Source organism: Anabrus simplex, chromosome 6 (assembly GCF_040414725.1).
Source record: "Anabrus simplex isolate iqAnaSimp1 chromosome 6, ASM4041472v1, whole genome shotgun sequence".
NCBI lineage: Eukaryota > Metazoa > Arthropoda > Insecta > Orthoptera > Tettigoniidae > Anabrus > Anabrus simplex.
This window is the reverse complement of record NC_090270.1, coordinates 16,501,048-16,573,136: the sequence shown is the minus strand read 5'-3', so window position 1 is coordinate 16,573,136 and position 72,089 is coordinate 16,501,048.

The following is a 72,089-nucleotide window of genomic DNA, read 5'->3' as shown; positions in this document are numbered from 1 at the left end:
GGACATTCCAGGAATAATTAATGAACAAGGGGAGTGTGTATGTGAGGATCTTCAAAAGGCAGAAGTATTCAGTCAGCAGTATGTAAAGATTGTTGGTTACAAGGATAATGTCGAGATAGAGGAGGAGACTAAGGCCAAAGAAGTAATAAAATTTACATATGACAACAATGACATTTACAATAAGACACAAAAGTTGAAAACTAGAAAAGCGGCTGGATTTTTTTGTTGTTGTTTTTTTTTGTTTGCTAGTTGCTTTACGTCGCACCGACTCAGATAGGTCTTATGGCGACGATGGGACAGGGAAGGGCTAGGAGTGGGAAGGAAGCGGCCGTGGCCTTAATTAAGGTACAGCCCCAGCATTTGCCTGGTGTGAAAATGGGAAACCACGGAAAACCATTTTCAGGGCTGCCGACAGTGGGGTTTGAACCTACTATCTCCCGAATACTGGATACTGGCCGCACTTAAGCGACTGCAGCCATCGAGCTCAGTACGCGGCAGGAATTGATAAGATTTCTGGGGATATACTAAAGAAAATGGGTTGGGATATAGTACCATAGCTGAAGTACTTATTTGATTATTGTTTGGTCGGAGGAGCTATACCAGATGAATGGAGAGTTGCTATAGTAGTCCCTGTGTATAAAGGAAAGGGTGATAAACATAAAGCTGAAAATTACAGGCCAGTAAGTTTGACATGCATTGTATGTAAGCTTTGGGAGTGGTGGTGGTGGTGAGTATTGTTTTAAGAGGAAGTACAACTGGGCAACCATCCTCTCTATAACACTAATCAGAGGGAAGAATGGAACGGGTCCGACACTTCGAAAAAGTGAAGATATCGGCCAAAGGAAGGCAAGGGCCACGAAGGGCGTGAAAATGAAAGACTCCCTAGCCCTCGCAAACCTAATAGCTTCGGGGTCGGAAAAGAACAAGAGTTGACCAAGGGAGGTCGGATAGGATAGAAGAAAGTGAGGAGCCTGGCACAAGTAAGTGGAAGCAATGCCAGGACTCAGCTGAGGGCCCCGTGGTCGCCAACCCACGCTCCAAAGTTCAGAGCCCCTGGGGCCTAAGCTTTGGGAAGGCATTCTTTCTGATTATATTAGACATGTTTGTGAAATTAATAACTGGTTCGAAAGAAGGCAATACGGTTTTAGGGAAGGTTATTCCACTGAAGCTAAACTTGTAGGATTCCAGCAAGATATAGCAGATATCCTGGATTCTGGAGGTCAAATGGACTGTATCGCGATTGACCTGTCTAAAGCATTTGATAGGGTGGATCATGGGAGATTACTGGCAAAAATGAGTGCAATTGGACTAGACAAAAGAGTGACTGAATGGGTTGCTATATTTCTAGGAAATAGATCTCAGAGAGTTAGAGTAGGTGAAGCTTTGTCTGATGGTGGAGGTGGTGATTATTGTTTTAAGAGGAAGAACAACTAGGCAACCATCCTCTATATAACACTAATCATAGAGAAAAATGGAAGGGGTCCGACACTTCGAAAAATGAAGGTATCGGCCAAAGGAAGACAAGGGCCACGAAGGGCGTGAAAATGAAAGACTCCCTAGCCCTCGCAAACCTAATAGCGTCGGGGTCGGAAAGGAACAAGAGTTGACCAAGGGAGGTCGGATAGGATAGATGAAAGTGAGGAGCCTGGCACAAGTAAGTGGAAGAAATGCCAGGACTCAGCTGAGGGCCCGGTGGTCGCCAACCCACGCTCCATAGTTCATAGCCCCTGGGGCAAGCTTTGTCTGACCCTGTAATAGTTGAGAGGGACGTGGTGGTGGTGATTATTGTTTTAAGAGGAAGTACAACTGGGCAATCATCCTCTATATAACACTAATCAGAGGGAAAATATGGAAGGGATCCGACACTTCGAAAAATGAAGATATCGGTCAAAGAAAGACAAGGGCCACGAAGGGCGTGAAAATGAAAGACTCCCTAGCCCTCGCAAACCTAATAGCGTCGGGGTCGGAAAAGAACAAGAGTTGACCAAGGGAGATCAGAAAGGATAGATGAATGTGAGCAGCCTGGCACAAGTAAGTGGAAGCATTGCCAGGACGCAGCTAAGGTGGTGGTGGTGATTATTGTTTTAAGAGGCAGTACAACTAGGCAACCATCCTCTATATAACACTAATCAGAGAGAAAAGTGGAAGGGATCCGACACTTCAAAAAATGAAGATATCGGCCAAAGAAAGACAAGGGCCACGAAGGGCGTGAAAATGAAAGACTCCCTAGCCCTCGCAAACCTAATAGCGTCGGGGTCGGAAAAGAACAAGAGTTGACCAAGGGAGATCAGAAAGGATAGATGAAAGTGAGGAGCCTGACACAAGTAAGTGGAAGCAATGTCAGGACTCAGCTAAGAGCCCCGTGGTCGCCAACCCACGCTCCAAAGTTCAGAGCTCCTGGGGCCTCTTTTAGTCGCCTCTTACGACAGGCAGAAGATACCGTGGGTGTTATTCTACCGCCCCCACCCACAGGGGGAGGACGCAGCTAAGGGCCCCGTAGTTGCCAACCCACGCTCCAAAGTTCAGAGCCTCTGAGGTGGTGGTGGTGGTGGTGGTGATTATTGTTTTAAGAGGAAGTATAACTAGGCAACCATCCTCTACATAACACTAATCAGAGAGAAAGACGGAAGAGATCCGACACTTCGAAAAATGAAGATGTCGGTCAAAGAAAGACAAGGGCCACGAAGGGCGTGAAAATGAAAGACTCCCTTGCCCTCGCAAACCTAATAGCGTCGGGGTCGGAAAAGAACAAGAGTAGACCAAGAGAGGTCAGATAGGACAGATGAAAGCGAGGAGCCCGGCACAAGTAAGTGGAAGCAATGCCAGGACTCAGCTGAGGGCCCCGTGGTCGCCAACCCAAGCTCCAAAGTTCAGAGCCCCCGAGGTGGTGGTGATTATTGTTTTAAGAGGAAGTACAACTAGGCAACCGTCCTCTATATAACACTAATCAGAGAGAAAAAATGTAAGGGGTCCGACACTTCGAAAAATGAAGATATCGGACAAAGAAAGGCAAGGGCCACGAAGGGCGTGAAAATGAAAGACTCCCTTGCCCTCGCAAACCTAATAGCGTCGGGGTCGGAAAAGAACAAGAGTAGACCAAGAGAGGTCAGATAGGACAGATGAAAGCGAGGAGCCCGGCACAAGTAAGTGGAAGCAATGCCAGGACTCAGCTGAGGGCCCCGTGGTCGCCAACCCATGCTCCAAAGTTCAGAGCCCCCGAGGTGGTGGTGATTATTGTTTTAAGAGGAAGTACAACTAGGCAACCATCCTCTATATAACACTAATCAGAGGGAAAAAATGGAAGGGATCCGATACTTCGAAAAATGAAGATATCGGACAAAGAAAGGCAAGGGCCACGAAGGGCGTGAAAATGAAAGACTCCCTTGCCCTCGCAAACCTAATAGCGTCGGGGTCGGAAAAGAACAAGAGTAGACCAAGAGAGGTCAGATAGGACAGATGAAAGCGAGGAGCCCGGCACAAGTAAGTGGAAGCAATGCCAGGACTCAGCTGAGGGCCCCGTGGTCGCCAACCCACGCTCCAAAGTTCAGAGCTCCTGGGGCCTCTTTTAGTCGCCTCTTACGACAGGCAGAAGATACCGTGGGTGTTATTCTACCGCCCCCACCCACAGGGGGAGGACGCAGCTAAGGGCCCCGTAGTTGCCAACCCCCGCTCCAAAGTTCAGAGCCTCTGAGGTGGTGGTGGTGGTGGTGGTGATTATTGTTTTAAGAGGAAATATAACTAGGCAACCATCCTCTACATAACACTAATCAGAGAGAAAGACGGAAGAGATCCGACACTTCGAAAAATGAAGATGTCGGTCAAAGAAAGACAAGGGCCACGAAGGGCGTGAAAATGAAAGACTCCCTTGCCCTCGCAAACCTAATAGCGTCGGGGTCGGAAAAGAACAAGAGTAGACCAAGAGAGGTCAGGTGGTGGTGGTGGTGATTATTGTTTTAAGAGGAAGTACAACTAGGCAACCATCCTCTATATAACACTAATCAGAGGAGAAAAGGGAAGGGATCCGACACTTCGAAAAATGAAGATATCGGTCAAAGAAAGACAAGGGCCACGAAGGGCGTGAAAATGAAAGACTCCCTAGCCCTCGCAAACCTAATAGCGTCGGGGTCGGAAAAGAACAAGAGTTGACCAAGGGAGGTCGGATAGGATAGATGAACGTGAGGAGCCTGGCACAAGTAAGTGGAAGCAATGCCAGGACTCAGCTGAGGGCCCCGTGGTCACCAACCCACGCTCCATAGTTCAGAGCCCCTGGGGCCCATTTTAGTCGCCTCTTACGGCAGGCAGGGGATACCGTGGGTGTTATTCTACCGCCCCCACCCACAGGGGGAAGCCCCTGAGGCCCCTTTTAGTCGCCTCTTACGACAGGCTTGGGATACCGTGAGTGTTATTCTACATCCCCCACTCACAGGGGGAGGAATATCTCTGGGACTATATTGTCAAAATACTTGTTTATAAGTAATAATGTTATTGGCTTTGCGTCCCACTAACTACTTTTTCGGTTTTCGGAGACGGCCAGGTGCCGGAATTTAGTCCCACAGGAGTTCATTTTCATGCCAGTAAATCTGCCGACACGAGGCTGATGTATTTGAGCACCTCCAAATAGCACCGGTCTGAGCCAGGATCGAACTTTCCAAGTTGGTGTCAGAAGGCCAGCAACTCAACCGTCTGAGCCTCTCAGCTCGGCGGTATATACTTGTTACTCACTTCAGTAAATTTGCAGTCTAATCTCTCTGGTATATATAATCTTACTGACCGATTACGTTTTCTTTATTAATAATATATTGTGTTCAGATGCATACTGATAGCATGCAATTAATTACTCATCCTGTCAGTCATTAATTCATCCAGAATGCTGTCAGTTTTCAGTCATTCATTTAGTCAAACAGTAAGGCAGTCAGTCAATTCCAGTCGTTTACCCCACGCACAAGTGTACCAATTACTAGCCATCTAAATCTGCGGCAGTTCTGAAGCACACACATCAAAGGGAGAATTGAAGTCTCCAAAGAGACACGAGTCTACTTCATTACCAGTCAAGTACGCTATATATAAATTAATATCGATCGAAACTGTGATCATTTTGCAGAGAAACACTTTAATCTCTGCACATGATAAAGTGATAGAGAAAATAACTCTCAAAATGATTGAAATATTTCGAAATGGAAATACCAGCTGCGTAATTAGTGCGCGTTTGAAGCAGGACCTTTCTTTCTGGAATGGAACGTCATTTAGTTTGGGTCGTCGGGTAACGGCATCAAATTTTCTGCTTCAAATAACACATTGGTGGTTATGAGAATACTTCAAGTTCCTCGGGATTAAATGTCAGTATGGAACTCCCTTTATTTTCCTGAATTCCTTAAACAAGGAAATCAGAATTTTGAAGAAAAATTATTGCTAAAATTTCGTCGTCATCGTATATTATACCCTCCAAACACTAGTGAGTTCTCGTTAGGATATAAACCTCTTCATAAACTTCTGTCATCCGAATATTTCTCTGAAGTCACTTTAGTCCTGTCCACCCCTATTTTATCACCCGCTCCTCCATTTCTTTCAGCAACCTGTTCCTTGGTACTTCCTCAGGTCTCCACACTTCCTCTCTCATCTCATGCATTTTTCTTTGTAACATCTTTTTCTCCAATCTCTTCATGTGTCCATATCCTTGATTTCTCTATGGCTCTACTTGCAGCACTTCTCTAACATTCTCACTTCTTATCTATTTCATTTGTTTCACTCGTATTCTATAAGGCGTGTTCAAAAGTTTCCGTTTGAGGGCGTAGCTGCAGCGGACATCCAACGTTGCGCGACACCGATGCGGGAATATAAGCACGGACATGCAGGCAAAGGGATTACAGTAGTGTGGAAGTCCTGTCGTGCCGAAGTGCGTGCGTTTGGCCACGGGAACTATGGCGACGTTATTAGCAAACTGCACCAACCTGGTGATATTCTGTTATTTGCTGATGATGATGACGATGATGTGCTTGAGAGCTCTCAATCAATCAATCAATTAATACTGATCTGCATTTAGGGCAGTCGCCCAGGTGGCAGATTCCCTATCTGTTGCTTTCCTAGCCTTTTCCGAAATGATTTCAAAGAAATTGGAAATTGGTAAGTTATTCCAATCCCTAACTCCCCTTCCTATAAATGAATATTTGCCCCAGTTTGTCCTCTTGAATTCCAACTTTATCTTCATATTGTGATCTTTCCTACTTTTATAGACGCCATTCAAACCTATTCGTCTACTAATGTCATTCCACGCCATCTCTCCGCTGACAGCTCGGAACATACCACTTAGTCGAGCAGCTCTTCTTCTTTCTCTCAATTCTTCCCAACCCAAACATTGCAACATTTTTGTAACGCTACTCTTTTGTCGGAAATCACCCAGAACAAATCGAGCTGCTTTTCTTTGGATTTTTTCCAGTTCTTGAATCAGGTAATCCTGGTGAGGGTCCCATACACTGGAACCATACTCTAGTTGGGGTCTTACCAGAGACTTATATGCACTCTCCTTTACATCCTTACTACAACCCCTAAACACCCTCATAACCATGTGCAGAGATCAGTACCCTTTATTTACAATCCCATTTATGTGATTACCCCAGTGAAGATCTTTACTTATATTAACACCTAGATACTTACAATGATCCCCAAAAGGAACTTTCACCCCATCAACGCAGTAATTAGAACTGAGAGGACTTTTCCTATTTGTGAAACTCACAACCTGACTTTTAGCCCCGTTTATCAACATACCATTGCCTGCTGTCCATCTCACAATATTTTCGAGGTCACGTTGCAGTTGCTCACAATCTTGTAACTTATTTATCACTCTATAGAGAATAACATCATCCGCAAAAAGCCTTACCTCCGATTCCACTCCTTTACTCATATCATTTATATATATAAGAAAACATAAAGGTCCGATAACACTGCACTGAGGAACTCCCCTCTCAACTATTACAGGGTCAGACAAAGCTTCACCTACTCTAACTCTCTGAGATCTATTTCCTAGAAATATAGCAACCCATTCAGTCACTCTTTTGTCTAGTCCAATTGCACTCATTTTTGCCAGTAGTCTCCCATGATCCACCCTATCAAATGCTTTAGACATGTCAATCGCGATACAGTCCATTTGACCTCCAGAATCCAAGATATCTGCTATATCTTGCTGGAATCCTACAAGTTGAGCTTCAGTGGAATAACCTTTCCTAAAACTGAATTGCCTTTATCAAACCAGTTATTAATTTCACAAACATGTCTAATATAATCAGAAAGAATGCCTTCCCAAAGCTTACATACAATGCATGTCAAACTTACTGGCCTGTAATTTTCAGCTTTATGTCTATCACCCTTTCCTTTATACACAGGGGCTACTATAGCAACTCTCCATTCATCTGGTATAGCTCCTTCAGCCAAACAATAATCAAATAAGTACTTCAGATATGGTACTATATCCCAACCCATTGTTTTAGTATATCCCCAGAAATCTGATCAATTCCAGCCACTTTTCTAGTTTTCAACTTTTGTATCTTATTGTAAATGTCATTGTTATCATACGTAAATTTTATTACTTCTTTGGCCTTAATCTCTTCCTCTATCTCGACATTATCCTTGTAACCAACAATCTTTACATACTGCTGACTGAATACTTCTGCCTTTTGAAGATCCTCACATACACACTCCCCTTGTTCATTAATTATTCCTGGAATGTCCTTCTTGGAACCTGTTTCTGCCTTAAAATACCTATACATACCCTTCCATTTTTCACTAAAATTTGTATGACTACCAATTATGCTTGCCATCATGTTATCCTTAGCTGCCTTCTTTGCTAGATTCAATTTTCTAGTAAGTTCCTTCAATTTCTCCTTACTTCCACAGCCATTTCTAACTCTATTTCTTTCCAGTCTGCACCTCCTTCTTAGTCTCTTTATTTCTCTATTATAATAAGGTGGGTCTTTACCATTCCTTACCACCCTTAAAGGTACAAACCTGTTTTCGCATTCCTCAACAATTTCTTTAAACCCATCTCAGAGTCTGTTTACATTTTTATTTACCGTTTTCCACCGATCATAGTTACTTTTTAGAAACTGCCTCATACCTGCTTTATCAGCCATATGATACTGCCTAACAGTCCTACTTTTAAGACCTTCCTTTCTATCACATTTATTTTTAACTACGACAAAAACAGCTTCATGATCACTAATACCATCTATTACTTTAGTTTCCCTTCTTGCATTCTTGTAGTGATAAAGTAGTGAAAACCTACTGAAATAGCTTAATTTTGTGTACATCTGATTCATTTCGTGCTGTTTATATAGTGGTGTTTAGTGCCTGTTGGTAGAAATTGGGAGTAGTGATATTTATTTAAATTTTGTAACAAGTAATTCAGTTGGTCTTCAGTAAATTACGTTTTCTAGGTTAAGTAGGCTAGCTAGGTGTACCTTGTTTCGAATTTAGGTTTAGGAAATACTTTAGGTAATAATATTAACTTCAAAAATATTTGTAAATATCTGTAGGTTCGTTGGTTGTACTTACAAAGGCAGATTTTCATAAGGAATAGTACCGCAACTTCTGCAGCAACTTCTCCGGTATTTCGTATAGATATACGTTGAAACTATCACGAAGGTAAAAATTTACTACATTAAAAAACACGATACGCCTGTAAACTTCCATTTTAGAGTGGTGGTGGTGGTGATTATTGTTTTAAGAGGAAGTACAACTAGGCAACCATCCTCTATCTAACACTAATCAGAGGGAAATAGGGGAAGGGGTCCGACACTTCGAAAAATGAAGATATCGGCCAAAAGAAGACAAGGGCCACGAAGGGCGTGAAAATGAAAGACTCCCTAGCCCTCGCAAACCTAATAGCGTCGGGGTCGGAAAAGAACAAGAGTTGACCAAGGGAGGTCGGATAGGATAGATGAAAGTGAGGAGCTTGGCACAAGTAAGTGGAAGCAATGCCAGGACTCAGCTGAGGGCCCCGTGGTTGCCAACCCACGCTCCACAGTTCAGAGCCCCTGAGGCCCCATTTAGTCGCCTCTTACGACAGGCAGGGGATACCGTGGGTGTTATTCTACCGCCCCCACCCACAGGGGGGTTCCATTTTAGAAGAAGTTAAAGAGATTACACGGTAATAGTTAACAGTCGTTGTATTGTTATTGATTATTGTCGCTCCTCATATTCAAATATTGCATTGTTGGCTACAGTCGTGAACAAAGGGTGTAGTGTAGTCAAGTAAATATAAATAAAAATCAGCTGACCTTGTATTCCATTCATTTGTACTTCTGAGTAGGTAGTTAGTATCCGTAATTTACACTGACTGACAGTGACAATGCAACACCAAGGAGAAGTAGTGTTTATTTCAAACCGATATGCAGGTTACACAATGCGTACGGCATCGACTCAGTAGGATGTAGGACCACCGCGAGCGGCGATGCACGCAGAAACACGTCGAGGTACAGAGTCAATAAGAGTGCGGATTGTGTCCTGAGGGATGGTTCTCCATTCTCTGTCAACCATTTGCCACAGTTGGTCGTCCGTACGAGGCTGGGGCAGAGTTTACAAACGGCGTCCAATGAGATCCCACACGTCTTCGATTGGTGAGAGATCCGGAGAGTACGCTGGCCGCGGAAGCATCTGTACACCTCGTAGAGCCTGTTGGGAGATGCGAGCAGTGTGTGGGAGGGCATTATCCTGCTGAAACAGAGCATTGGGCAGCCCCTGAAGGTACGGGAGTGCCACCGGCCGCAGCACATGCTGCACGTAGCGGTGGGCATTTAACGTGCCTTGAATACGCACTAGATGTGACGTGGAATCATACGCAATAGCGCCCCAAACCATGATGCCGCGTTGTCTAGCGGTAGGGCGCTCCACAGTTACTGCCGGATTTGACCTTTCTCCACGCCGACGCCACACTCGTCTGCGGTGACTATCATTGACAGAACAGAAGCGTGACTCATCGGAGAACACGACGTTCCGCCATTCCCTCATCCAAGTCGCTCTAGCCCGGCACCATGCCAGGCGTGCACGTCTATGCTGTGGAGTCAATGGTAGTCTTCTGAGCGGACGCCGGGAGTGCAGGCCTCCTTCAACCAATCGACGGGAAATTGTTCTGGTCGATATTGGAACAGCCAGGGTGTCTTGCACATGCTGAAGAATGGCGGTTGACGTGGCGTGCGGGGATGCCACCGCTTGGCGGCGGATGCGCCGATCCTCGCGTGCTGACGTCACTCGGGCTGCGCCTGGACCCCTCGCACGTGCCACATGTCCCTGCGCCAACCATCTTCGCCACAGGCGCTGCACCGTGGACACATCCCTATGGGTATCGGCTGCGATTTGACGAAGCGACCAACCTGCCCTTCTCAGCCCGATCACCATACCCCTCGTAAAGTCGTCTGTCTGCTGGAAATGCCTCCGTTGACGGCGGCCTGGCATTCTTAGCTGTACACGCGTCCTGTGGCACACGACAACACGTTCTACAATGACTGTCGGCTGAGAAATCACGGTACGAAGTGGGCCATTCGCCAACGCTGTGTCCCATTTATCGTTCGCTACGTGCGCAGCACAGCGGCGCATTTCACATCATGAGCATACCTCAGTGACGTCAGTCTACCTTGCAATTGGCATAAAGTTCTGACCACTCCTTCTTGGTGTTGCATTTGCTCTGTCAGTCAGTGTATATTTCGCTCCCTCGATCTTTCATTATTCATGAGCGGTTAGCTAATAATAATAAAGTTCATATATCCCAGTAATTGCAAGTCCCTGGAGTAGTAGTAGTTTTGATAGAAATATTTGAGAAATTATTGTAGACAACTTCGTATTTTTTCAGTAGGCCTAATTAAGGACACTTTTTTTTTCTCCGTCCCGTGGAGTAGGGAAAATAATAGTAATCCACCAGCTGTAATAATCACATAACCACATTTCAGTAGAATTGTAGTGAAGATAAGGTATAGTATATTAGATAGTATCTTGCCAGTTATATTCGTGTTTTTCTTCGTGTACGGCAATCCTTTTGATACTTAAGCATTTAACCAAACGCAGTGTAGTGTAGTGTAGATACATTGTAGTATAGATACAGTACATTTAGATAGTGTCGTACCTTGCCTGCTATATTCGTGTGTTATTTTTCGTGTGTATCTATTAGACCGTAATACTAATAATAATTTGTCTAAGCATTTAGCTTCGTTGGTAATCTTTGAGTACAGTAGTTCGTGCAAATTTCATTTCTGTTGTGCTTAGTAGTGACATACGGTACGGTACCGGTATCGTAATTAGGATACGTCTGAAAGTAGTTTAAAAATTACTGTAGTGTACTGTACAGTAGTATACGAGTAATATCCTATTAGAATTCAGTGTGCTTATTTTATTATTGTAAAATATTTGTGTAGTACTGGTGTAGTAGAGGTATCCGTAGAAACTGTTACTATTATACTGTTGTTGTAATTAGGATAGGCTTGATTGCAGTTTGGAATTGTGTAGTTCTTGTGTATTACTTTCGATATTCAGTAATTAACAGCAGTTTTTATCATGTTAGGGGTTGTAGGATAAAAAAATAGAGCACGACAAAGTAGTATTGTAGTGTAGTCGTATATTAATTACCTTATTGTTGTGTACTATCCCAGACAATATATCCCTCCGTTAATTGCTTTTTTTTTTTTTTTGCAAATAAGTTATTTTATTTTTTAATTTAATTTTCCCCCCCCCGTAAAGAATGGCTAAGGAGTGCGAGTGTACTTATTGTGGGTGTGGTGAGGCATTGAGGGGTATGAGGGAGGAGTTGGAAAGTTTGAGGGAGATAATTAGGATTCTCACAGAAGACAGGAAGGAAGATAGGACTCCCTCAAACAATGTACAGGTTACAGTAGGTGTACAAGAGGGAGGGGAAGGAAAGGGAGGAGATGTAGCAGACAGGTGGTCTAATGTTCTAAGGGCAAGGAGATTGCAGGCTAAGGGCTCTATTCAAGATCAGAATTCAGGACAGGTGTCAGTGCGAAATCGGTACGAGTCACTCCAGGTAGAACAACAGAGGGAAGATGAGGTGGTGGTGGTGGTGATTATTGTTTTAAGAGGAAGTACAACTAGGCAACCATCCTCTATATAACACTAATCAGAGAGAAAGAATGGAAGGGGCCCGACACTTCGAAAAATGAAGGTATCGGCCAAAGGAAGACAAGGGCCGCGAAGGGCATGAAAATGAAAGACTCCCTAGCCCTCGCAAACCTAATAGCGTCGGGGTCGGAAAAGAACAAGAGTTGACCAAGGGAGGTCGGATAGGATAGATGAAAGTGAGGAGCCTGGTACAAGTAAGTGGAAGCAATGCCAGGACTCAGCTAAGGGCCCCGTGGTCGCCACCCCACGCTCCAAAATTCAGAGCCCCTGAGGCCCCTTTTAGTCGCCTCTTACGACAGGCAGGGGATACCGTGGGTGTTATTCTACCGCCCCCACCCACAGGGGGAGAGGGAAGATGAGGGACAGGGAACTGTTGCTGAGATCCGTGGAAGTAGGAGGAAGGGAAAAGTGGTGGTGGTGGCGATTATTGTTTTAAGAGGAAGTACAACTAGGCAACCATCCTCTATATAACACTAATCAGGGGGAAAAGATGGAAGGGGTCCGACACTTCGAAAAATGAAGATATCGGCCAAAGGAAGTCAAGGGCCACGGAGGGCGTGAAAGTGAAGGACTCCCTAGCCCTCGCAAACCTAATAGCGTCGGGATCGGAAAAGAACAAGAGTTGACCAAGAGAGGTCGGATAGGATAGATGAAAGTGAGGAGCCTGGCACAAGTAAGTGGAAGCAATGCCAGGACTCAGCTAAGGGCCCCGTGGTTGCCAACCCACGCTCCAAAGTTCAGAGTCCCTGGAGCCCCTTTTAGTCGCCACTTACGGCAGGCAGGGGATACCGTGGGTGTTATTCTACCGCCCCCACCCACAGGGGGGGAAGGGAAAAGGTAGGAAAGGGAAATGTAGAGTAGAGGATAGGAAAAGACAGGTGGAACGGGGTCATGGGAAGGAGAAAAGGGAGGAGGAAGTAGCCTCTGCAGCTATCAGAAAAGATAGGGCTGACAAGGAGGGGAGGGGATCAAATGAGGTGGGTAGGGTTGAGGCTTTGGTCATGGGGGATTCCATCGTTAGACACGTGGGGAAAGTGTGTGGAGGAAAGGGAACCAGGGTAGAATGTTATCCAGGAATTAGGTTGAGGCAGATGTTGAGGAAAGTAGAAGAGATGGTGGTGGTGGTGATTATTGTTTTAAGAGGAAGTACAACTAGGCAACCATCCTCTGTATAACACTAATCAGAGGGAAAAATGGAAGGGGTCCGACACTTCGAAAAATGAAGGTATCGGCCAAAGGAAGACAAGGGCCACGAAGGGTGTGAAAATGAAAGACTCCCTAGCCCACGCAAACCTAATAGCGTCGGGGTCGGAAAAGAATAAGAGTTGACCAAGGGAGGTCGGATAGGATAGATGAAAGTGAGGAGCCTGACACAAGTAAGTGGAAGCAATGCCAGGACTCAGCTGAAGGCCCCGTGGTTGCCAACCCACGCTCCACAGTTCAGAGCCCCTGGGGCCCTTTTAGTCGCCTCTTACGACAGGCAGGGGATACCGTGGGTGTTATTCTACCACCCCCACCCACAGGGGGAAAGTAGAAGAGAGGGAGGAGGGGAAGGAGTGGTGGTGATTATTGTTTTAAGAGGAAGTACAACTAGGCAACCATCCTCTATATAACACTAATCAGAAGGAAAAAAGGAAGGGGTCCGACACTTCGAAAAATGAAGATATCGGCCAAAGGAAGACAAGGGCCACGAAAGGCGTAAAAATGAAAGACTCCCTAGCCCTCGCAAACCTAATAGCGTCGGGGTCGGAAAAGAACAAGGGTTGACCAAGGGAGGTCGGATAGGATAGATGAAAGTGAGGAGCCTGGCACATGTAAGTGGAAGCAATGCCAGGACTCAGCTGTGGGCCCCGTGGTCGCCAAACCACGCTCCAAAGTTCAGAGCCCCTGGGACCTGGAGGGGAAGGAGAAGGTGGTGGTGGTGGTGATTATTATTTTAAGAGGAACTATAACTGGGCAACCATCCTCTATATAACACTAATCAGAGGGAAAATGGAAGGGATCCGACACTTCGAAAAATGAAGATATCGGCCAAAGTAAGACAAGGGCCACGAAGGGCGTGAAAATGAAAGACTAAAGGTGGTGGTGGTGATTATTGTTTTAAGAGGAAGTACAACTAGGCAACCATCCTCTATATATCACTAATCAGAGGGAAAAATGGAAGGGATCCGACACTTCGAAAAATGAAGATATCGGCCAAAGGAAGACAAGGGCCACGAAGGGCGTGAAAATGAAAGACTCCCTAGCCCTCGCAAACCTAATAGCGTCGGTGTCGGAAAAGAACAAGAGTTGACCAAGAGAGGTCAGATACTATAGAGGAAAGTGAGGAGCCAGGCACAAGTAAGTGGAAGCAATGCTAGGACTCAGCTGAGGGCCCCGTGGTCGCCACCCCACGCTCCAAAGTTCAGAGCCCGTGGGGCCCCTTTTAGTCGCCTCTTACGACAGGCAGGGGTTACCGTGGGTGTTATTCTACCGCCCCCACCCACAGGAGGAAAGACTAAAGGAGAAGGTGGTAGTGTTTCACGTTGGTACCAACAACGTAAGGCAAGCTGATATAAGTACCAACATAGTTGGAGATGTGTGGGGTCTGGTAAATGCAGCACGGGTGAAGTTTAAGAAAGCGGAGATTGTTATTAGTGGAATACTGTGTAGGAGGGATTTAAATGAGACTATGGAGTGGGTATGTGGGAAACTGGGAGTGAAATTTCTAGATCATAATGGGTGGGTAGGATATAGCGATCTGCGCTCGGATGGCCTTCATTTAAACCGCAGTGGTACGTATAAGTTAGGAAATTTATTTGGAAGGGTAATAGGGAGGTACATTCAGGGAAACGGGATGGCCTAGGGAGCGGTGATAAGGGAACAGGGAACTGGAAATCAAGTAGGGATGACATAAAATTGTTAGTGTTGAACTGTAGAAGTATTGTAAAGAAAGGAATAGAATTAAGTAATTTAATAGATATATATTTACCGGATATTGTAATAGGAGTTGAATCATGGCTGAAAAATGATATAATGGATGCAGAAATTTTCTCACGGCACTGGAGTGTGTATCGTAGAGATAGGATAGGAATGGTGGGAGGGGGAGTGTTCATTCTGGTGAAAGAAGAATTTGTAAGCTACGAAAAAGTTAAAGATGAGACACATGAAATCCTAGGTGTAAGGCTCATTTCTAAAGATAATAGGCAACTTGATATATTTGGAGTGTACAGATCGGTAAAGGGTAGCACTGACGCGGATTCTAGGATAGTCAGCTATGTGGGGAACGACATGGAAAGAAATGTGATTGTAGCGGGAGATCTGAATTTGCCAGATGTAAATTGGGAAGGAAATGCGAACGACAGGAAGCATGACCAACAAATGGCAAATAAGTTAATATGGGAAGGACAGCTGATTCAGAAAGTGATGGAACCAACCAGAGGGAAAAATATCCTGGATGTCGTGCTGATAAAACCAGATGAGCTCTATAGGGAAACTGAAGTAGTAGATGGTATTAGTGATCATGAAGCTGTTTTTGTGGTAGTTAAAAATAAATGTAATAGAAAGGAAGGTCTTAAAAGTAGGACTGTTAGGCAGTGCCATATGGCTCATAAAGCAGGCATGAGGAAGTTTCTAAAAAGTAACTATGATCGGTGGAAAACGATAAATAAATATGTAAACAGACTCTGGGATGGGTAGAAATTGTTGAGAAATGCGAAAACAGGTTTGTACCTTTAAGGGTGGTAAGGAATGGTAAAGACCCACCTTATTATAATAGAGAAATAAAGAGACTAAGAAGGAGGTGCAGACTGGAAAGAAATAGAGTTAGAAATGGCTGTGGAAGTAAGGAGAAATTGAAGGAACTTACTAGAAAATTGAATCTAGCAAAGAAGGCAGCTAAGGATAACATGACGGCAAGCATAATTGGTAGTCATACAAATTTTAGTGAAAAATGGAAGGGTATGTATAGGTATTTTACGGCAGAAACAGGTTCCAAGAAGGACATTCCAGGAATAATTAATGAACAAGGGGAGTGTGTATGTGAGGATCTTCAAAAGGCAGAAGTATTCAGTCAGCAGTATGTAAAGATTGTTGGTTACAAGGATAATGTCGAGATAGAGGAGGAGACTAAGGCCAAAGAAGTAATAAAATTTACATATGACAACAATGACATTTACAATAAGACACAAAAGTTGAAAACTAGAAAAGCGGCTGGATTTTTTTGTTGTTGTTTTTTTTTGTTTGCTAGTTGCTTTACGTCGCACCGACTCAGATAGGTCTTATGGCGACGATGGGACAGGGAAGGGCTAGGAGTGGGAAGGAAGCGGCCGTGGCCTTAATTAAGGTACAGCCCCAGCATTTGCCTGGTGTGAAAATGGGAAACCACGGAAAACCATTTTCAGGGCTGCCGACAGTGGGGTTTGAACCTACTATCTCCCGAATACTGGATACTGGCCGCACTTAAGCGACTGCAGCCATCGAGCTCAGTACGCGGCAGGAATTGATAAGATTTCTGGGGATATACTAAAGAAAATGGGTTGGGATATAGTACCATAGCTGAAGTACTTATTTGATTATTGTTTGGTCGGAGGAGCTATACCAGATGAATGGAGAGTTGCTATAGTAGTCCCTGTGTATAAAGGAAAGGGTGATAAACATAAAGCTGAAAATTACAGGCCAGTAAGTTTGACATGCATTGTATGTAAGCTTTGGGAGTGGTGGTGGTGGTGAGTATTGTTTTAAGAGGAAGTACAACTGGGCAACCATCCTCTCTATAACACTAATCAGAGGGAAGAATGGAACGGGTCCGACACTTCGAAAAAGTGAAGATATCGGCCAAAGGAAGGCAAGGGCCACGAAGGGCGTGAAAATGAAAGACTCCCTAGCCCTCGCAAACCTAATAGCTTCGGGGTCGGAAAAGAACAAGAGTTGACCAAGGGAGGTCGGATAGGATAGAAGAAAGTGAGGAGCCTGGCACAAGTAAGTGGAAGCAATGCCAGGACTCAGCTGAGGGCCCCGTGGTCGCCAACCCACGCTCCAAAGTTCAGAGCCCCTGGGGCCTAAGCTTTGGGAAGGCATTCTTTCTGATTATATTAGACATGTTTGTGAAATTAATAACTGGTTCGAAAGAAGGCAATACGGTTTTAGGGAAGGTTATTCCACTGAAGCTAAACTTGTAGGATTCCAGCAAGATATAGCAGATATCCTGGATTCTGGAGGTCAAATGGACTGTATCGCGATTGACCTGTCTAAAGCATTTGATAGGGTGGATCATGGGAGACTACTGGCAAAAATGAGTGCAATTGGACTAGACAAAAGAGTGACTGAATGGGTTGCTATATTTCTAGAAAATAGATCTCAGAGAGTTAGAGTAGGTGAAGCTTTGTCTGATGGTGGAGGTGGTGATTATTGTTTTAAGAGGAAGAACAACTAGGCAACCATCCTCTATATAACACTAATCATAGAGAAAAATGGAAGGGGTCCGACACTTCGAAAAATGAAGGTATCGGCCAAAGGAAGACAAGGGCCACGAAGGGCGTGAAAATGAAAGACTCCCTAGCCCTCGCAAACCTAATAGCGTCGGGGTCGGAAAGGAACAAGAGTTGACCAAGGGAGGTCGGATAGGATAGATGAAAGTGAGGAGCCTGGCACAAGTAAGTGGAAGAAATGCCAGGACTCAGCTGAGGGCCCGGTGGTCGCCAACCCACGCTCCATAGTTCATAGCCCCTGGGGCAAGCTTTGTCTGACCCTGTAATAGTTGAGAGGGAGGTGGTGGTGGTGATTATTGTTTTAAGAGGAAGTACAACTGGGCAATCATCCTCTATATAACACTAATCAGAGGGAAAATATGGAAGGGATCCGACACTTCGAAAAATGAAGATATCGGTCAAAGAAAGACAAGGGCCACGAAGGGCGTGAAAATGAAAGACTCCCTAGCCCTCGCAAACCTAATAGCGTCGGGGTCGGAAAAGAACAAGAGTTGACCAAGAGAGGTCGGATAGAGTAGATGAAAGTGAGGAGCCCAGCACAAGTAACTGGAAGCAATGCCAGGACTCAGCTAAGGGCCCCGTGGTCGCCAACCCACGCTCCAAAGTTCAGAGCCCCTGGGGCTCCTTTTAGTCGCCTCTTACGACAGGCAGAGGATACCATGGGTGTTATTCTACCGCCCCCACCCACAAGTGGTGGTGGTGATCATTATTGTTTTAAGAGGAAGTACAACTAGGCAACCATCCTCTATATAACACTAATCAGAGGGAAAAATGGAAGGGATCCGACACTTCGAAAAATGAAGTTATCGGCCAAAGGAAGACAAGGGCCACGAAGGGCGTGAAAATGAAAGAATACCAAGCCCTCGCAAACCTAATAGCGTCGGGGTCGGAAAAGAACAAGAGTTGACCAAGAGAGGTCGGATAGGATAGATGAAAGTGAGGAGCCTGGCACAAGTAAGAGGAAGCAGTGCCAGGACTCAGGTAAGGGCCTCGTGGTCGTCAAAACCACGCTCTAAAGTACAGAGCCCCTTGGGCCCCTTTTAGTCGCCTCTTACGACAGGCAGGGAATGCCGTGGGTGTTATTCTACCGCCCCAACCCACAGTGGTGGTGGTGATTATTATTTTAAGTGGTGGTGATTATTGTTTTAAGAGGAAGTACAACTAGGCAACCATCCTCTATATAACACTAATCAGATGGAAAATAATGGAAGGGATCCGACACTTCGAAAAATGAAGATATCGGCCAAAGGAAGACAAGGGCCACGAAGGGCGTGAAAAAGAAAGACTCCCTAGCCCTCGCAAACCTAATAGCGTCGGGGTCGGAAAAGAACAAGAGTTGACCAAGAGAGGTCGGATAGGATAGATGAAAGTGAGGGGCCTGGCACAAGTAAGTTGAAGCAATGCCAGGACTCAGCTAAGGGCCCCGTGGTCGCCAACCCACGCTCCAACGTTCAGAGCCCCTGGAGCCCCTTTTAGTCGCCTCTTACGACAGGCAGGGGACACCGTGGGTGTTATTCTACCGCCCCCACCCAAAGAGACAGCGTTATCGGGAAGTGGTCACTATTACAGAGGTCGTCCTGTACTTGCCACCGTAGCGCACGGCTGCACAAAGTGTCATCCAGGTGTGAGAATGTGCCATGCGCGCTACTGAAATATGTCGGTTTCCCTGTATTAACCCCCTCTAGGGACAAAATGACCTTGAAGTCGGTGTGGGGGCCTTTGTGCTTGTTGATCCCGAGGGCTGTGCCAGCTCAGGGTTACCCATGCTGGATAGGCCTCGGTGTAGGGCCAGACTAACAAGGTGTCCCCCGAGTTGCTTGAGAGGTGTCTGTGCTCTTTATTCTTCATCACTATTTCTACCCTTCTATTCTCACCATCTTTAATTTCATTCCTCTTCCTGTCTGGCCACCCTCTCTGCCTCGGGTAGATTAGGTTACATATTACAGAACAAAAAATAAAAAATAAAAAAAAAATTTAAAAAAATAATTAGGTTAGCACGGAGGTTTTATCCTCCCCCAATCACAAGTTTCGGGTTGTGGTGGTGGTGGTGATTATTGTTTTAAGAGGAAGTACAACTAGGCAACCATCCTCTATATAACGCTAATCAGAGAGAAAAAATGGAAGGGGTCCGACACTTCGAAAAATGAAGGTATCGGCCAAAGAAAGACAAGGGCCACGAAGGGCGTGAAAATGAAAGACTCCCTAGCCCTCGCAAACCTAATAGCGTCGGGGTCGGAAAAGAACAAGAGTTTACCAAGGGAGGTCGGATAGGATAGATGAAAGTGAGGAGCCTGGCACAAGTAAGTGGAAGCAATGCCAGGACTCAGCTGAGGGCCCCGTGGTCGCCAACCCACGCTCCAAAGTTCAGAGCCCCTGAGGCCCCTTTTAGTCGCCTCTTACGACAGGCAGGGGACACCGTGGGTGTTATTCTACCGCCCCCACCCACAGGGGGACAAGAAACGGAACCTCTCTCTTTACTTTCTAATAATTCAAAGGGTGGCACCCTTCAAAAAACTGCGTCCAAGATTGCCAAGAAACGCAAGCGGTATACTCCAGTTCCAGTGGATTATGTAAGTGACGAACGTCTTTCTCGATTCCTGGTTGCTTCCAGGGTCGATGGTAAGAGTTTTCTTGATGAATGTCCTTTCATGATCAGCAATTCCATCGAAGAAATTGTTGCTGGTGAAGTCGACGAGATGCCCAAGCTCCGCGATGGATCCGTACTTATTAAGACATCTACGGCTGAACAGTCCAGACGGCTACTTAAAGCCAAGTTATTCGGAAAGGTAGAGGTGAAAATCGAGAAGCTCCAAACCCTTAACTCCTGCAAGGGAGTAATATTCCACAGGGATTTGGTTAAGTCTTCCGATGATACAATGATCCGGTACCTAGCACGTCGGGGCGTAACCGACGTGAAGAGGTTGAAGAGGCGTGTGGGTGATAAGCTACTCGATACGGGTGCTTTGATCCTTACCTTCGACGCTGAGACCATACCTGAACGAATAAAGGTAGCAATGTATCGTCTGACTGTTCGTCCGAACATTCCGGCACCAATGAGGTGTTATAACTGTCAAAAGTTTGGCCACACCTCATTGAGATGTACAGGTTCGACGACCTGCAAAATGTGTGGGAAGTGCGAGCATGTTGGGGTTGAATGCACACCACCACCTGTGTGCGTCAACTGCCCGGGAACGCATGCTCCAATCTCCAAGGAGTGCCCCACATTCAAGCGGGAGAAGAAGATCCAGGAGATAAAAACGCTGGATAAGCTATCTTATCCAGACGCCCGGAGGAAGTTCAAGTCCATGGCTGCTCCGGAGTTCTCCATTTCATTCGCGGAAAAGCTCGCAAACGTACGGATCACTCCACAGAGTTTTGTACAGAAGACCGGTACTGAAAATGCATTGAAAAGTCAAAGCCAGCAACAAAATTCAGTAACTAAAGAAACTGGAGATTGAGCATGTGAAGCACCGAAAAGAGCGTTACTGTCGACGTTGCCTGGGAAGGGCCCTTCCCAGGAACGTTCGGCTGGGAAGTCCTTTCCCAGCAGGGCGGGGGGAAAGACTTCCCCAAATAGGGCTGGAAAGTCCAGCCCTCCTTCCAATGCCCAGATAATAAAGGAGGAGAAGGTGAAGCCAGAGAGCTCCCTTAAAACATTGGAGAAGAAGCCTCTCCAACTCAGTCGGGGTCCACGGGATCACCGAAGAAATCCGGCAAACCATCTGCCGCCTCTCCTCCAAAAAAGAGAGAAACGGTGGGCAAGAGCGAGAGGGCCAGACGCCCTCTTGTTCGATCACTTTCTGGAGAACCTAGTTCTCCCAGGAAGAAGGCCCACTGTTCCAGACCAATAAGATCACCGTCCGCGGAGGGTCCAGTCACCGCGCCTCCTTCTTCTGAGAAGACAATGGAGACTGAACCACTCATTGTCGTGGATGGTGACGACAATAACGACAACAACGGCGGAAAATGGCAGGTAGTTGACATAAAGAAGGGCAAGCAATTGTCCTAATTTCGCAACACTACCAATCCACACAATGGCACTATTGCAGTGGAACTGCAGTAGTTACCACTGTCGCCTAGCTGAGTTACGTCAACTGATATCCGTCTATGCGGCCTCCACAGTCTGTCTACAGGAATCTCGTTTGAGACCTGGACACGACACGACTATGAGAGGATATCGTCTTTATTCCAAAGACAGAGTAGCTGTGGATGGCGCGGCAACTGGGGGCGTTTGTACCCTAGTTCGCTCCGACATCTTCAGCGAAGAAGTACCGCTCCGTACTCAGCTAGATGCAGTTGCAGTTCGCACTCCGTTGCCAGTAATGACAACGGTTTGCAACGTGTACTTTCCACCGGATTATAACCTTGATATGCATGCACTACAAGATTTGATCGCTCAGTTGCCTCCTCCTTTCCTCATGCTGGGGGATGTGAACGCCCGTAACACACTATGGGGTTCTTCGTCTTCCTGTTCTAGGGGGAGGAAGCTCGAGCGAATGATCAACCTATTTGATCTTTGTGTGCTCAATACAGGGGAACCGACACATTTCAGTAGTGCGCATGGCACATTCTCACACCTGGATGTCACTTTGTGTAGCCGTGCGCTAGTTAACCTGCTACGGTGGCAAGTTCACGACGACCTCTGTGATAGTGACCACTTCCCGATAATTCTGTCTCTCTTGGATCAAAGACAGTCCGAAGTACCCAAGCGCTGGTTACTTCGGCGGGCAAATTGGCCAGAATTTACAAAACGCGCAGTGATGGCTGACGATATGCTGGAGTCTGTTGACGATCACGTCTCTTCCATTACTACTGGAATTTTGGCTGCTGCAGAGGAAACAAATCCTTCCTCGTCCGGTATTCGTCGCCGGAAACAGGTCCCATGGTGGACGGACGAAATTGCAGCAGCCATACGTATCGCCGACGGGTGGTGGTGATTATTGTTTTAAGAGGAAGTACAACTAGGCAACCATCCTCTGTATAACACTAATCAGAGGGAAAAATTGAAGGGATCCGACACTTCGAAAAATGAAGATATCGGTCAAAGGAAGACAAGGGCCACGAAGGGCGTGAAAATGGAAGACTCCCTAGCCCTCGCAAACCTAATAGCGTCGGAGTCGGAAAAGAACAAGAGTTGACCAAGGGAGGCCGGATAGGATAGATGAAAGTGAGGAGTCTGGCACAAGTAAGTTGAAGCAATGCCAGAACTCAGCTGAGGCCTCGTGGTCGCCAACCCACACTCCAAGGTTAAGAGCCCCTGAGGTGGTGGTGGTGGTGATTATTGTTTTCCCCTTTTAGTCGCCTCTTACGACAGGCAATGGATACCGTGGGTGTTATTCTACCGCCCATACCCACAGGGGGTGATCGCCGACGGGCTTTTAAGCATTATCGTCGGAATCCTACGATGGCCAATCATATCGCATTTAAGCGTCTGCGCGCGAAGGCCCGTTTTTTGATTCGAGAAAGTAAGAAAGCTACATGGGAAAAGTATGTGTCATCCATCACGGCACATACTCCGTCATCACAAGTGTGAACAAAACTCCGCCGTATTGTCGGAGTACAGAATGTGCCCTCAGTACCCGGAATCTCCATTAATGGAGATATAGTTACGATTCCTTCAGTCATTGCAGACCACATCGCGTCACATTTCGCAGATACGTCCAGCTCTAGGAAATATGACCCTGCATTTCTTCCAATTGAGCGCGAAGCAGAGGCCCACCAACTCTCTTTTGCCTGTAGTGCTTCGCATCCCTACAACGTGGCCTTCACGGAGTGGGAGTTGCGAAGTGCACTTGCGCTATGCAGAGATACGGCTCCTGGACCGGACAAAATCCATAATCAAATGCTTAAGCATTTGAGTGACAGATGTCTCAAGGATATCCTCACCCTATTCAACAGAATATGGAGTGAGGGAGTGTTTCCATCTCAATGGCGTGAGGGAATTGTAATACCAATTCCCAAGCCAGGTAAAGATCCAAAACTTCTGGATAGTTATAGGCCAATATGCCTTACAAATGGCCTCTGTAAGCTATTTGAAAGGATGGTTAACCGGCGTCTTGTGTGGGCCATGGAAAGGGAGGGCCTCTTGTCTAACTACCAGTGTGGTTTTCGCTCTCATCGGTCTGCCACTAATCATCTGGTCAGACTGGAGAGCGCCACGCCATTCAGGAGGCCTTTCTCCGGAAGGAACACCTAGTCGGCGTGTTTTATGACCTGGAAAAAGCTTACGATACTACCTGGCGATATGGGATTCTCTCCACTCTACACCAGTGGGGATTTCGGGGAAATTTGCCAACGTTTATTGAGAACTTCATGTCCCTCCGTCTCTTTCGAGTCCGAGTAGGGAATGCATTTTCTCAATATTACGTTCAGGAAAATGGAGTACCTCCTGGATCGGTACTGAGTGTCACGCTGTTCGCAATCGCCATCAACGGCATAGTTGCCGCTGCTGGGCCCGCAGTCGGTGGTGGTGGTGGTGATTAATGTTTTAAGAGGAAGTACAACTAGGCAACCATCCTCTATATAACACTAATCAGAGAGAAAAAAGGAAGGGGTCCGACACTTCGAAGAATGAAGGTATCGGCCAAAGGAAGACAAGAGCCACAAAGGGCGTGAAAATGAAACACTCCCTAGCCCTCGCAAACCTAATAGCGTCGGGGTCGGAAAAGAACAAGAGTTGACCAAGGGAGGTCGGATAGGATAGATAAAAGTGAGAAGCCTGGCACAAGTAAGTGGAAGCAATGCCAGGACTCAGCTGAGGGCCCCGTGGTCGCCAACCCACGCTCCATAGTTCAGAGCCCCTGGGGCCCCTTTTAGTCGCCTCTTACGACAGGCAGGGGATACCGTGGGTGTTATTCTACCGCCCCCCCCACAGGGGGGCCCGCAGTCGTTCCATCGCTGTATGTAGACGACTTAGCTCTGCATTACAGCGCCGGAAGGGTGGCGTTTGCAGAGAGACAGCTACAGCAAGCTATTAACCGAGTCAACAGATGGGCCCTGCAACATGGTTTTCGATTTTCAGCAGCGAAAACCTCAGTTGTACCCTTCTGTCGACATCGGCCTGTGCATCCGGAACCAGAGCTCCGCTTGCGAAACAGTGTCTTACCAGTGGTTGACACCGGCAAATTCCTGGGTCTCCATTTTGATGAGAGACTTACGTGGCAGCCCCACATCCGTCAGTTAAAGGTTGCCTGCATGAAGAGACTTAACATGCTTAAGTTTCTCAGCGGCACTTCGTGGGGGGCTGACCGTGCGGTACTGCTACGATTTTACACGGCGACGGTGATCTCCCGAATTGACTATGGAAGGGCGGCTTATGGCTCAGCATCAAAATCTACGCTGAGCCTTTTAGACAGTACTCACCATAGTGGAGTAAGGCTGGCAACGGGTGCTTTCCGTACTAGCCCCATTCCCAGCCTGCTCGCTGAAGCGGGAGTTCCACCTTTACGGATAAGGAGGCAGCAGTTGCTCTTAACGTACGCTGCCAAAATTCGTGAAATGCCGCTACATCCAAGCTATCAATGCATCTATCGCACCCAATACCACCAGCGGTGCCAAGACCGGCCGAATGCCACACGGCCGGTTATGTTTCGGATTGACAGCTAGTGTCATAATTTGAATATTGATATCGGTGGTTGTCTTGAACGAACTCGTAGCGTGGTACCTCCGTGGTTGGTTCCGCGACCGGATGTACGTCTAGATCTGCTCCGTGGACCCAAGGTGAACACGGATTCCTCCGTTGATCGGAGGTATTTCCAGGACTTTGTTCACCAATATCCGGCCGCGAGACTTATCTTCACGGATGGTTCTAAAATCGGAGATAATGTTGGTTGCTCTTTTGTCATTGATGATATGAGTACGAAGATCTCGCTCCCTAAAGTATGTAGCGTGTATACTGCAGAGCTTTACGCCATCTTAGAGGCTCTGCAGTTTGCACTGCGTGACGAAGGAAGCCACTTTCTGTTGTGTACCGATTCGTTAAGCTCTCTGCAGTCTATTGAAACCTGTCTCTCGCAACACCCACTGGTGCAGCAGATACATGACCTTCTAGCCAGGTTAAGCGACGCTAGCACGAGAATTACTTTTGCGTGGCTTCCAAGCCACGTTGGGATTGCGGGAAACGAACTCGCGGATGAAGCAGCAAAGGAAGCTGCACTTTTACCTCCAAGACCCGTCAATGTACCTGCTAAGGATATTTGTTCTCAGCTACGTCGAACCATCTTGGCGTTCTGGGAATCGGAGTGGCTAGATATCCGAACTCCCAACAAGCTGAGAGCAATTAAGGAGACAACTACCGTGTGGCGGTCCTCTTTCCGACCTTCACGGAGAGAGGCCATAGTACTGTGCAGGCTGAGGATAGATCATTTACGATCCACGCACTCTTATCTCCTAAAGAGGCAGGACCCCCCAGTGTGTTCTTGTGGTGCCGAATTCACCGTGGCCCACATCCTCACAGAGTGCGCCGATCTCTCTGGCCTAAGACGGAGCCTCGGCCTGCAGGAAACACTCGAACGCATACTAGCCGATGACGCGACTACTGCTGATCTCGTCATCCGCTTTATGTGCGACAGTGGACTTATCAAAGGTATGTAAATTACAAGTGTACTTTTACTCAGGGAACGTACGTTCCCTTTTGATACGTTGGTAATCCTTTCGGCCTAGTTTTATAATTATGTTTTGTTTTATTTTGTACTGCGTTTCCAAATTCCTTTGTTGAAGAAATAATTTTGTTTTATATTTTAAATTTCTTTTCCACTTATTTGTTCAGAGAGGATGATTACCTCGTCGTACTTCCTCTTAAAACAAAAATCACCACCACCACCACCTCCCTGTATTAAGCACACAAAGATCAAATAAGTTAATCATTCGCTCGAGCATCCTCCCCCTAGAACAAGTAGACGGAGAACCCCATAGTATGTTACGAGCGTTCACGTCTCCCAGCATGAGGAAAGGACGATGGTGGTGGTGGTGATTATTGTTTTAAGAGGAAGTACAACTAGGCAACCATCCTCTATATAACACTAATCAGAGGGAAAATATGGAAGGGGTCCGACACTTCGAAAAATGAAGATATCGGCCAGAGGAAGACAAGGGCCACGAAGGGCGTGAAAATGAAAGACTCCCTAGCCCTCGCAAACCTAATAGCGTCGGGGTCGGAAAAGAACAAGAGTTGACCAAGGATGGTCCTATAGGATAGATGAAAGTGAGGAGCCTGGCACAAGTAAGTGGAAGCAATGCCATGACTCAGCTGAGGGCCCCGTGGTCGCCAATCCACGCTCCAAAGTTTAGAGCCCCTGGGGCCCCTTTTAGTCGCCTCTTACGTCAGGCATGGGATACCGTGGGTGTTTTTCTACCGCCCCCACCCACTGGGGGAGGAAAGGACGAGGCAGCTGACTGAACAAATCTTGGTGGCGGTGGTGCTGGTGATTGTTTTAAGAGGAAGTACAACTAGGCAACCATCCTCTATATAACACTAATCAGAGGGAAAAATGGAAGGGGTCCGACACTTCGATAAATGAAGGTATCGGCCAAAGTAAGACAAGGGCCGCGAAGGGCATGAAAATGATAGACTCCCAATCCCTCGCAAACCTAACAGCGGTGGCGGTGGTGATTATTGTTTTAAGAGGAAGTACAACTAGGCAACCATCCTCTATACAACACTAATCGGAGGGAAAAATAGAAGGGATCCGACACTTCGAAGAATGAAGATATCGGTCAAAGAAAGACAAGGGCCATGAAGGGCGTGAAAATGAAAGACAAGAGTTGACCAAGGGAGGTCGGATAGGATAGATGAAGGTGAGGAGCCTGGCACAAGTAAGTGGAAGCAATGCCCGGACTCAGCTGAGGGCCCCGTGGTCGCCAACCCGCGCTCCAAAGTTCAGAGCCCCTGGGGCTGTGGAAGGGATCCGACACTTCAAAAAATGAAAGGGCGTGAAAATGAAGGACTCCCTAGGCCTCGCAAACCTAATATTGTCGGGGTCGGAAAAGAACCAGAGTTGACCAAGGGAGGTCGCACTGGACAGATAAAAGTGAGGAGCCTTTCACAAGTAAGTGGAAGCAATGCCAGGACTCAGCTAAGGGCGCCGTGGTCGCCAAACCACGCCTTAGAGTTTAGAGCCCTTTGGGCCCCGTTTAGTCGCCTCTTACGACAGACAGGGGATTCCATCCCCACCCACAGGGGGAAACCATGTCCCACATGTTCTAATCGATGGAGAGTGATCACCATATTTTTCTACCAACGTTTTTCCTTTAATTTAATAAGAAAAGGGATGCTTGCTGCAATTGTTCTTTTTCAGGCCCAAACGTCGACATGATCGCTGAACGATGTAGTGTTTGGCGCACTCCGCTTGTTTGCGTTGGTAGGCTAATGCCAGACGTTTAAACTGACGTATGTGTCAAATTTGCGCTGCGTGCTGTTCGCTAGCGCCATCTCGTAGTCAAACTGGAAAAGACTTTTGCTTACACCTGGTATATACTCAAAATTCCTCACACTGAGACACTCTGAAATGCAAGTCGCTGCTTCGGGATTCCATCCCGTATTCTCGAATAAAAAATTCAAAGCATTCTCACTAAGTACACTCATATTAAAAACCAACAGATAGATGCGAGCTGGTATGAAAAAGGAAGTAATAATTTCACTGCACATTGTTAATGTTTCATAAACTTTGACGCCAGTAAAATGCAAATTGACTTGTTTTTTTGTGAAGCCTCCTTATGAAAGTTTTAATTATACAACTTGTTTTTAAAACGGGCTGTGACGTCACATTTCATTAAGTTAAAGGTCGAGGAAAAAACTTGGCTCTCCCCAAATGAAATGAATTATATCAGAGTAGAGACACCCTGAAGGACCGACATGAACATCGTCAACAGCGAGGGTACGGTTTATCAAACTAAGAGGCTCACAAACAGTTCTACACAATGTTAACAGGTGGTGGTGGTGGTGATGTTTGTTTTAAGAGGAAGTACAACGAGGTAATCATCCTCTCTGAACAAATAAGTGGAAAAGAAATTTAAAATATAAAACAAAATTATTTCTTCAACAAAGGAATTTGGAAACGCAGTACAAAATAAAACAAAACATAATTATAAAACTAGGCCGAAAGGATTACCAACGTATCAAAAGGGAACGTACGTTCCCTGAGTAAAAGTACACTTGTAATTTACATACCTTTGATAAGTCCACTGTCGCACATAAAGCGGATGACGAGATCAGCAGTAGTCGCGTCATCGGCTAGTATGCGTTCGAGTGTTTCCTGCAGGCCGAGGCTCCGTCTTAGGCCAGAGAGATCGGCGCACTCAGTGAGGATGTGGGCCACGGTGAATTCGGCACCACAAGAACACACTGGGGGGTCTTCCCTCTTTAGGAGATAAGAGTGCGTGGATCGTAAATGACCTATCCTCAGCCTGCACAGTACTATGGCCTCTCTCCGTGAAGGTCGGAAAGAGGACCGCCACACGGTAGTTGTCTTCTTAATTGCTCTCAGCTTGTTGGGAGTTCGGATATCTAGCCACTCCGATTCTCAGAACGCCAAGATGGTTCGACGTAGCTGAGAACAAATATCCTTAGCAGGTACATTGACTGGTCTTGGAGGTAAAAATGCAGCTTCCTTTGCTGCTTCATCCGCACGTTCGTTTCCCGCAATCACAACGTGGCTTGGAAGCCAGGCGAAGTAATTCTGGTGCTAGCATCGCTTAACCTGGCTAGAAGGTCATGTATCTGCTGCACAAGTGGGTGTTGCGAGAAACAGGTTTCAATAGACTGCAGAGAGCTTAACGAATCGGTACACAACAGAAAGTGGCCTCTTTCATCACGCAGTGCAAACTGCAGAGGCTCTAAGATGGCGTAAAGCTCTGCAGTATACACGCTACATACTTTAGGGAGCGAGATCTTCGTAATCATATCATCAATGACAAAAGAGCAACCAACATTATCTCCGATTTTAGAACCATCCGTGAAGATAAGTCTCGCGGTCGGATATTGGTGAACAAAGTCCTGGAAATACCTCCGTGTTCACCTTGGGTCCACGGAGCAGATCTAGCCGTACATCCGGTCGCGGAACCAACCACGGAGGTACCTCGCTAAGAGTTCGTTCAAGACAACCACCGATATCAATATTCAAATCATGACACAAGCTATCAATCCGAAACCCAACCGGCCGTGTGGCATTCGGCCGGTCTTGGCACCGCTGGTGGTATTGGGTACGATAGATGCATTGATAGCTTGGATGTAGCGGCATTTCACGAATTTTGGCAGCGTACGTTAGGAGTAACTGCTGCCTCCTTATCCGTAAAGGTGAAACTCCCGCTTCAGCGAGCAGGCTGGGAATGGGGCTAGTACGGAAAGCACCCGTTGCCAGCCTTACTCCACTATGGTGAGTACTGTCTAAAAGGCTCAGCGTAGATTTTGATGCTGAGCCATAAGCCGCACTTCCATAGTCAATTCGGGAGAGGACCGTCGCCGTGTAAAATCGTAGCAGTACCGCACGGTCAGCCCCCCACGAAGTGCCGCTGAGAAACTTAAGCATGTTAAGTCTCTTCATGCAGGCAACCTTTAACTGACGGATGTGGGGCTGCCATGTAAGTCTCTTATCAAAATGGAGATGGTGGTGGTGGTGGTGATTATTGTTTTAAGAGGAAGTACAACTGGGCAACCATCCTCTATATAACACTAATCAGAGGGAAAAATGGAAGGGATCCGAAACTTCGAAATATGAAGATATCGGCCAAAGGAAGACAAGGGCCACGAAGGGCGTGAAAATGAAAGACTCCCTAGCCCTCGCAAACCTAATAGGTGGTGATGGTGATTATTGTTTTATGAGGAAGTACAACTAGGCAACCATCCTCTATATAACACTAATCAGAGGGAAAAAATGGAAGGGGTCCGACACTTCCGAAAATGAAGATATCGACCAAAGTAAGACAAGGGCCACGAAGGGCGTGAAAATGAAAGACTCCCTAGCCCTCGCAAACCTAATAGCGTCGGGGTCGGAAAAGAACAAGAGTTGACCAAGGGAGGTCGGAAAGGATAGATGAAAGTGAGGAGCCTGGCATAAGTAAGTGGAAGGAATGCCAGGACTCAGCTAAGGGCCCCGTGGTCGCCAACCCACGCTCCAAAGTTCAGAGCCCCTGGGGCCCCTTTTAGTCGCCTCTTACGACAGGCAGGGGATACCGTGGGTGTTATTCTACCGCCCCCACCCACAGGGGGATCGCAAACCTAATAGCGTCGGGGTCGGAAAAGAACAAGAGTTGACCAAGGGAGGTCGGACAGGATAGATGAAAGTGAGGAGCCTGGCACAAGTATGTGGAAGCAATGCCAGGACTCAGCTGAGGGCCCCGTGGTCGCCAACCCACGCTCCAAAGTTCAGAGCCCCTGGGGCTCAAAATGGAGACCCAGGAATTTGCAGGTGTCAACCACTGGTAAAACACTGTTTCGCAACCGGAGCTCTGGTTCCGGATGCACAGGCCGACGTCGACAGAAGGGTACAACTCAGGTTTTCGCTGCTGAAAATCGAAAACCATGTTGCAGGGCCCATCTGTCGACTCGGTTAATAGCTTGCTGTAGCTGTCTCTCTGCAAACGCCACCCTTCCGGAGTTGTAATGTAGAGCTAAGTCGTCTACATACAGCGATGGAACGACTGCGGGCCCAGCAGCGGCAACTATGCCGTTGATGGCAATTGCGAACAGCGTGACACTCAGTACCGATCCCTGAGGTACTCCATTTTCCTGAACGTAATATTGAGAAAATGCATTCCCTACTCGGACTCGAAAGAGACGGAGGGACATGAAGTTCTCAATAAACGTAGGCAAATTTCCCCGAAATCCGCACTGGTGTAGAGTGAGAGAATCTCATACCGCCAGGTAGTATCGTAAGCTTTTTCCAGGTCAAAAAACACGGCGACTAGGTGTTCCTTCCGGAGAAAGGCCTCCTGAATGGCGTGGCGCTCTCCAGTCTGACCAGATGATCAGTGGCAGACCGATGAGAGCGAAAACCACACTGGTAGTTAGACAAGAGGCCCTCCCTTTCCATGGCCCACACAAGACGCCGGTTAACCATCCTTTCAAATAGCTTACAGAGGATATTTGTAAGGCATATTGGCCTATAACTATCCAGAAGGTTTGGATCTTTACCTGGCTTGGAAATTGATATCACAATTCCCTCACGCCATTGAGATGGAAACACTCCCTCACTCCATATTCTGTTGAATAGGGTGAGGATATCCTTGAGACATCTGTCACTCAAATGCTTAAGAATTTGATTCTGGGTTTTGTCCGGTCCAGGAGCCGTATCTCTACATAGCGCAAGTGCACTTCGCAACTCCCATTCCGTGAAGGCCACGTTGTAGGGATGCGAACCACTAGAGGCAAAAGAGAGATGGTGGGCCTCTGCTTCGCGCTTAATTGGAAGAAATGCAGGGTCGTATTTCCTAGAGCTGGACGTATCTGCGAAATGTGACGCGATGTGGTCTGCAATGACTGAAGGAATCGTAACTATATCTCCATTAATGGAGATCCCGGGTACTGAGGGCACATTCTGTACTCCGACAATACGGCGGAGTTTTGTTCACACTTGTGATGACAGAGTATGTGCCGTGATGGATGACACATACTTTTCCCAGGTAGCTTTCTTACTTTCTCGAATCAGAAAACGGGCCTTCGCGCGCAGACGCTTAAATGCGATATGATTGGCCATCGTAGGATTCCGACGATAATGCTTAAAAGCCCGTCGGCGATCACGTATGGCTGCTGCAATTTCGTCCGTCCACCATGGGACCTGTTTCCGGCGACGAATACCGGACGAGGAAGGAATTGTTTCCTCTGCAGCAGACAAAATTCCAGTAGTAATGGAAGAGACGTGGTCGTCAACAGACTCCAGCATTTCATCAGCCATCACTGCGCGTTTAGTAAATATTGGCCAATTTGCCCGCCGAAGTAACCAGCGCTTGGGTACTTCGGCCTGTCTTTGATTCAAGAGTGGTGGTGGTGGTGATTATTGTTTTAAGAGGAAGTACAACTAGGCAACCATCCTCTATATAACACTTATCAGAGAGAAAAATGGAAGGGGTCCGACACTTCGAAAATTGAAGATATCGGCCAAAGGAAGACAAAGGCCACGAAGGGCGTGAAAATGAAAGACTCCCTAGCCCTCGCAAACCTAATAGCGTCGGGGTCAGAAAAGAACAAGAGTTGACCAAGTGAGGTCGGATAGGATAGATGAAAGTGAGGAGCCGGGCACAAGAAAGTGGAAGAAATGCCAGGACTCAGGAGATGGTGGTGGTGGTGATTATTGTTTTAAGATGGTGGTGGTGGTGGTGATTATTGTTTTAAGAGTAAGTACAACTGGGCAACCATCCTCTATATAACATTAATCAGAGAGGAAAAATGGAAGGGATCCGACACTTCGAAAAATGAAGGTATCGGCCAAAGGAAGACAAGGGCCACGAAGGGCGTGAAAATGAAGGACTCCCTAGCCCTCGCAAACCTAATAGCGTCGGGGTGGTGGTGGTTTTGATTATTGTTTTAAGAGGAAGTACAACGAGGCAACCATCCTCTATATAACACTAATCAGAGGGAAAATATGGAAGGGGTCCGACACTTCGAAAAACGAAGATATCGGCCAAAGGAAGACAAGGGCCACGAAGGGCGTGGAAATGAAAGACTCCCTAGCCCTCGCAAACCTAATAGCGTCGGTGTCGGAAAAGAACAAGAGTTGACCAAGGGAGGTCGGATAGGATAGATGAAAGTGAGGAGCCTGGTACAAGTAAGTGAAAGAAATGCCAGGACTCAGCTGGGGGCCCCGTTGTCGCCAACCCACGCTCCATAGTTCAGAGCCCCTGGGGTGGTGGTGGTGGTGGTGATTATTGTTTTAAGAGGAAGTACAACTAGGCAACCATCCTCCTATATAACACTAATCAGAGGGAAAAATGGAAGGGGTCCGACACTTCGAAAAATGAAGGTATCGGCCAAAGGAAGTCAAGGGCCGCGAAGGGCATGAAAATGAAAGACTCCCTAGCCCTCGCAAACCTAATAGCGTCGGGGTCAGAAAAGAACAAGAGTTGACCAAGGGAGGTCGGATAGGATAGATGAAAGTGAGGAGCCTGGCACAAGTAAGTGGAAACAATGCCAGGACTCAGCTGAGGGCCCCGTGGTCGCCAACCCACGCTCAATAGTTCAGAGCCCCTGGGGCCCCATTTAGTCGCCTCTTACGACATTCAGGGGATACCGTGGGTGTTATTCTACCGCCCCCACCCACAGGGGGAGCAGAGCCTTTAAGATGGAGTAAAGCTCTGCAGTATACACGCTACATATTTTAGGGAGCGAGATCTTCGTACTCATAAAATCAATCACAAAAGAGCAACCAACATTATCTCCTATTTTTGAACCAACCGTGAAGATAAGTCTCGCGGTCGGATATTGGTGAACAAAGTCCTGGAAATACCTCCGATAAACGGAGGGATCCGTGTTCACCTTGGGTCCACGCAGCAGATCTAGACTTATATCCGGTCGCGGATTCAACCACGGAGTTACCTCGCTAAGAGTTCGTTCAAGACAACCACCGATATCAATATTCAAATCATGACACAAGCCATCAATCCGAAACCCAACCGGCCGGGTGGCATTCGGCCGGTCTTGGCACCGCTGGTTGTATTGAGTACGATAGATGCATTGATAGCTTGGATGTAGCGGCATTTCACGAATTTTGGCAGCGTACGTTAGGAGTAACTGCTGCCTCCTTACCCGTAAAGGTGGAACTCCCGCTTCAGCGAGTAGGCTGGGAATGGGGCTAGTACGGAAAGCACCCGTTGCCAGGCTCTTATCTAAATGGAGACCCAGGAATCTGCAGGTGTCAACCACTGGTAAGACACTGTTTCGCAAGCGGAGTTCTGGTTCGGGATGCACAGGCCGACGTCGACAGAAGTGTACAACTGAGGTTTTTCGCTGCTGAAAATCGAAAACCATGTTGCAGGGCCCATCTGTCGACTCGCTTAATAGCTTGCTGTAGCTGTCTCTCAGCAAACGCCACTCTTCCGGAGCTGTAATGTACAGCTAAGTCGTCTACATACAGCGAAGGAACGACTGCGGGCACAGCAGCGGCAACTATGCCGTTGATGGCGATTGCGAACAGCGTGACACTCAGTACCAATCCCTGAGGTACTCCATTTTCCTGAACGTAATATTGAAGAAATGCATTCCCTACACGGACTCGAAAGAGACGGAGAGACATGAATTTCTCAATAAACGTTGGAAAATTTCCCCGAAATCCCCACTGGTGTAGAGTGGAGAGAATCCGATATCGACAGGTAGTTTCGTAAGCTTTCTCCAGGTCAAAAAAACACGCAGACAGGTGTTCCTTCGGCAGAAAGGCCTCCTGAAAGGCGCTCTCCAGTCTGACCAGATGATCAGTGGCAGACAGATGAGGGCGAAAACCACACTGGTAGTTAGACAAGAGAGCCTCCTTTACCACGGCCCACACAAGACTCCGGTTAACCATCCATTCAAATAGCTTACAGAGGCCATTTGTAAGGCATATTGGCCTATAACTATCCAGAAGTTTGGATCTTTACCTGGCTTGGGAATTGGTATCACAATTCCCTCACGCCATTGGGGTGGAAACACTCCCTCACTCCATATTCTGTTGAATAGGGTGAGGATACCTTCGAGACATCTGCCACTCAAATGCTTATGCATTTGATTATGGATTTTGTCCGGACCAGGAGCCGTATCTCTGCATAGCTCGAGTGCACTCTTCAACTCCCACTCCGTGAGGTGGTGGTGGTGGTGGTGATTATTGTTTTAAGAGGAAGTACAACTAGGCAACCATCCTCTATTTAACACTAATCAGAGGGAAAAAATGGAAGGGATCCGACACGTCGAAAAATGAAGCTATCGGCCAAAGGAAGACAAGGGCCACGAAGGGCGTGAAAATGAAAGACTCCCTAGCCCTCGCAAACCTAATAGCGTCGGGGTCGGAAAAGAACAAGAGTTGACCAAGAGAGGTCGGATAGGATAGCTGAAAGTGAGGAGCTTGGCACAAGTAAGTGGAAGCAATGACAGGACTCAGCTGAGGGCAGCGTGGTCGCCAACCCACGCTCCAAAGTTCACAGCCCCTGGGGCTTTTAGGAGTGAGTACAACTAGGCAACCATCCTCCATATAACACTAATCAGAGAGAAAAAATGGAAGGGGTCCGACACTTCGAAAAATGAAGCTATCGGCCAAAGGAAGACAAGGGCCACGAAGGGCGTGAAAGGTGGTGGTGGTGGTGATTATTGTTTTAAGAGGAAGTACAACTAGGCAACCATCCTCTAAATAACACTAATCAGAGGGAAAAATGGAAGGGATCCGATACTTCGAAAAATGAAGATATCGGCCAAAGGAAGACAAGGGCCATGGAGGGCATGAAAATGAAAGACTCCCTAGCCCTCGAAAACCTAATAGCGTCGGGGTCGGAAAAGAACAAGAGTTGACGAAGGGAGGTCGGATAGGACAGATGAAAGTGAGGAGCCTGACACAAGTAAGTGGAAACAATGCCAGGACTCAGCTGAGGGCCCCGTGTTCGCCAACCCACGCTCCAAAGTTCAGAGCCCCTGGGGCTTTTAGGAGGAAGTACAATTAGGCAACCATCCTCCATATAACACTAATCAGAGAGAAAAAATGGAAGGGGTCCGACACTTCGAAAAATGAAGATATCGGCCAAAGGAAGACAAGGGCCACGAAGGGCGTGAAAATGAAAGACTCCCTAGCCCTCGCAAACCTAATAGCGTCGGGGGCGGAAATGAACAAGAGTTGACCAAGAGAGGTTGGATAGAATAGATGAAAGTAAGGAGCCTGGCACAAGTAAGTGGAAGCAATGCCAGGACTCAGCTGAGGGCCCCGTGGTCGCCAACCCACGCTCTAAAGTTCAGAGCCCCTGGGGCTTTTAGGAGGAAGTACAACTAGGCAACTATCCTCCATATAACACTAAACAGAGAGAAAAAAGGAAGGGGTCCGACACTTCGAAAAATGAAGATATCGGCCAAAGGAAGACAAGGGCCACGAAGGGCGTGAAAATGAAAGACTCCCTAGCCCTCGCAAACCTAATAGCGTCGGGGTCGGAAAAGAACAAGAGTTGACCAAGAGAGGTTGGATAGAATAGATGAAATTAAGGAGCCTGGCACAAGTAAGTGGAAGCAATGCCAGGACTCAGCTGAGGGCCCCGTGGTCGCCAACCCTCGCTTGGGGCCTCTTTTAGTCGCCTCTTACGACAGCAGGGGATACCGCGGGTGTTATTCTACCGCCCCCACCCACAGGCGGGGTCGTCGTGTAGTTGCCACCGTAGCAGGGGAACTAGCGCACGGCTGCACAGAGTGACATCCAGGTGTGAGAATGTGCCATGTGCGCTGCTGAAATGTCGGTCCCCTGTATTAAGCACGCAAAAATCGAATAGGTTAATCATTCGCTCGAGCATCCTCCCGATAGAACAGGAGGACGGAGAACCCCATAGTATGTTACGGGCGTTCACGTCTCCCAACATGAGGAAAGGAGGAGGCAGCTGACTGATCAAATCTCTTAGTGCACGAATGTTAAGGTTATAATCCGGTGGAATGTACACGTTGCAAACCGTTGTCATTAGTGGCAACGGAGTGCGAACTGCAACTGTATCTAACTGAGTACGGAGCGGCACTTCTTCGCTGAAGATTTCGGAGCGAACTAGGGTACAAACGCCCCCCAGTTACCGCGCCATCCATAGCTACTCTGTCTTTGGAAAAAAGACGGTATCCTCTCATAGTCGTGTCGTGTCCAGCTCCCAAACGAGATTACTGTAGACATTCTATGGAGGCCGCATAGACGGATATGAATTGACGTAACTCAGCTAGGCGACAGTGGTAACTACCGCAGTTCCACTGCAATAATGCCATTGTGTGGATTGATAGTGTTGCGAAATTAGGACAATTGCTTGCCCTTCTTTTTGTCAACTACCTGCCATTTTTCGCCGTTCTTGTCGGTTTTGTCCTCATCATCCACGATAATGAGTAGTTCAGTCTCCATTGTCTCCTCAGAAGAAGGAGGCACGGTGACTTGACCCTCCGCGTACGGTGATCTCATTGTTCTGGAACAGTGGGCCTTCTTCCTAGGAGAACTAGGTTCTCCAGAAAGTGATCGAACAAGAGGACGTCGGGGCCTCTCGCTCTTGCCCACCGTTTCTTTCTTTTTTGGAGGAGAGCTGGCAGATGGCTTGGCGGATTTTTTCGGGGATCCTATGGACCCCGACTGAGTTGGAGAAGGCTTCTTCTCCAATGTGTTAAGGGAACTCTGTAGCTTCACCTTCTCATCGTTTTTGATGTGGGCATTGGAAGGAGGGCTGGACTTTCCAGCCCTATTTGGGGAGGTCTTTCCCCCGCACTGTTATGGGAGGACTTCCGAGCCGCACGTTCCTGGGAAGGGCCCTTCGCAGGCAACGTCGACAGTAACGCTCTTTTTGGTGCTTCACGATGTGAATCTCCGGTTTCTTTACTTATTAAATTTTGTTGCTGGATTTGTCTCTTCGATGCATTTTCAGTACTGGTGTTCTGTACAAAAATCTGTGGAGTGATCCGTACGTTCGCGACCTTTTGAGCGAAGGAGAAATTGAAAGACTGCCTAGCCCTCGCACATCTAATGGCGTCGGGGTCGGAAAAGTACAAGATTTGACCAAGGGAGGTCAGATAGGATAGATGATAGGGAGAAGTCTGGCATAAGAAAGCGGAAGCATTGCCAGGACTCAGCTGAGGGCCCCGTGGTCGCCAACCTACGTTCCAAAGTTCTGAGGTGGTGGTGGTGGTGGTGATTATTGTTTTAAGAGGAAGTACAACTAGGCAACCATCCTCTATATAACACTAATCAGAGGGAAAATATGGAAGGGGTCCGACACTTCGAAAAATGAAGATATCGGCCAAAGGAAGACAAGGGGCCACGAAGGCCGTGAAAATTAAAGACTCCCTAGCCCTCGCAAACCTAATAGCGTCGGGGTCGGAAAAGAACAAGAGTTGACCAAGGAAGGTCGGATAGGATAGATGAAAGTGAGGAGCCTGGCACAAGTAAGTGGAAGCAATGCCAGGACTCAGTTAAGTTGGTGGTGGTGATTATTGTTTTAAGAGGAAGTACAACTAGGCAACCATCCTCTATATAACACTAATCAGAGGGAAAATATGGAAGGGGTCCGACACTTCGAAAAATGATATCGGCCTAAGGAAGACAAGGGCCACGAAGGGCGTGAAAATGAAAGACTCCCTAGCCCTCGCAAACCTAATAGCGTCGGGGTCGGAAAAGAACAAGAGTTGACCAAGAGAGGTCGGATAGGATAGATGAAAGTGAGGAGCCTGGCACAAGTAAGTGGAAGCAATGCCAGGACTCAGCTGAGGGCCCCGTGGTCGCTAACCCACGCTCCAAAATTCAGAGCCCTTGGGGCCCCTTTTAGTCGCCTTTTACGACAGGCAGGGGTTACCGTGGGTGTTATTCTACCGCCCCCACCCACAGGGGGAACTCAGTTAAGGGCCCCGTGGTCGCCAAACCACGCTCCAAAGTTCAGAGCCCCTGGGGCCCCTTTTAGTCGCCTCTTACGACAGGCAGGGGATACCGTGTGTGTTATTCTACCGCCCCCACCCACAGGGGTAAAGCACCTGTGGCCCCTTTTAGTCGCCTCTTACGACAGGCAGAGGATACCGTGGGTGTTATTCTATCGCTCCCACCTACAGGGGGATAGGGGCTCTGATAGGCCATGCCCCCATTGTTTATGCCATTCTAAAAACATGAGTGTCGGGCAGAGTAGACTGTTACCCCCACTGCTTATGCAACTCTAATAACATGTCTGTTGTGCAGAGTAGAGTGTATTTGTTACCCCCGTGTTTTATGCAACTCTAATAATATGAGTGTTTTGCAGGGTAGAATATATTTAGGAAGTTTTTGCATTCTGACCTGTCATTGCCTGATATACTGATAACACAAGATAATTGATAACTGTTGATACTTTCTCGAGGGTTCTGCAGTTTCCGGTTGTTCATACGCTTAACGTGATCATGTGCTCAAAAGCGATCATGTAGCCATATGGAAGTATAATTTTCCCTTGCAGAAAACCACATTTGTGGCAATGGTAGCCCCTGCACCCTGCCTTCAGTGACTGCCGAATCAAACCGATGCCTTCGGAAGAAACTTATCTAGCCAATGGAGGCGTTATCTGAAAGTGCCTTGAGCTACATGCTTGGGCATTTCCTCTTCTTAGGCATTTCAGTTTCGGATCCTAAAGTTTCACTGACTGAATTTCAACGCCTAGCCTTCTGTATGTATTCATCACCTCGAGAGTGAATACTAAATGTTTCTTTTAATTCTTCCAAAACAAAAGGAAATATCGATACATAATTTTTAAGATTTGCTTCCAAGGTCGGAAACTCCATAACTACTTAGCTACATGTGTTTATCCACTGACAACCAGTGAGAGATTCTGTTAGTGTCCAATTGATTGTGGAATACGCCTCTCATGGAATTCTCCAAGCGTAACTCCTTCGCATTCCGCACGCCACTGATGGGGATTTATTGTTCCAAGGAGAACGGGCCACGCACCGGGTGATGTTAAATTAACTGGGGGCCTGATTTATAATAGAGAATTCCCACCGCAAGCTCTGGAAGAGCATATTTCGGCTCGAGGAGGGGAGTGGGTATGATGCACTGCGAGTTGCAGCGGAACGGTTTGAAGGAGAATCTGTATCTATATTATCAAAAGTAAATTTGTTTGTTTGTTTGTTTGTTCGTTCGTTATACAAATCTACACGTTTCCGCTCATTAGTGGCAAAATTTACACTAAATCACATGAGCTACTTGGAAGGGTTGTGTAGATAGTTAATACCGTAATATTCAAATTTAACTCCATTTTGTTACAGTGCGAGAAGAGAAAAAGGTTCATAAAACAGGCAAAGTATCAAAGTTGTCGTAGAATAACCTGGCAGAACAGAGCTCATTTTACGCCCTTCACAGCGAGAAAAACACTCGGTGTATGGAGTTGTGGAGTTCTCCTCATGTCGGGTTAAAAGTGGTGGTGGTGGTGATTATTGTTTAAAGAGCAAATACAACTAGGCAACCATCCTCTATATAACACTAATCAGAGGGAAAGGTGGTGGTGGTGATTATTGTTTTAAGAGGAAGTACAACTAGGCAACCATCCTCTATATAACACTAATCAGAGAGAAAAATGGAAGGGGTCCGACACTTCGAAAAATGAAGATATCGGCCAATGGAAGACAAGGGCCACGAAGGGCGTGAAAATGAAAGACTCCCTAGCCCTCGCAAACCCAATAGCGTCGGGGTCGGAAAAGAACAAGAGTTGACCAAGAGAGGTCGGATAGGATAGATGAAAGTGAGGAGCCTGGCACAAGTAAGTGGAAGCAATGCCAGGACTCAGCTAAGGGGCCCCGTGGTCGCCAACCCACGCTCCAAAGTTCAGAGCCCCTGGGGCTCAGAGGGAAAAATTGGAAGGGATCCGACACTTCGAAAAATGAAGGCATCGGCCAAAGACAGACAAGGGCCACGAAGGGCGTGAAAATAAAAGATTCCCTAGCCCTCGCAAACCTAATAGCGTCGGGGTCGGAAAAGAACAAGAGTTGACCAAGGAAGGTCGGATAGGCTAGATGAAAGTGAAGAGCCTGGCCCAAGTAAGTGGAAGCAATGCCAGGACTCAGTTACGTGCCGCCAACCCACGCTCCAAAGTACAGAGCCCCTGGGGCAGTGGTGGTGGTGGTGATTTTTGTTTTAAGAGGAAGTACAACGAGGTAATCATCCTCACTGAACAAATAAGTGGAAAAGAAATTTAAAATATAAAACAAAATTATTTATTCAACAAAGGAATTTGGAAAAGCAGTACAAAATAAAACAAAAACAAATATAGTATTAGGCCGAAAGGATTACTAACGTATCAAAAGGGAACGTACGTTCCCTGAGTAACAGTACACTTGTAATTTACATACACTTGATCAGTCCACTGTCGCACATAAAGCGGATGACGAGATCAGCAGTAGTCGCGTCATCGGCTAGTATGCGTTCGAGTGTTTCCTGCAGGCCGAGGCTCCGTCTTAGGCCAGAGAGATCGGCGCACTCTGTGAGGATGTGGGCCACGGTGAATTCGGCACCACAAGAACACACTGGGGGGTCTTCCCTCTTTAGGAGATAAGAGTGCGTGGATCGTAAATGACCTATCCTCAGCCTGCACAGTACTATGGCCTCTCTCCGTGAAGGTCGGAAAGAGGACCGCCACACGGTAGTTGTCTTCTTAATTGCTCTCAGCTTGTTGGGAGTTCGGATATCTAGCCACTCCGATTCCAGAACGCCAAGATGGTTCGACGTAGCTGAGAACAAATATCCTTAGAAGGTACATTGACGGGTCTTGGAGGTAAAAGTGCAGCTTCCTTTGCTGCTTCATCCGCAAGTTCGTTTCCCGCAATCCCAACGTGGCTTGGAAGCCACGCGAAAGTAATTCTGGTGCTAGCATCGCTTAACCTGGCTAGAAGGTCATGTATGCGCTGCACCAGTGGGTGTTGCGAGAAACAGGTTTCAATAGACTGCAGAGAGCTTAACGAATCGGTACACAACAGAAAGTGGTTTTTTCGTCACGCAGTGCAAACTGCAGAGCTTTACGCCATTTTAGAGGCTCTGCAGTATACACGCTACATACTTTAGGGAGCGAGACCTTCGTACTCATATCATCAATGAAAAAAGAGCAACCAACATTATCTCCGATTTTAGAACCATCCGTGAAGATAGGTCTCGCGGCCGGATATTGGTGAACAATGTCCTGGAAATACCTCCGATCAACGGAGGAATCCTTGTTCACCTTGGGTCCACGGAGCAGATCTAGACGTATATCCGGTCGCGGAACCAACCACGGAGTTACCTCGCTAAGAGTTCGTTCAAGACAACCACCGATATCAATATTCAAATCATGACACAAGCTATCAATCCGAAACCCAACCGGCCGTGTGGCATTCGGCCGGTCTTGGCACCGCTTTTGGTATTGGGTGCGATAGATGCATTGATAGCTTGGATGTAGCGGCATTTCACGAATTTTGGCAGCGTACGTTAGGAGTAACTGCTGCCTCCTTATCCGTAAAGGTGGAACTCCCGCTTCAGCGAGCAGGCTGGGAATGGGGCTAGTACGGAAAGCACCCGTTGCCAGCCTTACTCCACTATGGTGAATACTGTCTAAAAAGCTCAGCGTAGATTTTGATGCTGAGCCATAAGCCGCACTTCCATAGTCAATTCGGGAGAGGACCGTCGCCGTGTAAAATCGTAGCAGTACCGCACGGTCAGCCCCCCACGAAGTGCCGCTGAGAAACTTAAGCATGTTAAGTCTCTTCATGCAGGCAACCTTTAACTGACGGATGTGGGGCTGCCACGTAAGTCTCTTATCAAAATGGAGACCCAGGAATTTGCAGGTGTCAACCACTGGTAAGACACGGTTTCGAAAGCGGAGCTCTGGTTCGGGATGCACAGGTCGACGTCGACAGAAGTGTACAACTGAGGTTTTCGCTGCTGAAAATCGAAAACCATGTTGCAGGGCCCATTTGTCGACTCGGTTAATAGCTTGCTGTAGCTGTCTCTCAGCAAACGCCACCCTTCCGGAGCTGTAATGTAGAGCTAAGTCGTCTACATACAGTGATGGAATGACTGCGGGCCCAGCAGCGGCAACTATGCCGTTGATGGCGATTGCGAACAGGGTGACACTCAGTACCGATCCCTGAGGTACTCCATTTTCCTGAACGTAATATTGAGAAAATGCATTCCCTACTCGGACTCGAAAGAGACGGAGGGACATGAAGTTCTCAATAAACGTTGGCAAATTTCCCCGAAAACCCCACTGGTGTAGAGTGGAGAGGATCCCATATCGCCAGGTAGTATCGTAAGCATTTTCCAGGTCAAAAAACACGGCGACTAGGTGTTCCTTCCGGAGAAAGGCCTCCTGAATGGCGTGGCGCTCTCCAGTCTGACCAGATGATCAGTGGCAGACCGATGAGAGCGAAAACCACACTGGTAGTTAGACAAGAGGCCCTCCCTTTCCATGGCCCACACAAGACGCCGGTTAACCATCCTTTCAAATAGCTTACAGAGGCCATTTGTAAGGCATATTGGCCTATAACTATCCAGAAGTTTTGGATCTTTACCTGGCTTGGGAATTGGTATTACAATTCCCTCACGCCATTGAGATGGAAACACTCCCTCACTCCATATTCTGTTGAATAGGGTGAGGATATCCTTGAGACATCTGTCACTCAAATGCTTAAGCATTTGATTATTGATTTTGTCCGGTCCAGGAGCCGTATCTCTGCATAGCGCAAGTGCACTTCGCAACTCCCACTCCGTGAAGGCCACGTTGTAGGGATGCGAAGCACTAGAGGCAAAAGAGAGATGGTGGGCCTCTGCTTCGCGCTTAATCGGAAGAAATGCAGGGTCATATTTCCTAGAGCTGGACGTATCTGCGAAATATGACGCGATGTGGTCTGCAATGACTGAAGGAATCGTAACTATATCTCCATTAATGGAGATTCCGGGTACTGAGGGCACATTCTGTACTCCGACAATTCGGATGACGGAGTATGTGCCGTGATTGATGACACATACTTTTCCCACGTAGCTTTCTTACTTTCTCGTATCAAAAAGCGGGCCTTCGCGCGCAGACGCTTAAATGTGATATGATTGGCCATCGTAGGATTCCGACGATAATGTTTAAAAGCCCGTCGACGATCACGTATGGCTGCTGCAATTTCGTCCGTCCACCACTGGACCTGCTTCCGGCGACGAATACCGGACGAGGAAGGAATTGTTTCCTCTGCAGCAGCCAAAATTCCAGTAGTAATGGAAGAGACGTGGTCGTCAACAGACTCCAGCATATCATCAGCCATCACTGCGCGTTTTGTAAATTCTGGCCAATTTGCCCGCCGAAGTAACCAGCGCTTGGGTACTTCGGACTGTCTTTGATTCAAGAGAGACAGAATTATCGGGAAGTGGTCACTATCACAGAGGTCGTCGTGAACTTGCCACCGTAGCGGGGGAACTAGCGCACGGCTACACAAAGTGACATCCAGGTGTGAGATTGTGCCATGCGCGCTACTGAAATGTGTCGGTTCCCCTGTATTGAGCACACAAAGATCAAATAGGTTGATCATTCGCTCGAGCTTCCTCCCCCTAGAACAGGAAGACGGAGAACCCCATAGTGTGTTACGGGCGTTCACATCACCCAGCATGAGGAAAGGAGGAGGCAACTGAGCGATCAAATCTTGTAGTGCATGCATATCAAGGTTATAATCCGGTGGAAAGTACACGTTGCAAACCGTTGTCATTACTGGCAACGGAGTGCGAACTGCAACTGCATCTAGCTGAGTACGGAGCGGTACTTCTTCGCTGAAGATGTCGGAGCGAACTAGGGTACAAACGCCCCCAGTTGCCGCGCCATCCACAGATACTCTGTCTTTGGAATAAAGACGATATCCTCTCATAGTCGTGTCGTGTCCAGGTCTCAAACGAGATTCCTGTAGACAGACTATGGAGGCCGCGTAGACGGATATCAGTTGACGTAACTCAGCCAGGCGACAGTGGTAACTACTGCAGTTCCACTGCAATAGTGCCATTGTGTGGATTGGTAGTGTTGCGAAATTAGGACATTTGCTTGCCCTTCTTTTTGTCAACTAGCTGCCATTTTCCGCCGTTGTTGTCGGTATGGTCGTCACCATCCACGACAATGAGTGGTTCAGTCTCCATTGTCTCCTCAGAAGAAGGAGGCGCAGTGACTGGACCCTCCGCGGACGGTGATCTCATTGTTCTGGAACAGTGGGCCTTCTTTCTGGGAGAACTAGGTTCTCCAGAAAGTGATCGAACAAGAGGGCGTCGGGGCCTCTCGCTCTTGCCCACCGTTTCTCTCTTTTTGGGAGGAGAGCCGGCAGATGGCTTGCCGGATTTCTTCGGTGATTCTGTGGACCCCGACTGAGGTGGAGAAGGCTTCTTCTCCAATTTTTTAAGGGAGCTCTGTGGCTTCACCTTCTCCTCCTTTATGATCTGGGCATTGGAAGGAGGGCTGGACTTTCCAGCCCTATTTGGGGAAGTCTTTCCCCCCGCCCTGTTGGGGGAGGACTTCCCAGCCGAACGTTCCTGGAAAGGGCCTTTCCCAGGCAATGTCGACAGTAACGCTCTTTTCGGTTTTTCACATGGTGAAACTCCAGTTTCTTTAGTTACTGAATTTTGTTGCTTGCTTTGACTTTTCAATGCATTTTCAGTACCGGTGTTGTGTACAAAACTCTGTGGAGTGATCCGTACGTTTGCGACCTTTTCCGCGAATGAGATGGAGAACTCCGGAGCAGCCATGGACTTGAACTTCCTCCGGGCGTCTGGATAATATAGCTTATCCAGCGTTTTTATCTCCTGGATCTTCTTCTCCCACTTGAATGTGGGGAACTCCCTTGAGATTGGAGCATGCGTACCCGGGCAGTTGACGCACACAGGTGGTGGTGTGCATTCAACCCCAGCATGCTCGAACTTCCCACACATTTTGCAGGTCGTCGAACCTGTACATCGCAATGTTGTGTGGCCAAACCTTTGACAGTTATAACACCTCATTGGTGCCGGAATGTACGGACGAACAGTCAGACGATACATAGCTACTTTTATTCGTTCAGGTATGGTCTCAGCGTCGAAGGTAAGGATGAAAGCACCCGTATCAAGTAGCTTATCACCCACACGCCTCTTCAACCTCTTCACGTCGGTTACACCCCGACGTGCTAGGTACCGGATCATTGTATCATCGGAAGACTTAACCAAATCCCTGTGGAATATAACTCCCTTGCAGGAGTTAAGGGTTTGGTGCTTCTCGATTTTCACCTCTACCTTACCGAATAACTTGGCTTTAAGTAGCCGTCTGGCCTGTTCGGCCGTAGATGTCATGATAAGTACGGATCCATCTCGGAGCTTGCGCATCTCGTCGACTTCACCAGCAACAATTTCTTCGATTGAATTGCTTATCATAAAAGGACATTCGTCAAGGAAACTCTTACCATCGACCCTGGAAGCAACCAGGAATCGAGGAAGACGTTCGTCACTCATGTAGTCTACAGGAACTGGAGTATACCGCTTACGTTTTTTGCCTATATTTGACGCTGTTTTTTGAAGGGTGCCACCCTTTGTAAAAGAAGGAAGAGAAAGAGGTTCCGTCTTTTGTCCCACGAGTACTCACCGAAATAAGAGGTCGACCTCCGGCAGAGCCAAGGAGATTTACCAGAGGTAAGGCTATATACTCCAGAGGGCGCCCAGTATCTGGAGGGGGTCGCTTGGAACTACTCTCCCAGTAGCCATGCATCACCTAGCCATGACCCGGAACTTGTGAGGTGGTGGTGATTATTGTTTTAAGAGGAAGTACAACTAGGCAACCATCCTCTATATAACACTAATCAGAGAGAAAAATGGAAGGGGTCCGACACTTCGAAAAATGAAAGTATCGGCCAAAGGAAGACAAGGGCCACGAAGGGCGTGAAAATGAAAGACTCCCTAGCCCTCGCAAACCTAATAGCGTCGGGGTCGGAAAAGAACAAGAGTTGACCAAGGGAGGTCGGATAGGATAGATAAAAGTGAGGAGCCTGGCACAAGTAACCGGAACTTGTGATTGGGGGAGGATAAAACCTCCGTACTAACTTAATTATTTTTTTAATTTAATTTTTTAAATTATATTTTTATTTTTTTGTTTTATTTTTCTATTTTTCTGTAATGTCTAACCTAATCTACCCGAGGCAGAGAGGGTGGCCAGTTAGGAAGAGGAATGAAATTAAAGATGGTGAGAATAGAAGGGTAGAAATAGTGATGAAGAATAAAGAGCACAGACACCTCTCAAGCAACTCGGGGGACACCTTGTTAGTCTGGCCCTACACCGAGGCCTATCCAGCATGGGTAACCCTGAGCTGGCACAGCCCTCGGGATCAACAAGCACACAAGCCCCCACACCGACGTCAAGGTTATGGTGTCCCTAGAGGGGGCCCCTGGAGCACATTTTAGTCGCCCCTTACAACAGGCAGAGGTGGTGGTGGTGGTGATTATTGTTTTAAGAGGAAGTACAACTAGGCAACCATCCTCTATATAACACTAATCAGAGAGAAGATAATGGAAGGGGCCCGACACTTCGAAAAATGAAGATATCGGCCAAAGGAAGACAAGGGCCACGAAGGGCGTGAAAATGAAAGACCCCCTAGCCCTCGCAAACATAATAGCGCCGGGGTCGGAAAAGAACAAGAGTTGACCAAGGGAGGTCGGATATGATAGATGAAAGTGAGGAGCCTGGTACAAGTAAGTGGAAACAATGCCAGGTCTCAGCTGAGGGCCCCGTGGTCGCCAACCCACGCTCCAAAGTTCAGAGCCCCTGAAGCCCCTTTTAGTCGCCTCTTACGACAGGCAGGGGATACCGTGGGTGTTATTCTACCGCCCCCACCCACAGGGGCATACAACAGGTGGTGATTATTATTTTAAGAGGAAGTACAACTAGGCAACCATCCTCTATATAACACTAATCAGAGAGAAAAATGGAAGGGAACCGACACTTCGAAAAATGAAGATATCGGACAAAGAAAGACAAGGGCCACGAAGGGCGTGAAAATGAAAGACTCCCTAGCCCTCGCAAACCTAATAGCGTCGGGGTCGGAAAAGAACAAGAGTTGACCAAGAGAGGTCGGATAGGACAGATGAAAGTGAGGAGCCCGGCACAAGTAAGTGGAAGCAATGCCAGGACTCAGCTGAGGGCCCCGTGGTCGCCAACCCACTCTCCAAAGTTCAGAGCCCCTGGGGCTGGCATACAACAGGCAGAGGATACGCGTGTGTTATTCTACCGCCCCCAAATGTCGGATTGGAACCCCATAAAAGTATTTGGATACTTGAAGAGCGAATAGGCGAATAAATATCCTTTGTCACAATCTACCATAAGATGTCGAGGTATAAAATATCTCGGGTGACACATTTATAATAATATTGAGGAAAGGAAAATAACGTACGGACCAACCACCCCATCCCATCATCAACAATACCAGTTGGAAGTCATGGGATGAATGGTTGGCGCAAGAGGACATCTCTCTTTCTCCCAGTTCTGCAAATGATTTAACCTTAATAAGGAATTAATAAAAGAAAATGTGGTGAATGCCTTGAAATATTCCGTCCAAATCCTGGAGAACCATAACTCTAAACTTATTAATTGAACAACAAACAGTTTGACAAATATGTTAACCAGCTCACAATTACTATTATTATTATTATTCATCCTGTCCTTTTGTATACTTTGTCCTCAGGGGCACTCTCCACTTGAGAAAAGACGAAATAAAATGTTTTTAAAAATAAATAAATAAATAAATAAGTAATAATAATAATAATAATAATAATAATAATAATAATAATAATAATAATAATAATAATAATAATAATAATAATAATAATGCTATTGTTTGTACGTTCCACTATCTACATTTTTATTTTTCAGAGACACCAAGGTGTTGGAAATTAGTCTTGTAGAATTTCCCTTACGATGGTGGTGGTGGTGGTGGTGCTGATTATTGTTTTAAGAGGAAGTACAACTAGGCAACCATCCTCTATATAACACTAATCAGAGGGAAATATGGAAGGGAACCGACACTTCGAAAAATGAAGATATCGGGAAAAGGAAGACAAGGGCCACGAAGGGCGTGAAAATGAAAGACTCCCTAGCCCTCGCAAACCTAATAGTCGAAAAAGAACAAGAGTTGACCAAGGGAGGTCGGATAGGATAGATGAAAGTGAGGAGACTGGCATAAGTAAGTGGAAGCAATGCCATTACGATGGTGGTGGTGGTGGTGGTGATTATTGTTTTAAGGGGAAGTACACCTAGGCAACCATCCTCTATACAACACTAATCAGAGGGAAAATATGGAAGGAGTCCGACACTTCGAAAAATGAAGAAATCGGCCACGAAGGGCGTGAAAATGAAAGACTCCCTAGATCTCGCAAACCTAATAGCGTCGGGATCGGAAAAGAACAAGAGTTGACCAAGGGAGGTCGGATAGTATAGATGAAGGTGAGGAGTCTAGCACAAGTAAGTGGAAGCAATGCCAGGACTCAGCTGAGGGCCCCGTGGTCGCCAACCCACGCTCCAAAGTTCAGAGCACCGGGGGCGTGGTGGTGGTGGTGATTATTGTTTTAAGAGGAAGTACAACTAGGCAACCATCCTCTATATAACACTAATCAGAGGGAAAAATGGAAGGGATCCGATACTTCAAAAAATGAAGATATCGGCCAAAGGAAGACAAGGGCCACGAAGGGCGTGAAAATGAAAGACTCCCTAGCCCTCGCAAACCTAATAGCGTCGGGGTCAGAAAAGAACAAGAGTTGACCAAGGGAGGTCGCATAGGACAGATGAAAGTGAGGAGCCTGACACAAGTAAGTGGAAGCAATGCCAGGACTCAGCTGAGTGCCCCGTGATCGCCAACCCACGCTCCAAAGTTCAGAGTCCCTGAGGCCCCTTTTAGTCGCCTCTTACGACAGGCAGGGGATACCGTGGGTATTATTCTACCGCCCCCACCCACAGGGGGCCCCTTTTAGTCGCCTCTTACGACATGCAGGGGATACCGTGGGTGTTATTCTACCGCCCCCACCCACAGGGGGAGTACAACGAGGTAATCATCTTCTCTGAACAAATAAGTGGAAGAAAATTCTAAAATATAAAAACGAAATTATTTATTCAAGAAATTTGGAAACGCAGTACAGGTGGTGGTGGTGGTGATTATTGTTTTAAGAGGAAGTACAACTGGGTAACCATCCTCTATATAACACTAATCAGGGGGAAAATATGGAAGGAGTCCGACACTTCGAAAAATGAAGAAATCGGGAAAAGGAAGACAAGGGCGGTGGTGGTGGTGGTGATTATTGTTTTAAGAGGAAGTACAACTATTCAACCATCCTCTATATAACACTAATCAGAGGGAAACATGGAAGGGATCCGACACTTCGAAAAATGAAGATATCGGAAAAAGAAAGACAAGGGCCACGAAGGGCGTGAAAATGAAAGACTCCCTAGCCCTCGCAAACCTAATAGCGTCGGGGTCGGAAAAGAACAAGAGTTGACCAAGGGAGGTCGGATAGGATAGATGAAAGTGAGGAGCCTGGCACAAGTAAGTCGAAGCAATTCCAGGACTCAGCTGAGGGCCCCGTGGTCGCCCACCCAAGCTCCTAATTTCAGAGCCCCTGAGGCCCCTTTCATTCGCCTCTTACGACAGGCAGGGGATACCGTGTGTGTTCTTCTACCGCCCCCACCCACAGGGTGACGTATGGCACCTCATTCCACACAAAACACGTCGATAACGTCTTTGCGTTTTAATAGGGATTGCCTTAGACGTTAAAAGGCCTGTCACATTACTGAAACCTTGTTTTCCCATATGTATTCCGCTTCTTACTTCTTCTGTACAGCTTCCATTCCATGTCAACACTGCAGTAAATTTGTCACTGACGTATTTGAACGAGCTACTCTCCTGCCGAATGCACGTACGTCAGCCGGAAACCGGAGTGATTCATGTTTAGGAGGAGTCCTGTAATTCTCAAAACGTCCAGCTCCATAGCGTAACGATTAACACTATTAGCAGCCGTCCTCAGAGGCGGTGGTGGTGGTGGTGATTATTGTTTTAAGAGGAAGTACAACTGGGCAACCATCCTCTATATAACACTAATCAGAAGGAAAAATGGAGGGGGCCCGACACTTCGAAAAATGAAGGTATCGGCCAAAGGAAGGGAAGGGCCACGAAGGGCGTGAAAGTGAAAGACTCCCTAGCCCTCGCAAACCTAATAGCGTCGGGGTCGGAAAAGAACAAGAGTTGACCAAGGGAGGTCGGATAGGATAGATGAAAGTGAGGAGCCTGGCACAAGTAAATGGAACCAATTCCAGGACTCAGCTGAGGGCCCCACCCACGCTCCTAATTTCAGAGCTCCTGAGGCCCCTTTAATTCGCCTCTTACGACAGGCAGGGGTTACCGTGGGTGTTATTCTACCGCCCCCACCCACAGGGGGACATATGACACCTCATTCCACACAAAACACATCGATAACTTCTTTCCGTTTTAATAGGGATTGCCTTAGACGTTAAAAGGCCTGTCACATACCGAAACCTTGTTTTCCCATATGTATTACGCTTCTTACTTCTTCTGTACAGCTTCCATTCCATGTCAACAATGCAGTAAATTTGTCACTGACGTATTTGAACGAGGTACTCTCCTGCCGATGCACGTACGACAGCCAGAAGCCGGTGTGATTCATGTTAGGAGGAGTCCTGTAATTCCCAAAACGTCCAGCTCCATAGCGTAACGATTAACACTATTAGCAGCCGTCCTCAGAGGCCCGGGTTCGATTCCTGGTACTACAAGAAGTGTACGAATGGCAAGAGGACTGGTATGTGGTTAGAGCGGTACACCACATGCCTGAAATGAGATGCACAACCTTGCAATGAGGTCACGAATTCAAATTTGAACCGTCAAAGTATAAAGAGGTCATTCATGCGTACAACACTTGAGTTCTTGTAATATTTTTGAATATTATGTCCGATGTTCCAGAGCGGGAAGAGGTCCAGTTGACCGGCCAGGGAACAGCAGAACCGGTGAACGTATTAGTGATCCGAGTTCTGCTGTTTTCAACAGGCATACTGCTATGTTGGATGTTTCATGTCATTGAGAAGGGTATGGCGGCGATGATGCGCAAGACAGAGGAGGAGAACGAGGAGGAAGAGGAGGCGGGGTTTAAGGACGCAAGATGTGTAAGGTTACTTTTGGTCGAATAAAAGAATTAAATAATGATAAGCAGTGTTATCATTGTGTTGAGTTTTCAACTATTCGAATGCAGAAAGTTCTTTGGAATATACACTTACTGATGGTGGCGGTGGTGATTATTGTTTTAAGAGGAAGCACAACTAGGCAACCATCCTCTATATAACACTAATCAAAGAGGAAAATCGAAGTGGTCCGACACTTCGAAAATGAAGATATCGGCCAAAGGAAGACAAGGGCCACGAAGGGCGTGAAAATGCAAGACTCCCTAGCCCTCGCAAACCTAATAACGCCGGGGTCAGAAAGGAACAAGAGTTGACCAATGGAGGTCGGATAGGGTAGATGAAAGTGAGGAGCCTTGCATAAGTAAGTGAAAGCAATGTCAGGTGGTGGTGATAATTGTTTTAAGAGGAAGTACAACTAGGCAACCATATTCTATATAACACTGATCAGAGAGAAAAATGGAAGGGATCCGACACTTCGGAAAATGAAGGTATCGGCCAGAGGAAGGCAAGGGCCACGAAGGGCGTGAAAATGAAAGGCCCCCTAGCCGGTGGTGGTGGTGATTATTGTTTTAAGAGGAAGTACAACTGGGCAACCATCCTCTATGTAACACTAATCAGAGAGGAAAAATGTAAGGGATTAGACACTTCGAAAAATGAAGGTATCGGCCAAAGGAAGACAAGGGCCACGAAGGGCGTGAAAATGAAGGACTCCCTAGCCCTCGCAAACCTAATAGCGTCGGGGTCGGAAAAGAACAAGAGTTAACCAAGGGAGGTCGGATAGGATAGATGAAAGTGAGGAGCCTGGCACAAGTAAGTGGAAGCAATGCCACGACTCAGCTAAGGGCCCCGTGGTCGCCAACCCACGGTCCAAAGTTCAGACCCCCTGGGGTGGTGGTGGTGGTGATTATTGCTTTAAGAGGAAGTACAACTAGGCAACCATCCTCTATATAACGCTAATCAGAGGGAAAAGTTGAAGGGATCCGACACTTCGAAAAATGAAGATATCGGCCAGAGGAAGACAAGGGCCACGAAGGGCGTGACAATGAAAGACTCCCTAGCCCTCGCAAACCTAATAGCGTCGGGGTCGGAAAAGAACAAGAATTGACCAAGAAAGGTCGGATAACATAGATGAAAGTGAGGAGTCTGGCACAAGTAAGTGGAAGCAGTGCCAGGACTCAGCTAAGGGCCCCGTGGTCACCAATCCACACTCCAAAGTTCAGATCCCCTGGGCCCCTTTTAGTCGCCTCTTTCGACAGGCAGGGGATACCGTGGGTGTTATTCTACCGCCCCCACCCACAGGGGGGGCTCCCTAGCCCTCGCAAACCTTATGGCGTTGGGGTCGGAAGAGAACAAGAGTTGAGCAAGGGAAGTGGGATAGGATAGATGGAGCTGAAACCGAGGTTTCGTGTTTGCCTCCTCTGCATCTACATTTTGGGATCGCCTGTTATGGCTTAGAAAACCGTATTCTTATTTTCTACTGCTTGATCGGTGTGCTCACTGTTTTTAAAGTATAATTCTACGAGGGCGTGTAAGCTCTGGTTGCTGCTGCAATCCTACGGCTATAGTAGGAACTATATGTTGTCTTATTCTTTGACATTGCTCCGGCCAATCAGCGCTTGGTGTCGGCCATTTTTGACATAGTCCGTCTGCGGAGAGGGCGAAGCGAAGCGAGGAGTCGCTGCTTTTCTATCATGCCGAGAAGACGTTGGTGTACCGAGCTGGTGGTGGCGGTGGTGGTGATTTTTGTTTTAAGAGGAAGTACAACGAGGTAATCATCCTCTCTGAACAAATAAGTGGAAAGGAAATTTAAAATATAAAACAAAAATATTTATTCAACAAAGGAATTTGGAAACGCAGTACAAAATAAAACAAAAAATAATTATAAAACTAGGCCGAAAGGATTACTAACGTATCAAAAGGGAACGTACGTTCCCTGAGTAACAGTACACTTGTAATTTACAAACCCTTGATAAGTCCACTGTCGCACATAAAGCGGATGACGAGATCAGCAGTAGTCGCGTCATCGGCTAGTGTGCGTTCGAGTGTTTCCTGCAGGCCGAGGCTCCGTCTTAGGCCAGAGAGATCGGCGCACTCTGTGAGGATGTGGGCCACGGTGAATTCGGCACCACAAGAACACACTGGGGGGTCTTCCCTCTTTAGGAGATAAGAGTGCGTGGATCGTAAATGACCTATCCTCAGCCTTCACAGTACTATGGCCTCTCTCCGTGAAGGTCGGAAAGAGGACCGCCACACGGTAGTTGTCTTCTTAATTGCTCTCAGCTTGTTGGGAGTTCGGATATCTAGCCACTCCGATTCCCAGGACGCCAAGATGGTTCGACGTAGCTGAGGTGGTGGTGGTGGTGATTATTGTTTTATGAGGAAGTACAACTATTCAACCATCCTCTATATAACACTAATCAGAGGGAAACATTGAACGGATCCGACACTTCGAAAAATGAAGATATCGGAAAAAGAAAGACAAGGGCCACGAAGGGCGTGAAAATGAAACACTCCCTAGCCCTCGCAAACCTAATAGCGTCGGGGTCGGAAAAGAACAAGAGTTGACCAAGGGAGGTCGGATAGGATAGATGAACGTGAAGAGCCTGGCACAAGTAAGTCGAAGCAATTCCAGGACTCAGCTGAGGGCCCCGTGGTCCCCCACCCAAGCTCCTAATTTCAGAGCCCCTGAGGCCCCCTTCATTCGCCTCTTACGACAGGCAGGGGATACCATGTGTGTTCTTCTACCGCCCCCACCCACAGGGTGACGTATGGCACCTCATTCGACACAAAACACGTCGATAACTTCTTTCCGTTTTAATAGGGATTGCCTTAGACGTTAAAAGGCCTGTCACATTACCGAAACCTTGTTTTCCCATATGTATTACGCTTCTTACTTCTTCTGTACAGCTTCCATTCCATGTCAACAATGCAGTAAATTTGTCACTGACGTATTTGAACGAGGTACTCTCCTGCCGAATGCACGTACGACAGCCAGAAGCCGGTGCGATTCATGTTTAGGAGGAGTCCTGTAATTCCCAAAACGTCCAGCTCCATAGCGTAACGATTAACACTATTAGCAGCCGTCCTCAGAGGCCCGGGTTCGATTCCTGGTACTACAAGAAGTGTACGAATGGCAAGAGGACTGGTATGTGGTTAGAGCGGTACACCACATGCCTGAAATGAGATGCACAACCTTGCAATGAGGTCACGAATTCAAATTTGAACCGTCAAAGTATAAAGAGGTCATTCATGCGTACAACACTTGAGTTCTTGTAATATTTTTGAATATTATGTCCGATGTTCCAGAGCGGGAAGAGGTCCAGTTGACCGGCCAGGGAACAGCAGAACCGGTGAACGTATTAGTGATCCGAGTTCTGCTGTTTTCAACAGGCATACTGCTATGTTGGATGTTTCATGTCATTGAGAAGAGTATGGCGGCGATGATGCGCAAGACAGAGGAGGAGAACGAGGAGGAAGAGGAGGCGGGGTTTAAGGACGCAAGATGTGTAAGGTTACTTTTGGTCGAATAAAAGAATTAAATAATGTTAAGCAGTGTTATCATTGTGTTGAGTTTTCAACTATTCGAATGCAGAAAGTTCTTTGGAATATACACTTACTGATGGTGGCGGTGGTGATTATTGTTTTAAGAGGAAGCACAACTAGGCAACCATCCTCTATATAACACTAATCAAAGAGGAAAATCGAAGTGGTCCGACACTTCGAAAATGAAGATATCGGCCAAAGGAAGACAAGGGCCACGAAGGGCGTGAAAATGCAAGACTCCCTAGCCCTCGCAAACCTAATAACGCCGGGGTCAGAAAGGAACAAGAGTTGACCAATGGAGGTCGGATAGGGTAGATGAAAGTGAGGAGCCTTGCATAAGTAAGTGAAAGCAATGTCAGGTGGTGGTGATAATTGTTTTAAGAGGAAGTACAACTAGGCAACCATATTCTATATAACACTGATCAGAGAGAAAAATGGAAGGGATCCGACACTTCGGAAAATGAAGGTATCGGCCAGAGGAAGGCAAGGGCCACGAAGGGCGTGAAAATGAAAGGCTCCCTAGCCGGTGGTGGTGGTGATTATTGTTTTAAGAGGAAGTACAACTGGGCAACCATATTCTATATAACACTGATCAGAGAGAAAAATGGAAGGGATCCGACACTTCGAAAAATGAATGTATCGGCCAGAGGAAGACAAGGGCCACGAAGGGCGTGAAAATGAAGGACTCCCTAGCCCTCGCAAACCTAATAGCGTCGGGGTCGGAAAAGAACAAGAGTTAACCAAGGGAGGTCGGATAGGATAGATGAAAGTGAGGAGCCTGGCACAGTAAGTGGAAGCAATGCCACGACTCAGCTAAGGGCCCCGTGGCGCCAACCCACGCTCCAAAGTTCAGAGCCCCTGGGGTGGTGGTGGTGGTGATTATTGCTTTAAGAGGAAGTACAACTAGGCAACCATCCTCTATATAACGCTAATCAGAGGGAAAAGTTGAAGGGATCCGACACTTCGAAAAATGAAGATATCGGCCAAAGGAAGACAAGGGCCACGAAGGGCGTGAAAATGAAAGACTCCCTAGCCCTCGCAAACCTAATAGCGTCGGGGTCGGAAAAGAACAAGAGTTGACCAAGAGAGGTCGGATAACATAGATGAAAATGAGGAGCCTGGCACAAGTATGTGGAAGCAATGCCAGGACTCAGCTAAGGGCCCCGTGGTCACCAATCCACACTCCAAAGTTCAGATCCCCTGGGCCCCTTTTAGTCGCCTCTTTCGACAGGCAGGGGATACTGTGGGTGTTATTCTACCGCCCCCACCCGCAGGGGGGGCCCCCTAACCCTCGCAAACCTTATGGCGTTGGGGTCGGAAGAGAACAAGAGTTGAGCAAGGGAAGTGGGATAGGATAGATGGAGCTGAAACCGAGGTTTCGTGTTTGCCTCCTCTGCATCTACATTTTGGGATCGCCTGTTATGGCTTAGAAAACCGTATTCTTATTTTGTACTGCTTAGTCGGTGTGCTCACTGTTTTTAAAGTTTAATTCTACGAGGGCGTGTAAGCTCTGGTTGCTGCTGCAATCTTACGGCTATAGTAGGAACTATATGTTGTCTTATTCTTTGACATTGCTCCGGCCAATCAGCGCTTGGTGTCGGCCATTTTTGACATAGTCCGTCTCCGGAGAGGGCGAAGCGAAGCGAGGAGTCGCTGCTTTTCTATCATGCCGAGAAGACGTTGGTGTACCGAGCTGGTGGTGGCGGTGGTGGTGATTTTTTTTTAAGAGGAAGTACAACGAGGTAATCATCCTCTCTGAACAAATAAGTGGAAAGGAAATTTAAAATATAAAACAAAAATATTTATTCAACAAAGGAATTTGGAAACGCAGTACAAAATAAAACAAAAAATAATTATAAAACTAGGCCGAAAGGATTACTAACGTATCAAAAGGGAACGTATGTTCCCTGAGTAACAGTACACTTGTAATTTACATACCCTTGATAAGTCCACTGTCGCACATAAAGCGGATGACGAGATCAGCAGTAGTCGCGTCATCGGCTAGTATGCGTTCGAGGGTTTCCTGCAGGCCGAGGCTCCGTCTTAGGCCAGAGAGATCGGCGCACTCTGTGACGATGTGGGCCACGGTGAATTCGGCACCACAAGAACACACTGGGGTATCTTCCCTCTTTAGGAGATAAGAGTGCGGGGATCGTAAATGACCTATCCTCAGCCTGCACAGTACTATGGCCTCTCTCCGTGAAGGTCGGAAAGAGGACCGCCACACGGTAGTTGTCTTCTTAATTGCTCTCAGCTTGTTGGGAGTACGGATATCTAGCCACTCCGATTCCCAGGACACCAAGATGGTTCGACGTAGCTGAGGTGGTGGTGGTGGTGGTGATTATTGTTTTAAGAGGAAGTACAACTATTCAACCATCCTCTATATAACACTAATCAGAGGGAAACATGGAAAGGATCCGACACTTCGAAAAATGAAGATATCGGAAAAAGAAAGACAAGGGCCACGAAGGGCGTGAAAATGAAACACTCCCTAGCCCTCGCAAACCTAATAGCGTCGGGGTCGGAAAAGAACAAGAGTTGACCAAGGGAGGTCGGATAGGATAGATGAACGTGAAGAGCCTGGCACAAGTAAGTCGAAGCAATTCCAGGACTCAGCTGAGGGCCCCGTGGTCGCCCACCCAAGCTCCTAATTTCAGAGCCCCTGAGGCCCCCTTCATTCGCCTCTTACGACAGGCAGGGGATACCATGTGTGTTCTTCTACCGCCCCCACCCACAGGGTGACGTATGGCACCTCATTCGACACAAAACACGTCGATAACTTCTTTCCGTTTTAATAGGGATTGCCTTAGACGTTAAAAGGCCTGTCACATTACCGAAACCTTGTTTTCCCATATGTATTCCGCTTCTTACTTCTTCTGTACAGCTTCCATTCCATGTCAACAATGCAGTAAATATGTCACTGACGTATTTGAACGAGCTACTCTCCTGCCGAATGCAGGTATGTCAGCCGGAAACCGGAGTGATTCATGTTTAGGAGGAGTCCTGTATTTCTCAAAACGTCCAACTCCATAGCGTAACGATTAACACTATTAGCAGCCGTCCTCAGAGGCGGTGGTGATGGTGGTGATTATTGTTTTAAGAGGAAGTACAACTGGGCAACCATCCTCTATATAACACTAATCAGAAGGAAAAATGGAAGGGGCCCGACACTTCGAAAAATGAAGGTATCGGCCAAAGGAAGAGAAGGGCCACGAAGGGCGTGAAAATGAAAGACTCCCTAGCCCTCGCAAACCTAATAGCGTCGGGGTCGGAAAAGAACAAGAGTTGACCAAGGGAGGTCGGATAGGATAGATGAAAGTGAGGAGCCTGGCACAAGTAAATGGAACCAATTCCAGGACTCAGCTGAGGGCCCCGTGGACACCCACCCACACTCCTAATTTCAGAGCTCCTGAGGCCCCTTTCATTCGCCTCTTACGACAGGCGGGGGTTACCGTGGGTGTTATTCTACCGCCCCCACCCACAGGGGGACATATGACACCTCATTCCACACAAAACACATCGATAACTTCTTTCCGTTTTAATAGGGATTGCCTTAGACGTTAAAAGGCCTGTCACATACCGAAACCTTGTTTTCCCATATGTATTACGCTTCTTACTTCTTCTGTACAGCTTCCATTCCATGTCAACAATGCAGTAAATTTGTCACTGACGTATTTGAACGAGGTACTCTCCTGCCGAATGCACGTACGACAGCCAGAAGCCGGTGTGATCCATGTTTAGGAGGAGTCCTGTAATTCCCAAAACGTCCAGCTCCATAGCGTAACGATTAACACTATTAGCAGCCGTCCTCAGAGGCCCGGGTTCGATTCCTGGTACTACAAGAAGTGTACGAATGGCAAGAGGACTGGTATGTGGTTAGAGCGGTACACCACATGCCTGAAATGAGATGCACAACCTTGCAATGAGGTCACGAATTCAAATTTGAACCGTCAAAGTATAAAGAGGTCATTCATGCGTACAACACTTGAGTTCTTGTAATATTTTTGAATATTATGTCCGATGTTCCAGAGCGGGAAGAGGTCCAGTTGACCGGCCAGGGAACAGCAGAACCGGTGAACGTATTAGTGATCCGAGTTCTGCTGTTTTCAACAGGCATACTGCTATGTTGGATGTTTCATGCCATTGGGAGAAGAGTATGGCGGCGATGGTGCGCAAGACAGAGGAGGAGAACGAGGAGGAAGAGGAGGCGGGGTTTAAGGACGCAAGATGTGTAAGGTTTCTTTTGGTCGAATAAAAGAATTAAATAATGTTAAGCAGTGTTATCATTGTGTTGAGTTTTCAACTATTCGAATGCAGAAAGTTCTTTGGAATATACACTTACTGATGGTGGCGGTGGTGATTATTGTTTTAAGAGGAAGCACAACTAGGCAACCATCCTCTATATAACACTAATCAAAGAGGAAAATCGAAGTGGTCCGACACTTCGAAAATGAAGATATCGGCCAAAGGAAGACAAGGGCCACGAAGGGCGTGAAAATGCAAGACTCCCTAGCCCTCGCAAACCTAATAACGCCGGGGTCAGAAAGGAACAAGAGTTGACCAATGGAGGTCGGATAGGGTAGATGAAAGTGAGGAGCCTTGCATAAGTAAGTGAAAGCAATGTCAGGTGGTGGTGATAATTGTTTTAAGAGGAAGTACAACTAGGCAACCATATTCTATATAACACTGATCAGAGAGAAAAATGGAAGGGATCCGACACTTCGGAAAATGAAGGTATCGGCCAGAGGAAGGCAAGGGCCACGAAGGGCGTGAAAATGAAAGGCTCCCTAGCCGGTGGTGGTGGTGATTATTGTTTTAAGAGGAAGTACAACTGGGCAACCATATTCTATATAACACTGATCAGAGAGAAAAATGGAAGGGATCCGACACTTCGAAAAATGAATGTATCGGCCAGAGGAAGACAAGGGCCACGAAGGGCGTGAAAATGAAGGACTCCCTAGCCCTCGCAAACCTAATAGCGTCGGGGTCGGAAAAGAACAAGAGTTAACCAAGGGAGGTCGGATAGGATAGATGAAAGTGAGGAGCCTGGCACAGTAAGTGGAAGCAATGCCACGACTCAGATAAGGGCCCCGTGGCGCCAACCCACGCTCCAAAGTTCAGAGCCCCTGGGGTGGTGGTGGTGGTGATTATTGCTTTAAGAGGAAGTACAACTAGGCAACCATCCTCTATATAACGCTAATCAGAGGGAAAAGTTGAAGGGATCCGACACTTCGAAAAATGAAGATATCGGCCAAAGGAAGACAAGGGCCACGAAGGGCGTGAAAATGAAAGACTCCCTAGCCCTCGCAAACCTAATAGCGTCGGGGTCGGAAAAGAACAAGAGTTGACCAAGAGAGGTCGGATATCATAGATGAAAATGAGGAGCCTGGCACAAGTATGTGGAAGCAATGCCAGGACTCAGCTAAGGGCCCCGTGGTCACCAATCCACACTCCAAAGTTCAGATCCCCTGGGCCCCTTTTAGTCGCCTCTTTCGACAGGCAGGGGATACTGTGGGTGTTATTCTACCGCCCCCACCCGCAGGGGGGGCCCCCTAACCCTCGCAAACCTTATGGCGTTAGGGTCGGAAGAGAACAAGAGTTGAGCAAGGGAAGTGGGATAGGATAGATGGAGCTGAAACCGAGGTTTCGTGTTTGCCTCCTCTGCATCTACATTTTGGGATCGCCTGTTATGGCTTAGAAAACCGTATTCTTATTTTGTACTGCTTAATCGGTGTGCTCACTGTTTTTAAAGTTTAATTCTACGAGGGCGTGTAAGCTCTGGTTGCTGCTGCAATCTGACGGCTATAGTAGGAACTATATGTTGTCTTATTCTTTGACATTGCTCCGGCCAATCAGCGCTTGGTGTCGGCCATTTTTGACATAGTCCGTCTCCGGAGAGGGCGAAGCGAAGCGAGGAGTCGCTGCTTTTCTATCATGCCGAGAAGACGTTGGTGTACCGAGCTGGTGGTGGCGGTGGTGGTGATTTTTGTTTTAAGAGGAAGTACAACGAGGTAATCATCCTCTCTGAACAAATAAGTGGAAAGGAAATTTAAAATATAAAACAAAAATATTTATTCAACAAAGGAATTTGGAAACGCAGTACAAAATAAAACAAAAAATAATTATAAAACTAGGCCGAAAGGATTACTAACGTATCAAAAGGGAACGTACGTTCCCTGAGTAACAGTACACTTGTAATTTACATACCCGTGATGAGTCCACTGTCGCACATAAAGCGGATGACGAGATCGGCAGTAGTCGCGTCATCGGCTAGTATGCGTTCGAGGGTTTCCTGCAGGCCGAGGCTCCGTCTTAGGCCAGAGAGATCGGCGCACTCTGTGAGGATGTGGGCCACGGTGAATTCGGCACCACAAGAACACACTGGGGTATCTTCCCTCTTTAGGAGATAAGAGTGCGGGGATCGTAAATGACCTATCCTCAGCCTGCACAGTACTATGGCTTCTCTCCGTGAAGGTCGGAAAGAGGACCGCCACACGGTAGTTGTCTTCTTAATTGCCCTCAGCTTGTTGGGAGTTCGGATATCTAGCCACTCCGATTCCCAGAACGCCAAGATGGTTCGACGTAGCTGAGAACAAATATCCTTAGCAGGTACATTGACGGGTCTTGGAGGTAAAAGTGCAGCTTCCTTTGCTGCTTCATCCGCAAGTTCGTTTCCCGCAATCCCAACGTGGCTTGGAAGCCACGCGAAAGTAATTCTGGTGCTAGCATCGCTTAACCTGGCTAGAAGGTCATGTATCTGCTGCACCAGTGGGTGTTGCGAGAAACGGGTTTCAATAGATTGCAGAGAGCTTAACGAATCGGTACACAACAGAAAGTGGCTTCTTTCGTCACGCAGTGCAAACTGCAGAGCCTCTAGGATGGCGTAAAGCTCTGCAGTATACACGCTACATACTTTAGGGAGCGAGATCTTCGTACTCATACCATCAATGACAAAAGAGCAACCAACATTACCTCCGATTTTAGAAACATCCGTGAAGATTACCATCAATGACAAAAGAGCAACCAACATTACCTCCGATTTTAGAAACATCCGTGAAGATAAGTCTCGCGGTCGGATATTGGTGAACAAAGTCCTGGAAATACCTCCGATGAACGGAGGAATCCGTGTTCACCTTGGGTCCACGGAGCAGATCTAGACGTATATCTGGTCGCGGAACCAACCACGGAGGTACCTCGCTAAGAGTTCGTTCAAGACAACAACCGATATCAATATTCAAATCATGACACAAGCTATCAATCCGAAACCCAACCGGCCGTGTGGCATTCGGCCGGTCTTGGCACCGCTGGTGGTATTGGGTGCGATAGATGCATTGATAGCTTGGATGTAGCGGCATTTCACGAATTTTGGCAGCGTACGTTAGGAGTAACTGCTGCCTCCTTATCCGTAAAAGTGGAACTCCCGCTTCAGCGAGCAGGCTGGGAATGGGGCTAGTACGGAAAGCACCCGTTGCCAGCCTTACTCCACTGTGGTGAATACTGTCTAAAAGGCTCAGCGTAGATTTTGATGCTGAGCCATAAGCCGCACTTCCATAGTCAATTCGGGAGAGGACCGTCGCCGTGTAAAATCGTAGCAGTAACGCACGGTCAGCCCCCACGAAGTGCCGCTGAGAAACTTAAGCATGTTAAGTCTCTTCATGCAGGCAACCTTTAACTGACGGTTGTCGGGCTGCCACGTAAGTCTCTTATCAAAATGGAGACCCAGGAAATTGCAGGTGTCAACCACTGGTAAGACACTGTTTCGCAAGCGGAGCTCTGGTTCCGGATGCACAGGCCGACGTCGACAGAAGTGTACAACTGAGGTTTTCGCTGCTGAAAATCGAAAACCATGTTGCAGGGCCCATCTGTCGTCTCGGTTAATAGCTTGCTGTAGCTGTCTCTCTGCAAACGCCACCCTTTCGGAGCTGTAATGTAGAGCTAAGTCGTCTACATACAGCGATGGAACGACTGCGGGCCCAGCAGCGGCAACTATGCCGTTGATGGCGATTGCGAACAGCGTGACACTCAGTACCGATCCCTGAGGTACTCCATTTTCCTGAACGTAATATTGAGAAAATGCATTCCCTACTCGGACTCGAAAGAGACGGAGGGACATGAAGTTCTCAATAAACGTTGGCAAATTTCCCCGAAATCCCCACTGGTGTAGAGTGGAGAGGTGGTGGTGGTGGTGATTATTGTTTTAAGAGGAAGTACAACTAGGCAACCATCCTCTATATAACACTAATCAGAGAGAAAATATGGAAGGGACCGACCCTTCGAAAAATGAAGTTATCGGCCAAAGGAAGACAAGGGCCACGAAGGGTGTGAAAATGAAAGACTCCCTAGCCCTCGCAAGCCTAATAGCGTCGGGGTCGGAAAAGAACAAGAGTTGACCAAGGTAGGTCAGTTAGGATAGATGAAATTGAGGAGCCTGGCCCAAGTAAGTGGAAGCAATGCCAGGACTCAGCTGAGGGCCCCGTGGTCGCCAACCCACGCTCCAAAGTTCAGAGCCCCTGAGGTGATAGACTGGAGAGAATCCCATATCGCCAGGTAGTATCGTAAGCTTTCTCCAGGTCAAAAACACAGCGACTAGGTGTTCCTTCCGGAGAAAGGCCTCCTGAATGGCGGTCTCCAGTCTGACCAGATGATCAGTGGCAGACCGATGAGAGCGAAAACCACACTGGTAGTTAGACAAGAGGCCCTCCCTTTCCATGGCCCACACAAGACGCCGGTTAACCATCCTTTCAAATAGCTTACAGAGGCCATTTGTAAGGCATATTGGCCTATAACTATCCAGAAGTTTTGGATCCTTACCTGGCTTGGGGATTGGTATTACAATTCCCTCACGGCATTGAGATGGAAACACTCCCTCACTCCATATTCTGTTGAATAGGGTGAGGATATCCTTGAGACATCTGTCACTCAAATGCTTAAGCATTTGATTATGGATTTTGTCCAGCCCAGGAGCCGTATCTCTGCATAGCGCAAGTGCACTTCGCAACTCCCAGGTGGTGGTGGTGGTGATTATTGTTTTAAGAGGAAGTACAACTGGGCAACCATCCTCTATATAACACTAACCAGAGAGAAAAATGGAAGGGGTCCGACACTTCGAAAAATGAAGATATCGGCCAAAGGAAGACAAGGGCCACGAAGGGCATGAAATGAAAGACTCCCTAGCCCTCGCAAACCTAATAGCGTCGGGGTCGGAAAAGAACAAGAGTTGACCAAGGGAGGTCGGATAGGATAGATGAAAGTGAGGTGGTGGTGATTATTGTTTTAAGAGGAAGTACAACTAGGCAACCATCCTCTATATAACACTAATCAGAGAGAAAAAATGGAAGGGATCCGACACTTCGAAAAATGAAGACATCGGCCAAAGGAAGACAAGAGCCACGAAGGGCGTGTAAATGAAAGACTCCCCAGCCCTCGCAAGCCTAATAGCGTCAGGGTCGGAAAAGAACAAGAGTTGACCAAGGTAGGTCAGTTAGGATAGATGAAAGTGAGGTGCCTGGCACAAGTAAGTGGAAGGAATGCCAGGACTCAGCTAAGGGCCCCGTGGTCGCCAAGCCACACTCCAAAGTTCAGAGCCCCTGGGGCTCCTTTTAGTCGCCTCTTACGACAGGCAGGGGATACCGTGGGTGTTATTCTACCGCCCCCACCCACAGGGGGATTCGCAACTCCCACTCCGTGAAGGCCACGTTGTAGGGAAGCGAAGCGCTAGAGGCAAAACAGAGATGGTGGTGGTGGTGGTGATTATTGTTTTAAGAGGAAGTACAACTAGGCAACCATCCTCTATATAACACTAATCAGAGTGAAAAATGGAAGGGATCCGACACTTCGAACAATGAAGATATCGGTCAAAGGAAGACAAGGGCCACGAAGGGCGTGAAAATGAAAGACTCCCTAGCCCTCGCAAACCTAATAGCGTCGGGGTCGGAAAAGAACAAGAGTTGACCAAGGGAGGTCGGATAGGATAGGTGAAAGTGAGGAGCTTGGCACAAGTAATTGGAAGCAATGCTAGGACTCAGCTAAGTTGGTGGTGGTGGTGATTATTGTTTTAAGAGGAAGTACAACTAGGCAACCATCCTCTATATAACACTAATCAGAGGGAAAAATGGAAGGGATCCGACACTTCGAAAAATGAATGTAATGGCCAAAGGAAGACAAGGGCCACGAAGGGCGTGAAAATGAAAGACTCCCTAGGCCTCCATACGTTATACCGTCGGGGTCTGAAAAGAACAAGAGTTGACCAAGGGAGGTCGGATAGGATAGATGAAAGTGAGGAGCCTGGCACAAGTAAGTGGAAGCAATGCCAGGACTCAGCTAAGGGCCCCGTGGTCGCCAACCCACGCTCTAAAGTTCAGAGCCCCTGGGGCCTCTTTTAGTCGCTTCTTAGTGGTGGTGGTGATTTTTGTTTTAAGAGGAAGTACAACGAGGTAATCATCCTCTCTGAACAAATAAGTGGAAAATAAATTTAAAATATAAAACAAAATTATTTATTCAACAAAGGATTTTGGCAACGCAGTACAAATTAAAACAAAAAATAATTATAAAACTAGGCCGAAAGGATTACTAACGTATCAAAATGGAACGTACGTTCCCTGAGTAACAGTACACTTGTAATTTACATACCTTTGATAAGTCCACTGTCGCACATAAAGCGGATGACGAGACAGCAGTAGTCGCGTCGTCGGCTAGTATGCGTTCGAGTGTTTCCTGCAGGCCGAGGCTCCGTCTTAGGCCAGAGAGATCGGCGCACTCTGTGAGGATGTGGGCCACGGTGAATTCGGCACCACAAGAACACACTGGGGGGTCTTCCCTCTTTAGGAGATAAGAGTGCGTGGATCGTAAATGACCTATCCTCAGCCTGCACAGTACTATGGCCTCTCTCCGTGAAGGTCGGAAAGAGGACCGCCACACGGTAGTTGTCTTCTTAATTGCTCTCAGCTTGTTGGGAGTTCGGATATCTAGCCACTCCGATTCCCAGAACGCCAAGATGGTTCGCCGTAGCTGAGAACAAATATCCTTAGCAGGTACATAGAGGGGTCTTGGAGGTAAAAGTGCAGGGGATACCGTGGGTGTTATTCTACCGCCCCCACCCACAGGGGAAGAGAGATGGTGGGCCTCTGGTTCGCGCTTAATTGGAAGAAATGCAGGGTCGTATCTCCTAGAGCTGGACGTATCTGCGAAATGTGACGCGATGTGGTTTGCAATGACTGAAGGAATCGTAACTATATCTCCATTAATGGAGATTCCGGGTACTGAGGGCACATTCTGTACTCCGACAATACGGCGGAGTTTTGTCCACACTTGTGATGACGGAGTATGTTCCGTGATTGATGACACATACTTTTCCCACGTAGCTTTCTTACTTTCTCGAATCAAAAAACGGGCCTTCGCGCGCAGACGTAAAATGCGATATGATTGGCCATCGTAGGATTCCGACGATAATGCTTAAAAGCCCGTCGGCGATCACGTATGGCTGCTTCAATTTCGTCCGTCCACCATGGGACCTGTTTCCGGCGACGAATACCGGACGAGGAAGGAATTGTTTCCTCTGCAGCAGCCAAAATTCCAGTAGTAATGGAAGAGACGTTGTCGTCAACGGACTCCAGCATATCATCAGCCATCACTGCGCGTTTTGTAAATTCTGGCCAATTTGCCCGCCGAAGTAACCAGCGCTTGGGTACTTCGGACTGTCTTTGATTCAAGAGAGACAGAATTATCGGGAAGTGGTCACTATCACAGAGGTCGTCGTGAACTTGCCACCGTAGCAGGGGAACTAGCGCACGGCTACACAAAGTGACATCCAGGTGTGAGAATGTGCTATGCGCGCTACTGAAATGTGTCGGTTCCCCTGTATTGAGCACACAAAGATCAAATAGGTTGATCATTCGCTCGAGCTTCCTCCCCCTAGAACAGGAAGACGGAGAACTCCATAGTGTGTTACGGGCGTTCACATCCCCCAGCATGAGGAAAGGAGGAGGCAACTGAGCGATCAAATCTTGTAGTGCATGCATATCAAGGTTATTATCCGGTGGAAAGTACACGTTGCAAACCGTTGTCATTACTGGCAACGGAGTGCGAACTGCAACTGCATCTAGCTGAGTACGGAGCGGTACTTCTTCGCTGAAGATGTCGGAGCGAACTAGGGTACAAACGCCCCCAGTTGCCGCGCCATCTACAGCTACTCTGTATTTGGAATAAAGACGATATCCTCTCATAGTCGTGTCGTGTCCAGGTCTCAAACGACATTCCTGTAGACAGACTATGGAGGCCGCATAGACGGATATAAGTTGACGTAACTCAGCTAGGCGACAGTGGTAACTACTGCAGTTCCACTGCAATAGTGCCATTGTGTGGATTGTTAGTGTTGCGAAATTAGGACAATTGCTTGCCCTTCTTTTTGTCAACTACCTGCCATTTTCCGCCGTTGTTGTCGGTATTGTCGTCACCATCCACGACAATGAGTGGTTCAGTCTCCATTGTCTCCTCAGCAGAAGGAGGCGCGGTGACTGGACCCTCCGCGGACGGTGATCTTATTGGTCTGGAACAGTGGGCCTTCTTCCTGGGAGAACTAGGTTCTCCAGAAAGTGATCGAACAAGAGGGCGTCTGGCCCTCTCGCTCTTGCCCACCGTTTCTCTCTTTTTGGGAGGAGAGCCGGCAGATGGCTTGCCGGATTTCTTCGGTGATCCTGTGGACCCCGACTGAGTTGGAGAAGGCTTCTTTTCCATTGTTTTAAGGGAGCTCTGTGGCTTCACCTTCTCCTCCTTTATGATCTGGGCATTGGAAGGAGGGCTGGACTTTCCAGCCCTATTTGGGGAAGTCTTTCCCCCCGCCCTGTTGGGAGAGGACTTCCCAGCCGAACGTTCCTGGGAAGGGCCCTTCCCAGGCAACGTCGACAGTAACGCTCTTTTCGGTGCTTCACATGCTGAATCTCCAGTTTCTTTAGTTACTGAATTTTGTTGCTGGCTTTGACTTTTCAATGCATTTTCAGTACCGGTGTTCTGTACAAATCTCTGTGGAGTGATCCGTACGTTTGCGACCTTTTCCGCGAATGAGATGGAGAACTCCGGAGCAACCATGGACTTGAACTTCCTCCGGGCGTCTGGATAAGATAGCTTATCCAGCGTTTTTATCTCCTGGATCTTCTTCTCCCGCTTGAATGTGGGGCACTCCTTGGAGATTGGAGCATGCGTACCCGGGCAGTTGACGCACACAGGTGGTGGTGTGCATTCAACCCCAGCATGCTCGCACTTCCCACACATTTTGCAGGTCGTCGAACCTGTACATCGCAATGACGTGTGGCCAAACTTTTGACAGTTATAACACCTCATTGGTGCCGGAATGTACGGACGAACAGTCAGGCGATACATTGCTACCTTTATTCGTTCAGGTATGGTCTCAGCGTCGAAGGTAAGGATGAAAGCACTCGTATCGAGTAGCTTATCACCCACACGCCTCTTCAACCTCTTCACGTCGGTTACGCCCCGACGTTCTAGGTACGGGTTCATCGTATCATCGGAAGACTTAACCAAATCCCTGTGGAATATAACTCCCTTGCAGGAGTTAAGGGTTTGGTGCTTCTCGATTTTCACCTCTACCTTACCGAATAACTTGGCTTGAAGTAGCCGTCTGGACTGTTCAGCCGTAGATGTCTTGATAAGTACGGATCCATCTCTGAGCTTGCGCATCTCGTCGACTTCACCAGCAACAATTTCTTCGATTGAAATGCTTATCATAAAAGGACATTCGTCAAGGAAACTTTTACCATCGACCCTGGAAGCAACCAGGAATCGAGGAAGACGTTCGTCACTCATGTAGTCTACAGGAACTGGAGTATTCCGCTTACGCTTTTTACCAATATTTGACGCTGTTTTTGAAGGGTGCCACCCTTTGTAAAAGAAGAAGAGAAAGATGTTCCGTCTTTTGTCCCACGATTACTCACGGAAATATGAGGTCGACCTCCGGCAGAGCCAAGGAGATTTACCGGAGGCAAGGCTATATACTCCAGAGGGCGCCCGGTATCTGGAGGGGGTCGCTTGGAACTACTCTCCCAGTAGCCATGCAACACCTCGCCACGACCCGAAACTTGTGATTGGGGGAGGATAAAAGCTCCGTACTAACCTAATTTATTTATTAAGGAAGAGGAATGAAATTAAAGATGGTGAGAATAGAAGGGTAGAAATAGTGATGAAGAATAAAGAGCACATACACCTCTCAAGCAACTCGGGGGACACCTTGTTAGTCTGGCCCTACACCGAGGCCTATCCAGCATGGGTAGCCCTGAGCTGGCACAGCCGTCAGGATCAACAAGCACACAAGCCCCCACACCGACTTCAAGGTCATGGTGTCCCTAGAGGGGGAGAAAGACAAGGGCCACGAAGGGCGTGAAAATGAAAGACACCCTAGCCCTCGCAAACCTAATAGCGTCGGGTGGTGGTGGTGGTGATTATTGTTTTAAGAGGAAGTACAACTAGGCAACCATGCTCTATATAACACTAATCAGAGGGAAAATATGGAAGGGGTCCGACACTTCGAAAAATGAAGATATCGGCCCAAGGAAGACAAGGGCCAGGAAGGGCGTGAAAATGAAAGACTCCCTAGCCCTCGCAAACCTAATAGCGTCGGGGTCGGAAAAGAACAAGAGTTGACCAGGAGAGGTGGTGGTGGTGGTGGTGATTATTGTTTTAAGAGGAAGTACAACTAGGCAACCATCCTCTCTATAACACTAATCAGAGGGAAGAATGGAAGGGGTCCGACACTTCGAAAAATGAAGATATCAGCCAAAGGAAGACAAGGGCCACGAAGGGCGTGAAAATGAAAAACTCCCTAGCCCTCGCAAACCTAATAGCGTCGGGGTCGGAAAAGAACAAGAGTTGACCAAGAGAGGTCTGATAGGATAGATGAAAGTGAGGAGCCTGGCACAAGTAAGTGGAAGCAATGCCAGGACTCAGCTGAGGGCCCCGTGGTCGCCAACCCACGCTCCAATGTTCAGAGCCCCTGGGGCTGACCAAGAGAGGTCGGATAGGATAGATGAAAGTGAGGGGCCTGGCACAAGTAATTGCAAACAATGCCAGGATTCATCTAAGGACCCCGTGGTCGCCAACCCACGCTCCAAAGTTCAGAGCCCCTGAGAGACCCTTTAGTCGCCTCTTACGACAGGCAGGAGGTACCGTGGGTGTTATTCTACCGCCCCCACCCACAGGGGGATGTTAGTCTGGCCCTACACCGAGGCCTATCCAGCATGGGTAACCCTAAGCACACAAGCCCCCACACCGACTTCAAGGTCATGGTGTCCCTAGAGGAGGCCTACCCCCCCAACCCACAGGGGGACGTAAACCTAATAGCGCCGGGGTGGTGGTGGTGATTATTGTTTTAAGAGGAAGTACAACTAGGCAACCATCCTCTATATAACACTAATCAGAGAGCCTTCGAAAAATGAAGATATCGGCCAAAGGAAGACAAGGGCCACGAAGGGCGTGAAAATGAAAGACTCCCTAGCCCTCGCAAACCTAATAGCGTCGGGGTCGGAAAAGAACAAGAGTTGACCAAGGGAGGTCGGATAGATAGCGCCGGGGTCAGATTGTGGTGGTGGTGATTTTGTTTTAAGAGGAAGTACAACTATTCAACCATCCTACCGCCTCCACCCACAGGTGAAAGGGTGGAGGAGCCACCAATCGTGTCAGCGCTCAGTGCAATTATTTTCATAACGGGAATTTTTCTCGTAATGAGGATGATTTACTTAAGTGCTGAAGAAATTGAAAGTGATGATCAGCACGAGAAAAGAAGAGGAGGAAGAGGAGGAGGAGGAGGAAGGACACAAGAAGTGTAAAGTCTATTTTTTACGAATAAAATGTAAAAAATATAAAGTGGTGTTATCATTGTGTTGAGTGTCGAACTTTCCGAATGCAGAGATTTCTCTGGAATTTACACTTCCTGAGGTGGTGTTGATTATTGTTATAAGGGGAAGTACAACTAGGAAACCATCCTCTACATAACACTAATCAGAGAGGAAAAATTGAAGGGGCCGACAGTTCGAAAAATGAAGATATCGGCCAAAGGAAGACAAGGGCCAGGAAGGGCGTGAAAATGAAAGACTTCCCTAGCCCTTGCGAACCTTATAGCGTCGGGGTCGGAAAAGAACAGAGTTGACCAAGGGA